This window comes from Magnolia sinica, chromosome 4 (genome assembly GCF_029962835.1).
Source record: "Magnolia sinica isolate HGM2019 chromosome 4, MsV1, whole genome shotgun sequence".
Lineage (NCBI taxonomy): Eukaryota > Viridiplantae > Streptophyta > Magnoliopsida > Magnoliales > Magnoliaceae > Magnolia > Magnolia sinica.
The window spans coordinates 37,513,079-37,585,167 of NC_080576.1; the positions used below are offsets into that span (position 1 = coordinate 37,513,079).

At 38.9% G+C, this 72,089-nt stretch overlaps 2 long non-coding RNA genes and 1 pseudogene across 2 annotated transcripts; 1 reads left to right on the forward strand and 2 right to left on the reverse strand.

The window, feature by feature from the left end:
* The first annotated feature begins 35,214 nt into the window (after positions 1-35,214).
* LOC131243034 (uncharacterized) lies at positions 35,215-39,232 on the forward strand. Its single transcript, XR_009169819.1, has 2 exons — positions 35,215-35,971; positions 38,907-39,232. It is a non-coding gene; the product is annotated as an uncharacterized LOC131243034 (long non-coding RNA).
* Positions 38,892-40,752, reverse strand: LOC131243035 (uncharacterized). The gene is made up of 2 exons (XR_009169820.1): positions 40,628-40,752; positions 38,892-39,263 (listed from the first exon to the last, which is right to left on the reverse strand). It is a non-coding gene; the product is annotated as an uncharacterized LOC131243035 (long non-coding RNA).
* Positions 40,753-46,401: 5,649 nt separating this feature from the next.
* Positions 46,402-49,790, reverse strand: LOC131244117 (F-box protein At5g07610-like; annotated as a pseudogene).
* Between the last annotated feature and the right edge of the window lie 22,299 nt (positions 49,791-72,089).

Consider the following 72,089-nt stretch of genomic DNA (forward strand, 5'->3'; position numbering starts at 1 on the left):
CGCCTCCTTAGTTAATAAGTGAGCCCCCTTCTCTCACATGTGTGCATGGGGAAAGGTAATGGGGTTATTGTCACATCAAGTAGCATGAGTTGTTTATATATATATATAAGATTAGTAAGAGGTTTGGACGTAAGGGGAGAGAGAGAGAGAGAGAGAGAGAGAGAGAGAGAGAGAGCGATTTTAAGAGTTTTTTTTTTCTAATTTTCTATAATCTATAACATTTAAATAAGAGATGAGGAGACTTATTTATTTTTATGTTTCCTTTTAAAATTTTATTTATTTATTCTCATTTTGAAGATATGTATGTCTTCAATTAAAATTCATCTCTACATAGTGTTCTTCCTTCAATCTTCTACTATTTGGTTTATTTTATTGATCATCCATGATTTTTCATTTTTTATTTTTAATGTTAGAATCAATGATTAGCTTTTTTTTTTTTTTTTTTGCTTTCAAGTTTTGGATTCATTTAATAAATATAACATGAAATTGGTGTATACACATGCATAAGATGGAATTTTGGTATATATAGTTTTAATATTTTTAATTTCAAAGATTATGATATATTTTTTTTAAAATTATTAATAATTTGGAGTATTTTATGTAATTAAATCAACAATCAAACTTAAATTTCAAGTTACGCGTTGTGATTCACGTAAAATCCTATATAACATTGTTGTATATTCAAAATTCTACACCATTGTGTAAATATCTAACTTTTGAATGACTATGATGTAAATTCTTAAACTTTTTATATTTGTTTACGTGTTTAAATTGTTAAAAGCTATAAGATCATGTATTTTATGTACAAGAGTATTTTATGGAAAGCATATATGAAAATAACTTTAGAAAGTGTGTTCTTTATAAAAAGGTTTTTTAAGGAAGTGTGTTATTTTTAGAAAGTTTGTTGATTATTAGAATGTACAATAATTATTGAAAAGCATGTTAGTTTATTGAAAGTCTATTTTATTTTTAAAAATTTTATGTTTATTATAAAAAGTTTATTTATGAAAAGATCATATGTGATTGGATGTATGAATCGAGAGGAATTCATGCATTAATAACTTTGGAACACTGAAAAATAGTTGGGAGACTAGAATGTCTCATGGGTTGAAAATTTTAGAAACTAAAATAAGTGAGGTTATGTGATTCTTAGGTTGAAAGACTTTAAACTCCAATTGGTACCTCTTGGATTTCTACCATAGACCCTTTGTGTGAGTGAGAATGTCCAGATTGTAAAAGGTTCCTAGTACTAAATTCAAGTTGTTTTTGCCTGACAATGCTGAATGGTCCCCCACCTTGGTTTGAGTGAGGTTATGTAGGATTTCAAACTTAATTAAAATAGAGAATGAGTGTTATATTAGCGAGAGTTTTAGTCTACTTGTGATAAAAAGGCTCGGGTGTTTTGATGGCTGGTGTAGTTTGAATGAAAGCATTTTATATATATACACATTCATGTTGCATCTATATTTTAAAGCATGTGTCATATTGTAATTAAAACTCGACCCTTATTTTATAATTATTCTTATTTTTAAATGTTCTACATCTTTATATTATGGTAATTTAGTTATTTCTGTAAAAACTACCATTTAAAAAAAATAAAAAATTGTTATTTTTAGATACATGGCTATATATATAAAGAATAATAACAATTTTTGAGAACTTGTAAGTTTTTCTTATTAAGTGCATAAAAACTCACTCTTTTGAGAATTTAGTTTCAAGGTTTGAAGTAGAGGAAAGTGCACGAGAGGAGGAATAATACTTAGGCGTTTAATTTAGTTTCTTTTCCAATAGTTGAAATAGTTTAGGTTATTTATGTACTTTAACAATTATTATAATGAGGTCTTATATAGTAGGCTTAGTGAGTAGTTTGATTTGAATTTGATTTATATATGATTAGATGATTATTTATTTCGGAGTGTAGACATGAATTTTTTTCTTATAGTTGATGGGGGTTGATTAGAGTTTGTTTCTTATTTGTCGTATGTAAGGTGGAATGTATGTGAATGAATATTATATTTGTATAGAATATATAGCATATATATCTTACACCATATAACTTAAAACTAGAGTTATCATACTCGGGTGCTACATTTTGGAACATGAAACTAATCATTTATTCCATTTATCTTCTTTTGATATTTTAGATAAATAAAAATTAATAAATTTTCTCTTAATATATCTTGCTTTTCATGTTGTTTATTTGTTGATATCTCTTGCTCTTCACTTTGTTTATTTAAGATTAAATGTATACATTTTTCTTTTAATACTTCTTAATCTATTATCTCTTTTGAGATTGTGTTTACTGATGTTAAGAAACCATCTTCGATTATATTCACATCTAGCATGTGGTATTATATATGATATTTCTTGTATTCCAAGTCACAGGTATTCACAATTTTTTGATAGTTTTATACTATGGTGGCCACACAATTTGTGAAAAGATTAAGATTCTTGGTTTAGATTTATGGAGTAAATCTTTATAAAGTTGAGGCTTATTTAATTTATTGTGAGATGATTTATTAAAAAAATTGTGCAAATAAACCATAGTAGAATTGTGTTATTGAATAGAAGAATTGACACATTGTTGAGATGACTAACACTTTCATGGTGGATACCTTTGTTCCACATATATTTTAAGATAAGGTGATATTGTGAAAACCTGTGCAAACAAACCATATTAGAACAATGTTATTGAAATGAAGAATTGACATATTGTCGAGATGGCCAACACCTTCATGGTAGAGACCTTTATTCCACATATATTCTAGGCCAAGCTCGAAGCGATGATGCACTCTATCTTTCTTATAAACTGCCTGTTGATTAAAGTTCTTAGCAATATATGTCCTTATTTTATTTTCTTTTATCATCTTTCTTCTTACTCATTGTTGACAGTTCACATTGACAAATCATGTAAACATCGAACTAAAATAGATGGCTAACCCCAAACCCACAATCGTAGGAAAACCAACAACTCAAAAACCCTTATTAATAATCCACTTACCAAAACCTATCAAAGCATCCCATAACTTTATCCAAAAGAACAGGGGATCCTACATGCCCACTTAGGCCCAACAAAAGAGGGCATAGTGGAAAATTGCATTGCAACTGTTGGCACCGTTTGAGACACTCAGGGCCCACTAAAAGACACCATGGTTCACCTTAAGGTAGCCTAGATGAAAAAAAAAAAAACAAAGAAAAGAAAAGACAAGTATATAAACCAACGACAATCTAATTACCATCGTTAGTCAAAAGTTAACTAAAATGTCCACATGGTTACTCTTAGGTCTTGAAAATCTCTAAGTCGGTTGTACTCAGATTCAAGCTCCAATCTAAAAATGATTATTTACTTTTAGATCTCAGTGAAATAATAAGTTTTACCACTTACCAAACCAACAAGGAGAAGCTTACGAACATGCCATGCGACAATTTTGCCCTTAAACTTCTCTCCTATTACTCAAATGCCATCAACTCATTTATAAATACCCTTTACCCCCTCTCATTTAAGACATGCTTGATTGTGGTGTAAGGGAGAAAAATACTATTATGTTCTCTACAAGAGAGAGAGAGAGAGAGAGAGAGAGAGAGAGAGAGAGTGGCCTACCCACTCATCCATTCAACCCAAGTCATCTATAATAGCCATACACACCTCTAACCCATCTCAATGGTTCAATTCAATTGGACTAGGGTTAAGATTTAAGATCCACACTCATCTTTTCTTATACCCCCTTTGGCACCTTGGATTTAATGGTAAATGGGTGCATTTCAAATCCAAATAGTTGCATTCTACATTTGGTAATCTTGTATTTAGAGTTAAATGGAATTGGAGGTATTTCAAATCTATCATTTTGATGTATTTTGAAATCTCATCAAAATACCGAGATTCTAGTGTAATCCAAAGGAAATGTCTTTTTTGCTTCCTTTTTAAGAGTAAGAGAGTTGTATATGTAACAAAGATGTCTTTAGGTCACTAATCCACTAGACACATAGCACGCTGATAATACTCAAAATAATTCAATTATCAACTGCAATATTAAAATTACATCAATAAAATTATATGAATCATCTAAATATTGGACATATAAATGGATAGTTAAAAAATGTTGACGAGTCACTTGTTTGTGATCCTTACATATTTGGCTCACCCAAGGCTTGAAATTTCCTCTTTTTTTGGCTAAAGTATAAATTTTAATGGGTTTATTACAATCATTTTATCAAATATCACATATATACTAATATGTTATATGAAAGTAGATTCAGTTATTCAAATCTAAGCCCTGTGAATATATTGAAGAATTCCAATGCCCTTCAAATATAAGCTTCCAAATTGAAGATTTAGATTCTAAATACAAATAAGGATTTAAAATCATCTTGATTCTAATACGATTTGAATTCCAAAGTATTCTAAATCCAAGCTCCCAAACAGGCCCTTAAGCGTGTCGTAGCTCTCACTTCTCCTCTTAAATCTCCAGATGCATGGGGGGTGATAAGATCGTCTTTTTCTTCTTTTTTTTGCTTTTATTATATTATGCATTTTTCTTCTCATACATCCCCTTGCTCATATCACAAGTTATTATTGGACGTGTGCTCTATGACTTACCAAGTTCTTGGACACTAGTGCATCAGAAACCAAGGGTCACCTAATCTTGTTCTATTCATTTTCTTTTCTTTTTTCTTTTAACTACCGTCTTCTTAAGTCCCCATCGAGGTTGAGACATTATGTATCTTAGGTGGTGCATGGAGTCGAGCAGTAGTTCCCTAATCAATTTTGGACATTGTTCATAATTGATTAGTTAATAATAAGTCCATCCAGAACCCTAAAAATCCTAAAATTCTTAAAATTCTACAAATTAGTCATCATAGTGAGTGCGGGCAAAGAATGATGCATAATCCATTCCTTTTCTGCCACTAAGGTCCTTACTTAAAATCACCAGGCACAAACCATGCAAAGAGTCATTCTCATTGGGGAGTCTTCAATTCCTCAATTGAAAGCAATTATATTGTGTGTAACTGACTATTGATTTTAAGTCTTATCAACTTATAATAACTCCAAGTTGAACATACTATCTACTTGAGTCAATATCATACCACCTAAATCAAGCATCCACACGGAAGCATCTGCAAGACATACTAGATTTTGCATGGAAGCGACCCACCCATGGGAGAGCTTTCATACTCATTATTTTGCATTTTTGGATGTATTTTTATGTTCATTTTTCCTAACATGAATATAATAAATTATATCAAAAGTTTGTTCATAGCATGTATCTTGGGTTCACGATACTCAAAGGGATCATCGTTGCTATGATTCCTCATATTCATTGAGTTCTTGTATTGATAAATATTATCTTCTTAGAAAATGTTTCATTTCATACGCAATTATCACCCACTCCAATTGTTTGTTTTGTTGTCTCTAAAATATTAACTTAGTTACTTGATATCCCTCTTGTACCAAGTTTGAATCTCATTCGTCATTTGTAAAATTATCAATGATGAGAGAGAAAGAGCCTCCCTTACATTCACTTCCTCCTACTCCTCAACTTACATTCGATCCATCCCTTCAAAAGGTATGTCAATCTACATGTACATCATATCCTCCTAATTGACTCATTTTCTATATATTTTTGGGTCTTAAGTCCATTTCTATTCTTACTTCCTATTCTTAAGCTTTTGCATATTAATATTGAAGAGACGTCATGGCAGAAGGCTTACATGCATTAGCATATTCTATACATAGGACCTTGTTCCTCACCCACATGGTCAACAAGTGATTAGTAGTAAGTAGGTATATTTTATAAAGCTAAAGTCCGAAAGATCCCATGATTAATATAAGGCTTATCCCTTGTCAAGGGCAACAAGCAGGAGTATGACATTGACAATAAGGAGAACTTTATACCAGTGGTCAAGATGAAGATCGTTTAAACACTTATTGTTATTGCTGGTACTCTTAATTGGCCTACTGGACTAATTGATGTAAAGAATGTATTTTTTCATGGAATTTACAAGAAACTCTGTACATTGCTCCATCTCATGGTTCAAACATGTCTAAGAAAGATTTGGGCTATATTAAGTATCCAGTGGCTAGTTTTAATAGTTCCGTTAGGTTATTATTGATAGGACTCAAATTTTATATATTTATCCCCTCTTACACATTGCTTTCCCATGAAATTTCATAGTAATATAACTTAATTAGATGTGTTTTCAACATCAGGATAATTTTAAATTTTAAGTTAAATCTGTGCTTAAAACGTCAATTTAAAGACCGAAAGAAGATCATTGGAAGAATTGAAGAATTGAGGATGACGTTAAAGATCTGAAGTGTCAAATATCCAAGGAAATAAATTACCAATGTGAAAAAAGCAACCAAAGAATAAGTACTCTTAAATTGGAAGAAAACAATAGAGTTCGATTGATCAACCACAGGATTCGATTGATCGATAAGATCCCTAAGAGGTCTCAATCGATCGGGGATTAGACTGAGAAAATTCAGAATTTCTATCAAAACTCACTGGACACTTTTTGTTATGTTCAATCGATCGAAGTTTAGAGTTTGGTAGCTCGATAGTTAACAAAATTTTAAATTTTAGTTGTTAGATGTTTTTGGAAAAGTTTAGTTGATTGATTGATCAATCGATCGACGGTGGCAGTAACTGCAAAAATTCACGATTTTTTAAAGGTGGTGCAAAAATGCAAATATCATAACTATATAAGGAGATGTTTCTTATGTTTGTAGATATACTCTAGGGTTTTAAGAGAGAAAGCTTTGAGGTGGGCCAACAATGCCTTCTTTTGCCTATTTCTTCTTCAATTCTATTAGTTTCTTTTGTTTTAGAGATAATTATGTCTAACTAATCTCTTAGTTAAGGCTAAGGGGTCAACTTTCTAGTTTAATTGCAACATTTTAGTTTATTTGATTTATACATCAGATTGATTAATGAATATTTAATTGAATTTGATTTGAATTTCATTTTATAAGCTTTTGGGTTGTTTATTTCTAAATTCGTTGTGAACTCCGATTACATCAAATGTTTTAATTTTGTAATTGATTATCTTTATTAGAGAAAAAACTAATTTGTAAAATTTCTTGATCTATTGTAGACTTTAGGCACAATAGATCCTTTGAATTTCTTGCGACCGATGTGAGTGCTTCATGAGAGAATCGTGTAATTGAATTCATACCTTGTTGGATATTTATGAATGGTTTAACAGATTTATTTTTTAATTAGAATGAATTATAATTCAGTTCTAATTGAATTATAAAAGACGAATAAATGAATTACGCATTTTAATTGTTACAAGTGGATTCCTAAATTCATAGTATTTTGTTATTATTGTTTTTATCTTACATAATTTGTTTGATTTTTTTAAATTATAGACCTTAACTTTAAACTAGTTTTAATTATATTTTCACATTCACTATGGATCAACCCCAAACTCGTTAGATTATTACTACATCGCAGCCCTACACTTAGGGTTGCTTATCAGTTATTAGGGCTAGGTTTATTTGGAGTGGTCATGATTGATCCTTATCTACGCGGTCTTCATACCGTTGTATTGTGGTTTCACTAGTTTTTGTTGATGACTCCTGATTGACATTCACACAACTAGAATTGTAGAGTTCGAACAAGTTTTTTTTTTTTTCATTCTTCCATGTAAAGGGTTTTGAACCCAACTTACACTCTTCCTTATATTGGAGGTTTCTTATATTGATCATGATATAATTGTTCACCAATGAAAATATATCCAAGACCTCATCAACCTTACACATCTTTTGGATCAAAGGATCGTCGACACAACGATAAAATGAAATGTTAATATGGTGAGAAAGACAGTAATCTCATAGAGTAGCCTACACTATTAGTTTATTCGTTTAATTGGTAATCTTATTTACCTGATGATGACTAGATCTGACATCACCTATGTTGTCTAAGTTGTTACTTAGTATGCTACTGAGCTTTGTTCTTTACATATAATTGTTATGTTAAGCATTATCCACTATTTGAAAGTCACTTTAGATCGGTTATTGTTCTTCTCATCTGCATCTTTCCTTTAGCTAGTTGCCTATGCTGATGCTGATTAGGCTAGATGTGCCTTCACCTATAGATCTATTATGGAGTGTTATATGTTTTTTAACACTTCACTTATATTTTGAAAGTGTAAGAAACAACCAACAGTCTCTAAGTTCAGCATGGAGGCTGAGTATCGAATTATGTTTTCCGCCTGTAGTGCAATTATTTAGCTAGGAGACTTTCTTTAAAATTTTAAAATTTATATTACTACCTCGACTTTGCTTCATGTAGATAATATCAGTGTCGTCCAAATTATTTTGAATAATATTTTTCATAAAATGACAAAACACATTGATATTTATAGTTATTTCATTCAAGAGAAGTTTCAATATGGGATTGTTTTTTTCTCATACGTGGCATCTCACGTTCAAATTGTGAATATTCTTATAAAGTCTACGACAACTACAAGCCCTTTTCTAGTTCACAAACTATTATTGATTGTCCACTCACATTTGTTTGAGAGAAGGGTAGGTAATAACTGTAGATAGTTGTAATCTTTCTATTTTTGTAGAGGGGAAAATGATTCTCTCTCTAATTCTTCCAATTGATTTACTTTCCATACCATTAGATTTACTTTCCTTTGTAAATTATTATACACATCTCTACTTAAACTTTAAGAGGGTAAAGCAATATAAACAGGAAACACTGAAGAACTCTCCAAAACTTCTCACGTTATCAGTTAACATATCTTTTTAGATGTTGAAAGGGCGGATTCACTCTCTTACCAAAGAGATTGCATAGTGAATGTGCTTTTTTTCTTTATTATTATTTTTATAATTCTAGCTTATTTGGCTTTGTATCTTTTCTCCAAGGTATTTCAGGTTTCAACTTCTTTAAAATAGCAAAATCTACTATAGAGCTTATTCAACATCCAATTGAAAATATAGTTTTTATAAAGATAATCATCCCCCATTCTATTTACTAAAAATATAGAAAACTTCAGCGTCTCATATAGATCAATCACTTACATAAGCCGCTTTCAGTTCGTTTATTTTATCTAAAATCTGACCCCTGCTATGTTACAGTAGGTCCCATGATTCGGGTTATTTAAGCTAATAAATGTTACATGCAAGATTTCTCCGTGACCGTCTGTCAACCATCACACTCTGCCAGAGCATCAAAAAAGTGCCCCCAGTAGGCGGGAATCACGCCATGCAATTCTCGTATACTTCCAAATTGCAATAAAGACAAATTGTCCAGTGATTGTCATGTAACGTAACGGGTAGGCTATGGCAATTTAAACGATATTAGAATACACCAACTTCCCACAACCGACCAAAAAACCAGGACATATTATCTGTCGCTAGAGTCTTCAAATCTGAGAATATCTTCTGAGTAGGCGCCATCAATGTGAGGCACATCACATGGTTTTGTTCTTCATATGAAGTGTAACTCAAATGGTAGTGTATGAACTCTCTGCCCATGGAAGTGATTTCTCTCATGGAAGCATATAGCCAAACTTTCAAGATTTTATCCAGGGGAGATATTTTAAGTTCTACTTGATGCTCAGGTACTTGGACACTGTACATGTGGGAAACGGATTGGCTACTCCCCTGCCACAAGCCAATGGCTGGTGGTCAGTGTTTTGTATGTGTTTCATCCATGCGGTCCATTTATTTTTCTAGATTATTTTAGACATGAGACCAAAACTGAGGTATATCCCAATCTCAAGTGGACCATATTACAGGAAACAGTGTTGAACGAATGTCGATCATTAAAAACTTTTTGGGGCCCATAAAAGTTTTGGATCAAGCTGATCTTTGTTTTTTCCCTTCATCTAGATCTTTATGACCTAATCAACAGATTGGATGTCAAATAAACAGTACAGTGGGCCTTAGGAGGATTTTAATGGTGGATATCCAATCACTATTGTTTTCTTGTGGTGTGGTCCACCTGAGATTTATATCCCCCTCACTTTCAGAATCAAGCCTAAAATGATCTGTAAAAATGGATGAACAGCATGGATGAAACACATATATTATGGTGACGCCCACAGAGCACTGACCACCAGCCACCAAGCTAGTCGCAGGGGGAGTAGCCAATCCGTTTCCGTACATGTGACCCACATTGCTGCTGGGCGTGGTTTGGGTGCTACCCTTACCGGGACCTAGCTAGAGACGGACGGTCCTGTCAGGAGCTCTATGGGGGCTCATCGTGATATATTCCTTTTATCCAATCCATCCATCCATTTTGAAGTATCGTTTTACAGCATGAGCCCAAAAATGAGACAGATTGAAGGTTGGAATGGACCACCACGAGCAGTAGTGTGACAATGACCCCCACTGCTGAATCTAAAACTTCTGTGGCCCCCCGAGAGATTTTCAGCAGTAAGCGTTCAATCATCACTGTTTCAAATGGTGTGATCCACGTAAGCATTCGATCTGCCTCATTTTTGGGCTCACCTAAAATGATTTTTCAAAATAGACGGACGGCATGGATAAAACACATACATCACGGTGGGCCCCACAGAGCCCCGATAGGACTACCCATCTCTAGCTAGGTCCTGGTGGGGTAGTATCCAATCCCCACCCAATATTTCTACTTTGGTACGGTCCGGAGACCAGATCGAGTGAATAATCCTAACCTCTGATTCGTAGATCATAAGATATTTTTCAATTCTAACCTTTCCATAAGTCTTCACGAATCCATAGTGTAAAATAATCTAATAAGCAACGGTTTAAATTGGACCAAAGCAATCCAGAATTCTTCTATACTTCTATGGCTAGGATCTTCTAACTAGTTGGAATTTTAGTGCATGGGCCATCTACTGAGAAGCCCATTATATCAACGATTTGAATCAGTGAACCGTTGGAACCTGAATCTGGTCATTCATTGGGTGGTCCCCTCTTGGATTTGCTCTGGACCAAAAATCAGGTTAGTCTACTCTGATATATTGAGTGCGGACCACTGGTTATCCTTTTGTCAGTGATGCATGCTTTTCGTACATGTGTGGCCCAGGCAATTACTAGATAGGATTTCACATCACATGTGAAAACCTGTGTTTTATGTCAAAAGATGCGCATGTGCATCTAACATTCCTCTGAAAATATTTTATTTGGTAAAGGGAAATCAGGCATTCCCACTTCAAAGTGGGCCACCTTAGCATGTCATACAAACCTGCAATCTGGACGATCCAAATAGGTGGACCCAACATGGTTTGATTGTAGCCTGAAATTCATAAATAAAATGGACACCATATTCTGGTTCTTTGGGCTCCATTGTACTATCTCCCATTAACTACGACTTGAGTTCGGTACCTTCCAGAAAATGCAGCAACTCATCCACCGTACATCTGGCACACGTGTCTGTCAACAATTCTAACTCAATAAGAAATTAGTGCCTTCTATTCGATTTGAAAAGAGCCATGGGCCATCTAAAATGGTGTACTTGATTTGGACGGTTTAAATTGAGCTAAGTGTGTGGCACGTGTACTGGTTGCATCTATTTACAACCAGAGTAGGGCGACCCATACGCATACAAAGACCTAAGTAGTCAGGTGGATCGAACCCAAATTGATGTAGAGCAGGTCGCAGATAAGTTTATGGTCAAGATGGACCAGAAAAGGCCCGTACGAAGACAGAGGTGATCTGGACCGTCAGAACTTAAAAGGGACGTTTCTCGCAAACTGAATTGAGTTAACCCATATATGATTTTGGAGTAGGACAAGCTACTTTAGCCACTGAATCCGCTGGGTCGGGTTTCCCATGTCGAATTTGCAAGATTCGATTGGATCGATAGTGGAATTTCTTGTTTATTTTCATTTTTATTATTTTTAGTAAGTTTTAATTTGATTGTAGTTCTTCAGACTTATTGGCTGTGTCCAACACAAAAATTTCCAAAAACCATGCACCAATAAAGTTGGTCCTAACTTGGTGCCGGGCATATTTCAAAACCGGATCAGCCCTAACTTGGTCCCACTCGCCTCGATGCCCAGCTCTACCAAATAAGTCCTTGATGAGAGTTGGTCTGTTGAATCCTACCGTTGATGAGTTTGAGGTGCATATTTGGATGGCACGGACCGCAGTTATATGCCACATCTACCATGGATAGCATGCATGTGTGTAAATCCTGTTGGTCCAAAGGTATAATAGAACTAAAATCAGATTGAGCAGGTCACAGCAACTTCCCATTGACGTACAGTTGTTGGCTAACTTGGGACCGTTCACTCTTCAAAATTTGTCAAAAAGAACAGTTAGGATCATCAGTGCAGTTAAGCATTTGGGTTATTATCCATCGACAGTGGGGCCCATTTTTTGGATGGTTTGGACCAAGGAAAGTATTTGCCACGTGTACATTGTTGTATCCATGCCTAGAATACGTAATCTGCTTACATATTAGGTAATTTCTATTGATTCAGAGAAGGCCTAGCCTCATGTGGAGTGGGTTGGTCCCTTCATTGCTAGCCATGAGCAGGTTTATGCCTGCAGCCATATATATATGGGCCCACCATAATGTAAAGAAAGTTTCAATGAATATCATAGGGGGGGCCCAACCCAAGCGCAGGCGAACCTGAGCCCATGAAAGGCCCAGTTTTCTGGATGAGAGCGACCCACTTAATATTTTATTAAGATGGAGTGTGGCCCGTTTTAATCTTTTGAGATTGCCCAGGACCATCTTGCACTTGTCGTGTGGACCATTGACCCTGACCTGAGCATGGCCCATACTAGCCCGGCCTGAACTTACAGACCTAACTCGATTCGACAGGCCTAGAAATAATTGGCTTAGCAATCACGCACAAACTTACATATTTCTTATTTATGACCTCTTAATGAGAGAAAAACAGAGGTGATTTCTCCATATGGACTTGGAAAGAAACATTGTTAGGCAGGAAGGTGAGTGAATGTTGAGATTGCTACTCATCTCTTTAGTGAGCCTTCTTGATGGTGCTCATGTAGCAGCCAGCTTTGACTAGATATTGGATCCAAAATGAATTCATCTCATTGTAGTTAACATTAATTATGTTTTCTTGATAACCCCTAATTTAAATAAACTATGGTCTCCAATACATAATTAATGTTAAATACCATGATATTAAATTATTTGAAACTGACAACCAGCATTAGACTCCATTCAGAATAGGGCTTAAGTTACAATTATGACATATTTACATGGTGCTGGATTCAAATCTAAATTTAGATTTAATCTGGATTGTTGGAAACCATATTCCACATTGAACAGTTCTGTCAAAGCCTGCCAAATGGGCTTTAAAAAAGAAATAATAATAATAAAATAAAATATAACGGTGCAAGATATCTCACTGACTTGGGATTTCTCTGAAAATATAACGGTGGTACTAAAAGTTCATATATTCAACAGATCAACGGGTTCCATTAAATCAATGGCTTTGGACACGGGACCATGAGTGCCACATGTACAAATCTTGTGCATCTAGTTCAAAGGGCCCTGTAATTCATGGATGAGTAATGTATGACATTCTCGGGGAAGCTCCACGTGGATTATTCCATCCATGTGAGTACAGTATGACCAAAATACCCGATCACACCATGATCTAGTGGACCCATCACGGATAGGGATGTCCCAATAACTTGATGATGCATCATTAATCTAGATTGCTCGATTAGGTTGTTGAAAACTTAGTAAAGGAAAAGAAGAAGATGAAGATTGATTCATTTAAAAGATGGCCAAAAGACTGGATGGCTAGGATCTATCATTTCAGTGAATCATAGGTTTCAGATGTACGGACCTGATGTGCAAGAACAAACACAATGTTCTCAGCTCGCGTGTAACATACATGGGAAAGGGCATGTAACAGAGAAGGGTCATGTGATTTGTTTGATCACGAGCATGAAAAAAGCAGACGCTACTCATGCCAAGGGCATGCAATGGAGAAGTTCATGTGAATGGTTTGATCACGAGCATGGTTTTAAGATTGGGCACTGATGCTGAAGCAAACCGTGAGAGTTTACTTGGACTTGTTGGGAAGTCAGAATGAGAAAATGAGGTGATCTAATGCATTGAAACTATCTAGAAGAATTTCAATGTTTAGATCTAGAGTTCATAATGTAAGATTTATCCCCATCTTATTAATTGTTATTGTAGAATTTTTCTATGTATTAATGAATCAATCGTGAATGTATCTAGGATAGCATTAAAGAACTTATCCAAAACTTACACTAGCTTGCTGAACAAGGGCTAAGAAGAGGGGAAAAAATACAATAGAATAAAATAAAATAATAATATAAAGAAGAAAGCATGACCGGCATAACATGTACCATTGGATTTTAAAAAGCATAAGCCTCTGGTAATTTGGTGAAGAAAATAAAAAGAAAAAAGAAAATTTCAAGAAAAGATGAAAATTTTGAATTTTTGCATATATCAAATGCCCAATTGATTATCTTATATCACACCTAAAATTTTATTTTTATTCTTCTTTTTTATTTTTTTTTTCTTTTCTTTTCTTATTCTTCTTTTGCTTCTTCTTTTAGTCCATTGGATAAGTTTCTTACTTAAGTTACTCTCACCATTTCTTTTTCTCTTTTTTTGTGCACTACTTATGGCTGAACAAAAATGTTTCTACAAAACTAGAAAATCAAATCAATAGTAATCTTTAATAAATCTGATTACAAATTACTATTATTTACACAAGAAAATGAGCATTAACTTGAGCCCAACCCAACCTCAAGTGAAACCAACCGACCCAATCCAAGTGCCAAAATTCTCTTGGAAAAGCCTAACCCTAGTTGCTCATGGAAAATATTGCACAGCTTGGACCACAACAGATTTTGGTGCATGGATCATCCAGCTCATGGCTCAGTGGTACACAACATGTGTTTCAACAGGTCGTCCTGGGTTGGGGTACCCATGTGGTGTGTGTGGGTGTGTGTAAAAAAAAAAAGCCTATCATATTAACCATTTGGATCATTAAATCATTTGCCTTGTTCATAAAAATCCACTGAACAAATCATTCATGCAATATGCTGCTCATATTACGGGATCATGATATGAAACGTGATTTATTTTAACTTTTTTGGCTGTTATAACTTCTTTGCTTGGAATTGGATTACATCCATTTATAGAAATAATATAAAAAAATAAATATACGTGTTTTTTTTAAAAAAAAAAAAATTTACTTGACTAAATGATTTTTTAATAGAAAGCCAGGATCAAAACACTTGTGATATTATTAGAGGCCTAGTTCCCTATTCATTTCTCTTAGAGAAGTTTTCTGCGAAACTCAGTTTGTGTTTATACAAACCATTTATCTGACTGCCCTACTGGGTATGGCCATTCTCAAAAAAGAAAAATAAAAATAAAATAAATAAATAAATTTCTCCCAAATTGGAGGATCCTAGCCATCCAATCATTGGTTTATCCTTCATAAAATGTGACTTGTATCATGCATCTCTTTTTAATCATGTATTTTTGTGCTATGTATGGGAAGGTTAGAGTTGGAATCATTATCTATCTAGCGATCTATCTTCTATACTATAATGTTAATGGCAGGGACCATTTTTCAAACAGCAGATAACTTGAAATGTTAAGGGAAATAAAAAGTCATTTTAAATAAAGGCATGGCATCGGGAGTCCAAAATGTGCATGATTTCATGCCAAATTAATGCAACTCTGAAAAAAAAAAAAAAAAACACGGAGAAGTTTGAAAACCTCGATGCTTAGCGCCCACTTTATCTCACCAAAGCCCAAATTTCCCAACGGCACAGCCAGCTACCTTTTGGTATCACTTTCACAAACAAAAGCCATGTGGGTGAAACTTTCATGAGATCCACCTTGTCTGTCAGGTACACTGCCCCATTCTAACCATTAGACCCAAAAGTCATAATCATCCAAAACTTAAAAAAGGCCACACCATACAAAATAGTTGGGAAAGTAACTCCCATCATTAGTTTTGTGTAGGGCCTACCGTGGTATTGACGTGCCATCCAATACATTCATCTGATTTTTCTCATCATCATGAAAGAACTATCCAAAATCATAGTATTTCTACACTTATGTGGGCCACACCATATAAATTTAGAATTTCTAGCTATAATTTTATAGAGTGGCCCACCTGAGATTTGAATCAGCCTAATTATTTTTAAACAAAGCAAAAAAAGTTGCAATTACCTGATGGACGGCATAGATTTTGTGCACATCAAGCCGTTTACCCCACATTAGTGAAAGAAACCCGGTTGGGTGACTACTGGAGATGGACCAGCATTTTCTGACTTTCCCTTTTCCAATATCTTTCTTACTTTCTCTCCACGTGCATACTACTGCCATTAATATATTTCACTGACATAACACGCTGAATGCAAATTGATTTAGGTTTTGGTAAAAGAAAGTCTGAGATATCAGGGAAAACCAAATTATAAGGTATGCATCATTGGTTATGAATTTTATAAATCAACGAATTCAGCCATACATTGAATCTAAGTTTTTTGACCAAGTATTGACATCAAAGTCTAGTCCTTTTTCTTCTTTTTTTTTTTTCCGCAACCATCACATGAAAATTGCCACCCAAGAAAGTCACAAAAGCAACCTGTATGTAGTTGATCTCACTCATTCCTATTACTCCTATCCAACGGTCCATTGCAAAACCATTTGCATGATCCGACTTCAGTTGGAGCATACACAACAGAAATCATATTGTCTATTAACGGATTTGCCAAAATTATTGACATCTCTTATTCTCATTTCCCAACATATTTCATATTTCATTCTACCACTCCTGTCCACATAAATATGTCACCCCCCTCTTAACAGTGTGTTCCACTACAGCATCATAAGATAAATCTATTAGGTTCTAAGATTGAAATTGTGCTGGCATTATTTGATGCAACCATTATTATTGCAGGCATTAACTAAATTTCGTGAAACACGGTTATTGAAGAAATCATGGCATCTATGTTTGGAAACAGGTTATATATATCTTCGTATCACTTTTCTTATAGAGAAAACAAGAGATAAAGAAGAGATAAATAGAAAAAGAGAGAGAGAGAAGAAGAAGAGCGAGAGAAAGGATGGGACATGTGCATATCGTAAACGATGTCATTACAGTCTAAACTTGAGCAATGACCAAATCGTAATTACATATTGTACTTAGATCATAATTACTTCAATATAGGTGTTAAGGACAAATTGGTCAATTTATTTGATAAAATATGGCTATTAGAATTGATAGAATCGCAAGAATTAAATACAGATGATTGAAATTATACGTTTGACATCATTAAGTTCCATGGCGACATCTCCACTTTGGTCATTTCCTCGAATATTGAACTGGATGTATTGGATTTATTTTGATTGAGCATCCAAATGCACTCTAAGGATGTACTTGGAGGCAAAAGTCAACAATTTATGAAAATTCAATTGAGTAAAGAGGCCATGTACAGTTTTAATGGCATTTCCTACTATTTCGAATGATATGGGTAGCACTCCAATTGCATTTACATTTCTTTCAAGTACAAGTTGTGAGTAATCTAATTGCAATTTGGAGCTTACTTCCTCAATTCGAATCCAGATGGCTTGATCAGCTGGGTGCCCTTTCTTCAATTGATTCTTAGAATCCCAAGATAGGATTATCAAGGTGATTATATGTTTGGCCTCATGAAATTGCAGGAAAATGGCGTCCAAGTTATCTGCTTGGAAGTCCAACACCTTCCGATATTCTTGGCTCTCTCTAATCCTTCCTTGCACACTGGCAGTTCCACCTCTGATTTAAAGCATCATGAATTCGTACTTGCTAATTTCCAAGATTTCAAAATCCTTGTCATCACAGCCAATCATAATAGGGTCATGCTTAAGCTTAAGACTCGTCCCTTTGCAAATACCTCCACTTTTGGTCCCTTTTTTTTGACTGACTTTCTAAAAGAACCCAAAGGTAAGTAACAAATCCTCATCCAAAGCATTGAATAGTACTGACTATCCTATTTTCTGGCTTTACTTTGTAAGGAATTGCATTGACTAGTACCGCGTATCCTATTTTCTGTGTTTAATTTGTAAGGAATCATGCATCTGTCATGGATTTCAGCATGGCAGGTGAGGACATGGTCAAATGATCCATTTGAATGTTTATTTTGTCATTCTGTTTTGCCCTCATGTGGATGGAATATCTCCAAAAATTTCATCTTAACCCTTTAACTTGTGGCCTCAATATAGTAAAGAAGAGATTCAACAACGGTCCAGATTAAGCTAAATTAAGAAAGAAAGATAAAAAAAAATGCCCAAAGATTGGCCACCGGGACCTTTTTTATGTGAATACATGCCCAAATGCTAGGATCATCCTTGCTTGAGGCCCCAATTCTTCAGTTAAAGTGCTGAATATTACTGAAAATGCTAGGATCATCCTTGCTTGAGGCCCCAATTCTTCAGTTAAAGTGCTGAATATTACTGACCAGATGATCCATTGTGTCATCCAATCCAATAGTTTTGATGGCCAGATTTACTTCACTAGGATTTATAGCGACAATCAAGCTTGCAAGAGGTCCATCATATGGAATGAAATTGAAGATCTCTTCTAAACCTAATGTAGAGCTATACTTGATGAACATGCTAGCCAGGCACATGACCAGTTGGGCCCATACCTAATGAATGGCCTGGATCTTACACATGTTTTATGTTTTCACTTTTGTGGATGTCTCTGTTTAACTACTAGAGGCCCCACCTGCAAGCCTTATGGGAGATCGATCTCAGATGAACTTCTCTAGGACAATACTAGGACTGATTAAAATCATCGAAAGAACATTGGTCTTGCTTAAAACTTCATTGAACCAAAAACCAAATTGAATATTGTCCACATTCTTCATATGTGTTTAACCATAATTGCACCATCCTAATTCTGATCAGGCCATGACAGATAATGGAAGAGACCCTCAGGATCTTGCACACCAATGAGGAGAATAGAATTCTCATGAGTATTGATACAGAGCCTCCTATGTTATCCCATCATCTATCTTAATGAAAGAATTAAATTTTGCTTAATATAATCCCGATATTGTTTACCAGATAGATAAAAATAGTCTAGTTCCCAAATTACAATCTTTATTTAAATTAGTGTCGAATACTATATAGGATAAGGAAAATCAATTGCAAACATATATGAAAAAGTTGTTTCATGGTAAATGATTGAAAAAAATGACTGGAGGATGTGACTGGAGGATGATTGAGTAAGCCTATTGTACTGATAGGATCACGTGGCCAATGGCTCCTCATCACACATGTGCAAGATATCTCACTGACTTGGGATTTCTCTGAAAATATAACGGTGGTACTAAAAGTTTATATATACAACAGATCAACGGGTTCCATTAAATCAATGGCTTTGGACACGGGACCATGAGTGCCACATGTACAAATCTTGTGCATCTAGTGCAAAGGGCCCTGTAATTCATGGATGAGGAATGTATGACTTAACGACATGCTCAGGGAAGCTCCGCGTGGATTATTCCATCCATGTGAGTACATACAGTATGACCAAAATACCTGATCACACCATGATCTAGTGGCCCCCATCATGGATAGGCATGCCCCAATAAATTGATGATGCATTCATCCAGATTGCTTGATTAGGTTGCTGAAAACTTAGATGGTAAAGGAGGAGGAGAAGAAGAAGATTGATTCATTTAGAAGATGGCCAAAAGACTGGATGGCTAGGATCTATCATTTCAGTGAACCATAGGTTTCAGATGTATGGACCTGATGCGCAAGAACAAACACAATGTTCTCAGCTTGCGTGTAACATACATGGGGAAGGGGATGTAATAGAGAAGGGTCATGTGATTTGTTTGATCATGAGCATGAAAAAAGCAGACGCTACTCATGCCAAGGGCATGCAGTGGAGAAGTTCATGTGAATGGTTTGATCACGAGCATGGTTTTAAGACTGGGCACTGATGCTGAAGCAAACCGTGAGAGTTTACTTGGACTTGTTGGGAAGTTAGAATGAGAAAATGAGGTGATCTAATGCATCAAAACTATCTAGAAGAATTTCAATGTTTAGATCTAGAGTTCATAATGTAAGATTTATCCCCATCTTATTAATTGTTATTGTAGAATTTTTCTGTGTATTAATGAATCAATTGTGAATGTATCTAGGATAGCATTAAAGAACTTATCCAAAACTTTCACTAGCTTGCTGAACAAGGGCTAAGAAGAGGGGAAAAAGTACAATAGAATAAAATAAAATAATAATATAAAGAAGAAAGCATGACCGGTATAACATGTACCATTGGATTTTAAAAAGCATAAGCCCCTGGTAATTTGGTGAAGAAAATAAAAAGAAAAAAGAAAATTTCAAGAAAAGATGAAAATTTTGAATTTTTGCATATATCAAATGCCCAATTGATTATCTTATATCACACCTAAAATTTTATTCTTATTCTTCTTTTTTATTTTTTATTTTTTATTTTTTTCTTTTCTTTTCTTCTTCTTCTTCTTCTTCTTCTTTTAGTCCATTGGATACGTTTCTTACTTAAGTTACCCTCACCATTTCTTTTTCTTTTTTTTGTGCACTACTTATGACTGAACAAAAATGTTTCTACAAAACTAGAAAATCAAATCAATAGTAATCTTTAATAAATCTGATTACAAATTACTATTATTTACACAAGAAAATGAGTGTTAACTTGAGCCCAACCTGACCTCAAGTGGAACCAACCGACCCAATCCAAGTGCCAAAATTCTCTTGGAAAAGCCTAACCCTAGTTGCTCATGGAAAATATTGCACAGTTTGGACCACAACAGATTTTGGTGCATGGATCATCCATCTCATGGCTCAATGGTACACAACATGTGTTTCAACACAGGTCATGGGTTGGGGTACTCATGTGGTGTGTGTAAAAAAAAAAAGGCCTATCATATTAGCCGTGTGGATCATTAAATCATTTGCCTTGTTATAAAAATCCACTGAACAAATCATTCATGCAATATGCTGCTCATATTACGGGATCATGAAATGAAACGTGATTATTTTAACTTTTTTGGCTGTTATAACTTCTTTGCTTGGAATTGGATTACATCCATTTATAGAAATAATATAAAAAATAAAAATACGTGTTTTAATTTATTTTATTTTTTAAAATTTTTACTTGACTAAATGATTTTTTAATAGAAAGCCAGGATCAAAACACTTGTGATATTATTAGAGGCCTAGTTCCCTATTCATTTCTCTTAGAGAAGTTTTCTGTGAAACTCAGTTTGTGTTTATACAAACCATTGATCTGACTGCGTTACTGGGTATGGCCATTCTCAAAATAAAAATAAAAATAAATAAATTTCTCCCAAATTGGAGGATCCTAGCCATCCAATCATTGGTTTATCCTTCATAAAATGTGACTTGTATCATGCATTTCTTTTTAATCATGTATTTTTTTGCTATGGATGAGAAGGTAAGAGTTGACTAATTAAAGGAACTTTTTTAGGGGAATAGTCCATCTGTAATGGGCCCGTTAAACCAATGGATTGAATAGGCCCAACATGGCCAAATCTACAGAATATAAAACCAATAGAAAACTCAGCCTCATATTATTAATAAGTAACTTGATAAAATGGAATCATTATCTATCTAGTGATCTATCTTCTGTACTATAATGTTAATAGCAGGGACCATTTTTCCAACAGCAGATAACTTTAAATGTTAAGGGAAATAAAAAGTCATTTTAAATAAAGACATGGCGTCAGGAGTCCGAAATGTGTAGGATTTCATGGCAAATTAATGCAACTCTGAAAAAAAAAAAAAAAGAGTTTGAAAACCTCGATGCTTAGCGCTCACTCTCTCTCAACAAAGCCCAAATTTCCCAACGGCACAGCCAACTACCTTTTGTGATCACTTTCACAAACAAAAGTTATGTGGGTGAAACTTTCATGAGATCCACCTTGTCCGTCAGGTACACTGCCCCATTCTAACTATTGGACCCAAAAATCATAATCATCCAAAACTTACAAAGGCACACCATACAAAATAGTTGGGAAAGCAACCTATCATTAGTTTTGTGTATACTACGGTGGTATTTATGTGTTCCAATACATTCATCTAATTTTCCTCATCGTCATTAAAGAATTATCCAAAATCATAGTATTATTATCCAAAATCATAGTATTTCTAGTCTTATGTGGGCCATGTTAGATTTACTTAATGTGGAATGGCCGAAGGATCTCGTTGTGCATTGGATATGGAGATCTGAAGAAGTGAATGGCTTACCTTGTTGTGATGTCATTGCTGTAGATAGGGATGATGAGGTCTTCCTTTCCTGACACCCTTTAGAGAAGTTGTGATAAGACTGTAACTTCTATCGGTGGTGTTGGATTGGGGACCCAGCCCTTGTTAATATAAGTGAGAGGGGTGAGGAGTTTGAAACCCATCAAAACTCCTCTCCCCAAGGCTCCACACGAATTAGTAATCCTAGTTCATCTAAATCATTGTGTGTATCACAGTTGTAGCACTCCACCTCTTACACAAATTTCTCAATGTATCACAACTTAGTGGGGCCTACTAGTATACCCGATCACATTATCCAACCCTTAGGACAATCCAGATAGTTGATCAATAAGGCCCACCTTATAGAATTCTTACATTCTCCCACTTGGGCCACATTTGATCAATGTTTACGATTAATCTTTTAAAATATTTTAAAAAACATGTTTTGATTTGAAGAAACATCCAAATGGCTAACCGATTACATTGTTGGATAATACGGGTAGTGTTATGACAATTTGGTCCATCATGACTGTCAGTATCGAATTGCGGTAGTCATCACAACATTTAATTTAAACGAAGTAAGGCTAAGCGCGGTCACAAATACTAATAGTCTTGACGACATAGATCTGGAATTAAGAAGTGTGGTATAAGGATTACACACGTAATGTGACAATGTGTGTCTATCCTTAAGAGGTCCTGAAGCTTTCAAATGTCTCCAATGAGACATGACTGTAGTTCTACTTAATCAAATTATATTGCGCATACTTAGAGATAAGCAGAAATTAACTTTATATCAGAATCATCAAATAACTTTATTAAATGAGATCTTTTTAATATCTGTGAAAATAAAACACGCTCAACTCCCACTAACTGAAAACATCTATGAAATTAATGACTCACATGGATGTTATATGTTCCTAAAATGGCGTAATAGGGAGTCCTTTAATAAACGGATTTGCAATTATCTGCTTAGTGCCGATGAACTCCATAGACACTTAACGATTCTGAATTCTTTCCTTTACAAAAAAGATACTTGATGTCGATATGCCTCGACTTTGATGAGTGCTTGTTATTACTAGATAAGGAAATCACAGCTGAATTATCGTAAAATATTTTAAATGGTTTGGGGATATGATACAATACCCGCAAATTTGAAAATAAACGTTGTAACCACAATGCCTAATTAGCTGTCTCATGACAAGTAATTAATTCAGCTTCCATGGTGGATGAAATTGTAATTGATTATTTCACGCTTTTCCAAGATACAATCCCACAACCATCATGAAGATGTAGCCTGAAGTGGACTTCTTAATATCAACACAGCCAACATAATTTGTGTCTGAGTATCTAACCAACTCCAAATGGTTAGATCACCTATAGGTAAGTCTGAAGTCCTTTGTTCTATATAGGTAGTGTAATACTATCTTTGCAGCTATGCAATATTGTGTTCTTAGATTAAATAGATACATGCCCAACATTCTAACAGCAAAGGCAATATCCGGTTGCGTGTAGACTTGAGCATACATGATGCTTCCTACTACTAGCGCGTACGAAAATTCTTTCATTTGATTCTTTTCCAAATCATTCTTGGTACACTGGAATTGGCTAAACTGAATTTATCACCCTTTACAATGGGTGATTGTATAGGAGCACAATTTTACATATCATACCTTTCGAGTATCCTAGTAATGTAAGCCCTCTGTGACAAGCTGAGCAGTTCACGAGATTTGTTACGACAAATTTCAATGCCAATGACATAAGAAACTTCACCAAGGTCCTTCGTTTCAAATCTTTGAGATAAGAATTTATTGGTGTCGCTCAACATCCTGATGTCACTACTAAATAACAGAATGTCATCAACATACAAAATCATCATAATGAACTTACTCCCACTGATTTAATATAGATACATTCATCTGCAGTGTTTTCTACAAAGCCATATGAGGAAATTACTTCAAGAAACTTTAAGTACTACTGTCGTGATACCTGTTTCAACCCATAGATGGATTTCTTTAGTTTACAAACTAAATGTTCTAAGTCATGGGCTACAAAACCTTCGAGTTGTAACATATATACATTCTCATTCAAATCCCCATTGAGAAATATTGTCTTTACATCCATCTGATGTAACTCTAAATCCATATGAGCTATAAGGGTCATTATGATCCTGAATGAGTCTTTCTTAATTACTGGTAAGAAAATTTGCTTAAAGTCAATGCCCTCACGCTGGTTAGAACCTTTGGCGACAAGTTTGACTTTATATTTTTCAATATTACCCTTAGAGTCCCGCTTGATTTTAAATATCCATTTACAACCAATCGGTTTTATTCAAGAGGGCAACTCAACAAGATCTTATACTTTATTGTCCCTCATGGATTTTAACTTATCTTTCATAGCATCAAACTAATGAGCAAGATCAACACTTTGTTTGACTTATGCAAAGGATTCACGATCCTTTTTCATCCCAATGTCAAACTCGTGTTCCTGTAAGTATACGATGTAACCGTCTCGATTTACAAGCCTTCTCTCTCTTTCGGATCTTCTTAATGGATCAGTTTGTTGGGTATGATTTTGATTTTCTTCATTAGTGGGTTGTATGTGAGGTTCAATGTGGTGTTCTACAGTAACTGCAGGGTCGACCGTAGCATTTATATCCATGTGATCTTGAGTGGCTATGACTGGAGTCACAGTCCTTTCTTCCTCAAATACAAAGTTTATAATGTTCGTGCTCTTACTGTTTTCAGTGTCTTCAATAAATCTATCATTTACAGTCTCAACAATCCTGATAGAGTGAGAAAGACAGTAGAATCGATAGCTTTTTAATCTTAAATAAACAACTTATGGTTCTATGATCGAGTTTCCATTCATGCGGGTTCTAAAATTTAGCCTTAGAAGGACATCCCAAAACATGTAGATATCGGAGACTTGGTTTTTTTTAATTGCACAACTTAATATGGGTTTTACTTACAGTCTTACTGGGAACCTTATTAAGGATATGAACTGCAGTTTTAATCACATCACCCCATAGAGATTATGACAATGTTGAATTGCTAAGCATGCTTCGCACCATATCCATAAGGGTACGTGTCACGCCCCAAACCCAGAAATCGGATTCGCAGGAATCCCGATCACCAAGGCAGTTGCCGACAGCCTCCGTAGTACCCCATTCTTGGGTCCTAGCGTCCATACGCCAGATTCCGATCCTGGGATCCTACAAGGAGGATTTTTTTTTTTAAATTTAACTCATAATAAGCATAACCGCAAGATTACCCAATTGACAAAGGCAACATCATCATCACATATCCACTAATATAATCATTTGAGTACAATGCTGAAAAGGGAAAATACATATATCGAAATCAAAGCTCCAGAATACAACTGCATGCTCCAAGCTCAACGCTGCTACAACCTAATAACACCTGCACGCATCTATCATGGATAAGCTTATAGAAAGCTTAGGGGGTGGTGTAAGTGTGTGCACAAGGTAAGTACCAAGTTTTCAATACAATGCCATTATCATATAAACTGGAAGTATTGGTAATCCATAAATCGTACAATATCGGAATAAGCAAAGATACTAGCAAGATCATGAATTATCTAAGTAAGCAGAAATACTTACAAGAGCAGGAATTATCAGAGTAAACAGAAATACTCACAAGATCATATATCATACGATAACAGAGTAAGCGGAAATACGAGCAAGTCCATGAGCCAATCAATATCAGAATACGCAATATATAACAGCTACGCAAACGAGGAGTCATAAAGAGCCAAATATCAAATGCCGAGAATGCAATGGGGTATATAATTCCTCATGTGTTCACAAATACGTCAGCCATATCTAGACCATATAAATGCAGAAGCACAGTAACCCAAGATGTCGTATGCCGCGGATGTAATGCAATATGAGGTGCGAATGGAATGACCATGCTGGAGTGTGAAGTCGGGATGGTAGTATGTAGTATCGCAGGCTATGGGGTTCATCACAAGGGACTTCTATCCAAACCAGTCCCATACCTAAATTTGGATAGTCAGACTCAATGTGGTAAACTCCTGATCTCAGGTTAGTCGCGCGCCTCAACCGAAATCCTGGCCATTGCGAAGGCATACGTAACAACTAGTTGCATACCACCAACCCGAGTAGATAGTGAATGAATGAATGCATGAATGGGTATGCAATTCCTGCTCACTAAATCCACATATCAGTACGGTTCTGTATAATCATCAGGGTTTAGTACACTCCAAATGGCATTGCCGCTCTCTCAGCCCAGCCCAAGTGAGCGTAAGAAACCTCACTATCCGTCCGGCCAATAGTCCGCCAATACCTATCCGGCATGTCGATAGTGGACCCATTCACGAGCTGGTCAAACTCAGCCTAACAATCCCCCCTACTCTCAGGTGGGTAAGGCCACAACCCCTCCCAACCGACCACGACACAGTGGGAGACGCGGTCACCTGGTATTCAGCACTCGGGCGCTTATTTATCCACTCGGTCTCGATGTTGAGGCGTCTCCGGCCACAGAGGTTTAGGGACTTTCACCCAGGGGACATCTATGGCGCCCCGCACTAAAACATTTTCGATGTCCCATTTAGCCATCCACGATATGCTGTGGAGGCTACGCCCTGATGTTACTAGGGCGTACGGTAATCATAATGCGAGATGCATGAGTCATACAATCCGATGCATCAATCCTGCGCATACCAAGCACTCCTGTGAGACAATCTCCGCCTATCAGGGAGTCTTATAACAACCTGCCCAATGACATATGCAATGGTCAACCATATCTCATAACAAACATGCAGATGATGCGTATGGGCATGTATTATGATGCTATGCTGTCACATACTCATAATCGGTATCGATAATAGGCATCGACAATCGACCTCGACAATGTGGACATTTAACCAACATTGCCCCCAAGGAATGGCCCACATAGAGCCAAACATATAATGGGCCCACAGCCTCACACAAAGGCCTAATATACAATATAATGGGCCTTACTCGAGGGCCACATATACACAACAGGCGGGCCCTGTTCATGGGCCTCAAATACATGACATGTGGGCCCTACACATGGGTCTCGAATACGTCGAATGGGCCATGTATCATGGGTCATGAATACATCACAATGGGCCTTTCTCATAGGCTTATCATACATCATAATGGGCTCCATAACCTGGTCCTCAAATGCATCCCAATGGGCCTCATCGCATAGGCCTCATATACATCATATTAGGCTTTAAACACGGCCTGAATGCATATCACAACAATTCTCAAATATGGGCCGCATATACATTGCATTCGGCCTCAACAATCGGCCTCGATATTCGACCTTGATGGCTAATCGGCCTCAATACTCGGAATCGACACTCAGGATCGGCCTCGATAATTGGTACCAATAATCAACATCTATAATCAGCATCGATAATCGGCACCGACAACCAGCATATATAAACAAGGCGGGGTCCATAGATGGACAACCAATCAACAATAATGTAAAGATCTGCTCTCGACCGCGGTTATATCAATCCGATAACACGGAGCCGTTTGTCTATGGCGAATGGGGCCCACTTATTTGGGTTAACCCATGAAGAGAATTGGCCTAACAAGGCCTAAGGGAAGGTTATAATGAGGACATCTAACCGTCATTGCCCATCAATGTGGATATTCAACCAACATTGCTCTCAAGCAGTGGCCCATGTAGAGTCAAACATAAGGTGGGCCCATAGCCTCACATAATGGCCTAATGTACATTGCATTGGGCCTCCTACAAGGGATATATACACAACAAATGGGCCCTGCATATGGGCCTCAGATACATCGCATGGCCACAACCCATGAGCCTAATGCACATCATATGGGCCTCGTTAAATGGGTTATAGAACATCACAATGGCCATGCCATATGAGTCGGAAATACATAACAGGTGGGCCTCAAATATCCAACAAGTAGGCCTTAAATAGTCAATAGGTGGACCTTAAATATTCATCAGAGGCGGGCCTTGCACATGTAGCAAGTGGGCCTACACATCATAGCTAGACCTACCAATGGTCCAGCCAAAGAATGGCATGGATAACATACACATCACGATGGGTTGTATCATCGGGCCGCACCAATGGGCCTCATATACAACAAGTGGGCCACATCAATGGGCCGCACTAATGGGCCATAAGTATATCAAAGTGGGCTTGATGGAAGGGCCACAAACACATTAAAGGTGGCCTCATGGATGGGCCGCACTAATGGGCCTTACACATCAAGTGGGTCGCACACATTCCCACAAAATGAATTGTATCGAAAGATCATCTGGACCATGGGGATAATAATTTCCACCGTTAAAACCCTACAGGGTCTACCACAGAAAACAGTGAGAGTGACCACACCCATCGTTAAAGCATTTATAGGACCCACCGTGTTGTATTTTGAGATTCAACCTATCTGTCAATTAATCACAAAGATAGCTGAAGTAAAAACAAAGTATCAGCTTGATCGGAAGTACTGTGGCCCTCTAAAAGTTTTGAATGGTGGATGTCGCTGTCCCCACTATTTTAAATGGAGGGTCCACGTAGATGGGCCACCCCACACAAAAGATCAAGTGGGTATTGAGACCCCTACCAAACAGGCCTGCTAGCGGGTGGTCTTCCTGGCCGTTGGGTCTGCCCAACAGGCGGCCCTACATGATCAGAAGATGGATGGTGAGGATGTACTACATACATCAAAGTGGACCTACGCCCATCAGCTGGGTGGAGTGGATGAGATCCAAGCAACACGGTGCATCCCACATAGCACCTGTCCAGATTTGGACGGTATGAATACAACACTACATCATGGTGGGCCCGGAACTTGCTGACATAATATAGCAGCAGCAAGATGCTGGCTGCTGGCCCACTAGTAAAAAAAATAGATGGACAGTGGGGATGCAAAACTGATGAACGGCGTGGAGATAAAATACATATACTATGCTAGACTATATGGGTGGCAGTATGCTTACAATCAACACAACAAGTGGGGTCCACGTCCAACTGGACGGTTGTGATCTAAAACATACATCTTGGTATGGCCCACATAATCTGCACGGCCTGGATTCCAGGCACGTGCACCACGTGTGGGACCATCTGAACGTCAGATCTATCCCATTCTCCTACACTGCCAGAATAGAGGGATGGCATGGAGAAAACATACATCGTGGCGTGATCCCACGAGACCGTCCCACCTGTCCAGCACTGTCCAGATTTGTCTGGATGGTCTGGAAGAAACAAATACATCATAGTGTAGCCCCACAGTAGGTGAACGGCGGGGATATGAGCTCCATGTGGGACCCACCATCCTAACTGCTGGATGGTGGAGTCACGCGAGGTGACCAAGGTGGGTCCACACAATCTGAACGGTCCAGATTATCAGATATGTTTGGGTGGCCCACCAGCAGATGACAGTGCGGATAAGATCAACAAGGAGGGTCCCACGTGCTGCACTCAGCACGGACGGAGTGGATATAATTCACATGCGTCATGGTGGTAGGGCCCATGTAACTTGCTGGTGTCCAGGGCAGCATGCTGCATGGGACCCGCTGTCCAGATGGACGCCTGGGATGTAAGATGGGTCCCGTGTGCATAGAACACATTCATCAGAGGTGGGTCCACACGTGTGGACCCACAGCGCTGTGTCAAGCTGATATTCGTGGTTCTCCACGTCCAGCAGGAATTGCTGCTGGACGGTGCACGTCCTGTACCAGAAGACAGTGGGGCCCACCACATTGGACAGTTGGGATTTGGGGGTACCCCATATACATCATAGGTGGGTACCACGTAAGGCCCAACACTAGGTATTATATTATAATATATAAGTATATATATGATGTATTATTATTATATATCTTTTTTTAAAAAAAAAAAAAAACTAATTGCAATGTCTAGCGTCCAGATGGACGGCTGGACGAACTGCATACTCTTCAGGTGGATGAAATCCACTTCAACGTGGGTCCCACAAAACTTGGTAACGCCAGCAGCTGGTGTGGGATGTACGCCAGCCATTACAACTCCCATGGCCGGTCCCACCTTCAGCGTGTCTAGCACACCATCCAGCAAGCTGGACGGTGCTGGATGGCACTCATACATCACGATGGTCCCCTTTTCACTGTCCAGACATGGACGGTGTGGATTGAAACGCATACATTTCAATGGTCCCTACTATCCAGAACACTGGACGGTGTGGATGCAAGGTACATACATCAAGGTGGCCACGTGGTGTGGCTCACCAGAAGTCTGGATCAGCTGATGTTTGTGTTATGCCAACGTCCTGCAGTGCCTTCTGCTGGATGATGTACATACAACACAAAGATGGTGGGGTCCTCGAATCAAGTTGATATTGTGATTCCCTCCATCTAGGGCCTGCCAAAAGGCAGCAATAAGGTGGGCCTTATGATCCAACGGTCTGGATTTACTGATCAAGTGAGCCACATCATCACCAAAGAGAGAGAGAGAGAGACGGAGAGAGAGATCGGTTGGTGGAGGGACCCCGCCACTATGGGTCCCTCTTTGATACAATAATTTCATCAAGATGGGTTCCACATATATGGGCCCTCAAATCACAAATCAAATAAATGAAATCACCCACCTTTGATCTGCTTGGACCTCTTCTTCCATCAATGCATCATAGAGCTCCAAAGGGTGCATTTGAACGGTGGAGATTGATTTTGGAGAGTGGGAATGGGTGGTAGAGAGTGGGCCAACCAAGCTCCTCCATGGAAGCCATGGACGTTGGAGCTCTTGGAATTGTTTTGAGAATGAGAGAGAGATGAGAGAGAGGTAGGTGTGATGGGTGTTAATGAGTGATATAAATTTATGTAAGTGAGAGTACTTTATGTAAGAAAGAGTTGACTTTAAGGGAAAGTTGGTTGTACTTGGGGATGGGTGAGTAATGGAGGGTGATGTGTACTTGATTGATTTGACATATTGTAGAGATTCTCTCGAGTTTTGCAACGCGCGGCGTTTTCCTCGCACTGAACGCTGGCCCACATCTCTTGACCAGGGTATCGCCTCGGCACGTGAGTTGCGGCATCGGAACCGCGGCGACGGCGCGGTCGCCGCGGTAAAGGTCTTGGGTTGAGTCGACTCGGGTTGACGGCATGAGAATCAGGGTCGCACGCAAATACTGGTTAAGGGTCGAAAGTTGCCGGAATTCGACCGGGAAGACCGCGGAAGCCTATGGAACGGTACGGTCTAGGATACGGGGCTTACAGTACGATTACACTTTTCAACCACACCATTCTTCTCTGGAGTACTAGGCATAGTGTACTGGGTGACAATGCCACAATCTTATAGGTATCTAGCGAATAGTCCTGAATTGCAACCTGATTCATCATATCTACCGTAGTATTCGCCACCACGGTCAGATCTGACGACTTTAATCCTTTTATCGAGCTGATTTTCAACTTCAGTCTTATAGATTTTAAAAGCATCCAGGGTATCTGATTTCTCATTGATAAGGTAGAGGTCCCGAAACGAGAGTAGTCATCTATAAAGGTAATAAAATATCCATGTCCACTCCAAGATGTTGTAGGGAATGGTCCACAAATGTCCGTATGTATTACCTTTAAGTGTCCTACACTCTTTACACCTTTCTTTTTTGTTCTATTCTATTTTCCTTTTATGCACTCAATGCACACTTTATATTCAGAGAAGTCTAGAAAATGAAGAATTTCTTCTCGCATAAACGTATATAATCTTTCACGAGATATATAATACAATCGCATGTGCCATAACATGAAGGAATTCTCATTGTCTAGTCTACGTTTAGATCCTACTTTATTTTCATACAAGCCATTAACATTATAGACTTGTAAGGCAATCAAGTCTAGCTGGTATAAGTTGTACACCATAGACCCAGTGCCATATTTAATCGAATGAAGGTAAATATTAAATCCTTTATTTTCAAATTGGAATGAATATCCCAATTTATCTAAATGAGAAATGGAGACTAGATTATGCCTTGTAGAAGACACACAAAATGTATTTACAAAATACAATAAATAATTAGACTCTAACATAAGCCTATAGACTCCAATTGCCTTTACATCGACATTAACACCATTGCCTATGTATACTGAGCGCTCTGCATCAGTTGGTGGCCTGGTCTGTAATAAGTCTTGTATAGAAGTATATATGTGAATAGTAGTTCTTGAATCTATCCACTAAGAATTTACCGACACATTAGATAGATTAAAATCAAAATAGACTAGAACAAAATTATTATCCTTCTTTATGAGTCATTGCTTATACTTTACGCACTATTTCTTTTGATGGCCCGGTTTGTTGTAAAAGAAACAATTATTACTTTTAGCCCGCTTGCGGCTCGATCCATTTCTAGGTCAATTTTCAACTGGTGAATGTGGAGGACCATGAGCTCTTGAGGATCTCTTGTTAGAACCATGTTTCCTTTTCTGTTTCCATTATGTTCAGGTATATGTCCTGAGGTTACAAGATCAATATTCTGACTGTTTTCAAAGGATTTTGACAGTTCGGAATTTTCTAAAGTGATATCCAAATGTAAGCATTTCAGGATTGTCTTTAAGGCCTCTATCCATTGAACATAGTCAGACTCGATTAGGATGAGAACTTGATGCGTTTGAGTTGAATTTTTAACTGGTTGTAAAATATACTCACATTAGCAAATTGTTTACATAAAACAATTCATGAATAAAACTAAATATCAGGAAAACTTAATAATTCAATTGATTTGAGGCTTACAATTGAACTACTCAGGATGAAGATGGGCCCAAACATCTGATCCTGCCGAGAGTCGGTTATATCATCATTACTCCTCCTGTGGGAGGTAGCGATAATATGTAACTGACACTCCTGAGCATGAAGCTAAGCAATACCAATTATGTAAATTTGGGACACTCAACACCTGTGCGTGAGATGAGTCTTTCAGCTTTACATCATAAGCACCATTTACTCCACTCCGTTTATGCTCTTGCTAAACAATGATCGTTTGCGTTTTCGTTATCGTTAAAGGTGAATGCAACTGAATGCAATCTTTTAATTGAATTCCCAATATCATAAGTCCTTATTCATGAAAGTTTTCACCAATTGAGGTCACTGTGGTGGTTAATACAACCGGATTTAATCTCACAAATTTTGACTTTAGGACTTAGGATTGCGATTTTAATCCTGCCCTCAATAGATTAACAATTAAATAAGTCTGATTTGGCCCACTAGGAATTAATATTGATAGTTGGGAAAATGAAGAGTCTTAAAGAGAAACAGACGGGTAGGTTCCACATCCCTCATTCAAAACGGTCTATATCAACTTCTAAAAGATGGGTAATGGGCTTACTAAAGCTAAATCAAGGCTCTGTATGATTTCATCATCATCAATAAGTATTATAAGTCTAGCCTTTAACACTCACACGATAGACGGTTGACATGGAACGATTCAGATGAATGGTTAGATCTGTACATTAGTTTCCATAAGATGGACAGATCAGATCCAATACTTAAGATCCATACGATGAAAGGTTCATATTCTTTAATGTCCATCTATTGAATGATCCAGATTATGCGCTCATTTTAATCTAAACAGACGATTTAGATCCAAGAAATAGGGCCCAAAATTGGCCCCAAAGAGAAAGACTCAAACAATAAATGGGCATCCAACATTTACCGCAATTGGGCCGATACAAAAATAGGTATGGGCCAAAATAGAAACTTCATCCGGTTAATTACCGGTCTTGAATTGATTCTTTAAAAGAGTGGGTCCATAATACACACCGGTCCTAATAGAGAGCCCGAGGGATGTGTCAACAAAACCCACAAGCATTCTCAATGGAACGTGGACTTAATTATGGATACAACCTTGGATTCTGTATTATGGCACTTCAATATGATCTACCACAGGAAAAATAAACTGTCCCAAATGGCCCAAGCCCCATTGCCAAGTGGCAAATCGGAGGCAGGCCCAACCGGTAAAATAAAGGGATAGAGAGGGTATGAGAACGGATCCCGTTCGCCGGTCCATAGGGTAGACCCGAATATGTTTCAATCGGGTCTTAGGCAGTCGCAAGATCCAGGGTATGAAAACCCTAGCCGCATGAGTCTGCCCGTTCGAAAAAATAATTTCGCTGCAGGCATCTCCCTCAATGTCGAACGAGAGATCACCTCCAACACGATCATGGCTGCCAGTGACCGGGGACGAAGAGGGTGGGCAGAAGAAGTATCGGCGCTCGTTCAGCCACTGACGAATGAGGGTTTCCGCAAGGGTGATGATTCTTCCACTGTTTTCCATGGCTGCCGGAGCAAACGCGGAGGATTTCTATATGCGGCAGCCATTAATGGTGGCGAAGAGTTATATATATATATATATATATATATATATATATATATATATATATATATATATATATATATATATATATATATATATATATATCTCTGTCTACCATCACTCATATATGCACCCACGGTATTGAAATTGAATGGGGCAGCGGCTCCGGATGATGCCGATGTAGGTCTGAGCATTCATGGCTACCGCCATCAACGACACAGGTAAGGATGTAAAAGAACCTTTACTGTATCTCTATATGGGTATGGAAACCCTAATGACCTGACTGGGAATTCGAAAACGCCAATAATTTGGGATTGAAATCCCTAACTGATTCTGGATTTGGGATTCAAATCCCTAAATGCTGTATTTTGGGATTGGAAATTCCCAATAATTCCTGATTCGAAAAACCCTATATGTCTGGATTTGGGATTTCAATCTGAAATCCCTAATTGTGGAATTTAGTTTTCGAAATCCCTAATTGATGACTGGACTTTGGGATTAGGACCTGAAATCCGCAATTTGGGATCTGGGATTTGAAACCCTAATTTGGGGTTCGAATATGAAATCCCCAATCTCTGGAATTACTGTATTGGATCATCCATTCCAGATGCACAGTGTCTCTGATACCAACTGTTAGATTTACTTAATGCGGAATGGCTGAAGGATCTCGCTGTGATGCCATGGCTGTAGATAGGGATGCTGAGGTCTTCCTTTCCTGACACCCTTTAGAGAGGCTGTGATGGGGCTGTAACTTCTATCGGTGGTGTTGGATTGGGGACCCAGCCCTTGTTAATATAGGTGAGAGGGGTGAGGAGTTTTAAACCCATCAAAACTCCTCTCGCCAGGGCTCCACACGAATTAGTAATCCTAGTTCATCTAAATCATTGTGTGTGTATCACACACATGTAGCACTCCACCCCTTACACGAATTTCTGAATGTATTGCAACTTAGTGGGGCCCACTGGTATACCCGATCACATTATCCAACCCTTAGGACAATCTAGACCATTGATCAATAAGGCCCACCTTATAGAATTCTTACAGGCCACACCATGTAAATTTAGAGTTTCTAGCTATAATTTCATAGAGTGACCCACCTGAGAATTGATTCAGCCTAATTATTTTTGTTTTTAAAAAGGCCAAAACAAGGTGCAATTTACCTGATGGATTGCATAGATTTTGGGCACATCAAGCCGTTTATCCCCATATTAGTGAACGAAACCCTGTTAGGTGCCTACTGGAGATGGCCCAGCATTTTCTGACTCTCCCTTTTCAGATCTCTCTCATTCTTTCTCTTCATGTGCATACCACTGCCATACGCCATAGTTTAATTTATTTCACTGACATATCTAACATGTTGAATGTAAATTGATTTAATTAGGTTTTGGTAAAAGAAAGTTTGAGATATCAGGGAAAACCAAATTATAAGGTACGCATCTTTGGTTATGAATTTTATAAATCAACAAATTCAGCAATATATTGAATCAAATTTTTTTTTTTTTTCCTAAACTAAATACTACCATCGAAATCAAGTCTTTTTTTTTTTTTTTTCTTTTTCTGCACAATCATCACATTAAAGAAACCGTCTAATGCGCGATTGCCATGGGAGAAAGTCACATTGGCTGCTTGTATGTAGTTAATCTCACCCATTCTGATACCTCCTATCCAACGGTATAGTGCAGAACCATTTGCATGATCCAACTGCAGTTGGATCCTACACAACAGAAATCATCTTGTCTAGAATGTATTAACAACTTTGCAAAATCACTGACATCTCGCATTCTCATCACCCAACCTTTTTGATAGATTATTCTATACCTTCCTTCTGTCCACATATATGTCATCCCCTCTGTATAGCGTGTTCCACTATAAATTCATGACAGCATTCTGGATAACTTGATTAGGCTCTGAGATTGAAAGTTAGAACCACAACAATCATTTATAGTTACACTAATTTAGCTGTAGGGCCCAAAAATCACCCCAGCCCACGATTGAGATGGGCCATATGAAAGGAAATAGTTAGGACAGGGATTTGTGCCCTTGATTTTTACATGGTCCACTCCATCCATTAAATGCATCATCCCAAACTAGGTCTAGGGCCAAAAAATAAGGCTGAAATGTGAGTCAATTGGTCCACACCAAAGTTGTGGGAGGAGAGACATCTGCCCTTGTTTTCTTCTAGGGTCCACCGTGACGATTATATCAAATCCATTCCAACCATTACATGCCAAACTAAAATGTATGCCTAGTGACCAATAATCAGCCCAACCCATGATTCATATGGGCCACACAAAAGGAAACAATTTAGAGGGTTGCGCCCCCTTTTAACACCATTTTCACTAGTGTGGCTCACCTAAATCATGGATGAGGCCTATTTTTGGGCTCTAGGACTAATGTGGGCTGACACATCTTATGTATGGAGTGGATTTCACATAAACATAATGATAGGGCCCACTCTATGTAGGAGACCTTATCTATGGTATTAAGGTGTGGCTGATTGAAGTGGACCCCACCATAATGTTTAAGTCAAATCCACCCCCAATTAGCAGGTGCATCAGCCCATTTAACCTTAAGGTCCAAAACTTAACTCAATTAGTGATTCAAGTGGGTCACACAAAAGGAAACAATTGTGAGAGTGTAGTCCAACCTTGATTTGTACATGGTACACTTGGATGTTTAAGAGAAATCCATTGTGACTATTGGATGTGTCATCCCTAATTATGTCTACAGCTAGAGTTGGGCATCGAGTTGAGTTGGACTGAGTTAGGGTTGACCCGACTCGATCTGGTTTTGTCACCTAAATTTCGGCTCTGCTTGATTTTTTATAATCACGTCTTTTAAAGCAGATGGACGGAGTGGATTTGTCGCAGACATATTTGTGACCCCACACAGCCCTATGCACAGACGTCACGATTGCAGGTCATCCGCACTACATTCGGATGGTATATTTTTTTAATTTGGGGTTAGCCGATTTTTTGGCAAAGGAAGTAGATTGCCTGGTATACCACACATCACTCGAACTCGCTCCATGTGTTGCTTTACATTCCGATGGTACATTTTGGTAATTTGCCATTACAGATTTCTTAGCAAAAGAAGCGGATTGGCGGGTGTATTTATGTCACCAAAGTTTGTGGGCCCCACCATTTATCCAACCGTCCGTCCATTTGACCTCAGGTAACTTTCTCCTTTCAACTGTTTATACATTCTGGCTCGAGTAGCCGATGTACACATGACCGATGTCGGTGGTGTGTGGTACACCAACAATCGACTTCTTTGACAAAAGCTTCTGCATAAAGTTATGTACTCATAAATTAGGTGGGACACTCTGTGATGTGAGAAATCCACCCGTCCATCCATTTTTCCAAGCTCATGACATTAAACAAAAAAATGAGTCATTCAAAACACAACGGGGCCACGCAAGAGGAAACAGTGGGAATAGAAAGATCACCGTTGAAACTTTATATGGCCATCGAAAGTTTTGGATCGTGCTAAGTTTCTTTGTGTTTTCGGTTCATCCAAGTGGGGATGACCTTATAAACGGTTTGTACGACATATAAACGTCAAGGAAGGTTTTAAGGGATGACATTTCTTTCCGCACTCTTCCCCATCGTTTCGTCTACTTAACTTCATTTTTAGTTTAACATACTAAAACGAGCTACCAAAATGGATGGAAGGGGTGGATTTATCAAAAACATCACGGTGGACCTTACCTATGCAGTAATTTCCAGAATGCGCATAGAATTTGTGTCAGTTGGATCATAACTAACGGCAGTGTGGTTTTTCGTGTGTCACCACTCGAAGTATGTAAATTGAAAAAAGATTCTGCGGATGTTTATGAATCATACTTTTGTACAGGAGTATCAAAACATTCGTTAAATAAAAAGAGCATTCAACGCTATTCTTCCCTTTTAAAATTTGAAAAATAAAGAAAACAACATTTATTCATTCAAGAACCAGATGAAGAACATTTCTCCATTCAAGAACAAGGGTAGACAACGGTATTCTTACCCTTTCAAAATTTGAAAAATAAAGAAAACAACATTTCTCCATTCAATAACAAGCGAAGAAGATATACATCAGAGGTGTCATGTTTCGGACAATGTTGCATTGGTTCTCTATCAGATTCACTAATTCTTTTTCTTGTCTTTCCTACTGTTCTTGTACAGAAGATATTCAATTGTTTTTCATAAGTACATTAATTCTCAATGTTTTTATGAAGAATTCAGTATGTTTTTCTTAAATCTTGATTTTTCATTGTACTTAGATAATAATTTTTCGAAAGTTCATCGATATTCAATGGATTTCTAAAGGATTCAATGCGTTTTCAATTAGCAAGTTGATGAGTCCTATGTTTGCTAATTCAGATTAATATCACAAGATCTATCAAAGAAGAAATTTCAGATGCTTCTGGTATCAACACAAACGACTTCCAATCAACTGGCCAGCTTGCAACATCATCAGCTATCATCGGGGATATCAATGACCTTTCCTGGTGCTCATCCAAACTGCATGATTCTTTGATATTAGCAGCTGAAGATGGGACTGCTTTCCTCTGGAATGTGAATAATTCTAACCCAACCAAATGCTTCAACGCACATATATCCCGCATCACCTCCGTTGATTTCAACCTCACAGATGACACTTTCATCACAGCGTCGTGAGACAAAACTGTTAGGTTGTGGAACATCGATGAAGAAAACTGCAGACTAGTCGATAAATTGCTGAATCTGTTTGGCCGATGTGAGAACATCTGGAAACTGGAGCAAATGTTCAGCAACATGAGGCTGGGGAGAGTACTTGCCATTTCTGATTTCCATACCCAAAAAATTAATGTTTGTTTGCGCCAACTGCATTTTTCTTTCTGAGAGCATGATACCATAGTAAACGCAAATTGCATGAAATCTTTGTAGTAGATCACTGTTGCTCTTCTCATCAGGAGAATAGAGAAGAAGATCGTCGATGTACACCAGGCAGTTGTCAAGAATAGGCTTGAAAATTCTGATCATCACTTTTTGGAAGAGTGAGGGAGCTGTCTTTAATCTAAAGGACATGACTGTCTATTGATAATGTGCATTTGGGACAGTAAAAGCTGTTTTGTGCCGATCATCTGGGTGGATACCCAGTTGCCAAAATCCTGCCTTTAAATCAAACTTTGAAAATAGATGAGCATCTGTCAAATGTTGAAATAAAGACGCACGATTTGGCAGAGGAAACTTGTCATCTTGCAAATATTTGTTTAATGGCTTATAGTTGATGACAAGGCGAAGTTTCCCGCGAACTTGCTCGGCGTGCTTGTTCACGTAGAAAGCTTCACAAGCCCACGGTGAGTCTGTGGGTTCAATTAAATCTTCTGCTAGTAAACTAGCAAGCTCTTCATTTGCAAGTTTCTGGTGATCTGGGTTCATTCCTGGGTGACTGGCTTTTGTTGGGGTGACTTCAACACGTGCGTCTTTAGTTCAACATTTGACAGATACTTATCTGTTTCAAAGTTTGATTTAAAGGCAGGATTTTGGCAACTGGGTATCCACCCAGATGATCGGCACAAAACAGCTTTTACTGTCCCAAATGCACATTATCAATGGACAGTCATGCCCTTTGGATTGAAGACAGCTCCCTTACTCTTCCAAAAAGCGATGATCAAAATTTTCAAGCCTATTCTTGACAACTGCCTGGTGTACATCGACGATCTTCTTCTCTATTCTCCTGATGAGAAGAGTCACAGTGATCTCCTGCAAAGATTTCATGCAATTTGCGTTGATTACGATATTATGCTCTCAGAAAGAAAGATGCAGTTGGCGCAAACAGACATTGATTTTTTGGGTATGGAAATCAGAAATGGCAAGTACTCTCCCCAGCCTCATGTTGCTGAACATTTGCTCCAGTTTCCAGATGTTCTCACATCGGCCAAACAGATTCAGTAATTTATCGGCATCGTCAACTATGTCTCTGATTTCATCCCTCATGTATGTTCGTATCGAGATGTTCTCACTGAGTTATTGAAGAAAGATGCTCCTCCATGGGATAATTCTCACACAGCTGCAGTTCGTGCTCTAAAGAAGATTATCCAGCGTCTTCTTCCACTCACCGCTCGTGTGAGCTCAGTTAAATGGAATCCCTGTGAGACAAGTCAGCATGGCAGTTCATTTTTCGATGGAATCTTATGTGTTTGGGATGTCAATGGGAATAAGGCTACACAAACCATCCATGCCAATGATTTGCCGATCATGTCCCTTGACTGGAACTGTTAAGGTCCACAGATTGTCACCACTACAATGGGAGAAAACTGTGCTAAGGTGTGGGACATCAGGTGGCCCAAAGACACCTTTAAAGTACTCAGTGGCAAATACATAGACGAAGTATGCCCGGTGAAGTTTTCACCACATAAGACGCATCAAATCGCTTCTTCCTTGTACGATGGGAAACTTGTTCTTTGGGATTATGGTCTAGGGGATCATGATTCAAAGATGACGGTGTATGAGGATCATAAAGGGGCTGTGCGGGGGTTGGATATGAGCAGGACAGAGATTGGCCTGTTGGCAAGCACCGGATCTGATGGGCTTGTTCGCACGTGGATTAACATTCCGCCGGAGTTGTTGTGTTTCAGCCAATGCCGCATTGGTTATATGTGAGATTCACTACTTCTTCTCGTCTTTCTTAATCTTCTTGTATAGAGGACTACTTCTCATCTTTCTTAATATTCTTGTACATAGCATATTCAACAATGTATTTCTGAATAATTCACTTTTCATAAATTCATCAATATCCAATGGATTTCTGAAGGATTCAATATTGAATGTGTTTTTCATTAGTGCAGCATATTTCTTTTTCATATAAATGTAGTTAACAGTAATTATGTATTGGTGATCTAGTTTATATAAATTATGCTTTTCAAGACTAGTTTAAAATCTTAGCAAATTCTCCAATACATATTACTGTTAGCTACAATGAGATTAAACTCATTTTCAATTAGCAACTAGATGAGGCCTATGTTTGCTAATTCAAATGAATAGAACAAGATCTGTCCATGTACTAGGGGCCAGTCATGCCAACTTGGCACACAGACCTGAGATCTGACATGAACACCAGAAGTGAGGATATCTGATCCAAATGATCGGGCGATCCATTCATCTGGTGGGGCATGCATGCATGTTGAATGTGGGTGGTTGGCCATCTTTTTAACTGTAATTTGTTTTATACACATCCAGCCCATCCAATGAACACATTGGCCTGAATTTCATCATTGGGACCGCATGATGAGTATTTTGTTTCTAATATCCAGGCATCATGGGACCTGCATGATGAGCATTTTGGATCTAATATCCAGGCAAGGATGTCCGCTACATGAGCACCGCTACATGGGCACCGTCAAGAAGGTTCACCCTCTGAACATTTACTCGCTTTCCTGCCTTACAATGTTTCTTTCAAAGTTGATCTGGAGAAGCACCTCTGTTTTGCTTGCATTGAGAGGTCATAAATAAGAAACTTGTAAGTTTGCAGGTGATCGCAATTGTAGCAGGATGAAACTGCAATTGTAGCGGGATGAATCAATCTGAGGCAGCTAAGAAGTTATCTCAAATGAAACAACAAAATGGTGGGTTGAAAGGGAGTCTTAATCTTTAATCCGAGGACACACAAGGCCCTACGAACAAGGTAGTGATGTGTTTTGCAACAATTTTGTTAAGGTCAAGCAAGCTGAATGAATGTTATATAACGGTCCTGATTCAACTGAAGAAAGGCATAGCATTGGTGGTTATGATCTTCCTATATGGGAAATTTGGGGGCCAAAATAAACAGATGGTGTGGATCACTAAACAAAAATATTGCCCAGAATATCACAGTAGCCCTCGAGTTGTAGTTACATTCAACTTTGAAGTAATGTAACCGCAATTTGGAGCCTAGTCTCTCAACATGAACACTAAGGCAATCACAATCTGGATATACAACATGTGATAACCATGTTAAACACATGTCGCCGCGTTTGAGGGGATGGAATCATCATGGAAATAGATGAGTTGCAGATTTAGTCCAGTGGTTTCACAATTTTGTAATTGGTCTGTCTTTTGAATTCTCAAATTGTGTTTCTCTGTGTTTAATTCTTGCTATCCATTTCAAATTAAACATCCATCCATTTCAAATTAAACATCCATCCATGCATTGACTGCAACAATTAGGCTGATAAATTGTAAATGAAAAATTTCTCTCCTAGCACCCATATCGAGGAATATATGTTCCTTCCAGTTGAGAATTAATGCATGTTACTGCAATATGAGGGCAAATCGGAAACATAGTTACAATTTGGCCATTTCTCTAGATTCAGTTTAGGCTGTTGAGTTGTGCATCCAAACACACCCTAAACCGCTCAATAGATAGTTGAGAATTTCCTATATATAAGGACTTGATTGCTCTGGATTTCCACTTTAATCCATCTAATGTGGGACTCTTTATGCAACTTTGGATGGAATTTTGCCTTAGACAAACAGGAGACTCATTTCCATAATATACCCAAGAAATTGTAGGAAATAAACAGGTGCCTTGCTGATTCTGGGAAATGTTTGGGCATGTGGACAGTTGGAATATATTTATCCAACACTATGTGTGGGGATAAAGTCCACTGATTGGATGGATGGGGATGATTCAGGAAGGAGACTATGCCATTTCCATCCACTAAGGGGCTTATCAGATTAACGATTTGCATCATTGAAGATGGGTGCTAACATAATGGAATTTTGTCTATAATGAAAATACCAGTGTTTCAACCTGATAGCTTCTTTCCCTTCTATGTATAGTTAGATATTGCATTTAATTTCCGTCCATGCATAGAGAGATTCTTTTCCACTTATATGATGTACATTTGTATAAAAGCCCCATTTAGGCTATAGCAATATACAGAAAAACTCAAAACTCAAGGAGAATTCTCCAAATTCCTAATGTTTCCTGAGTTATCACAACCAACTATAATTTAAAGCTCCTTGGCAATTTTGAAACCTATGGTGGATGCTTCAAAGGCCCAATGTGTCTGTACGCATATTGATTCCCTTAGCAGAGGTTTCAAGGGACCAGTGGCATATACTTCATGTATTGAAGATTACCTGGTCTCTTTTGGGCAGACATGATAACATCATCTTGTGAATGTGGGGCAGTGGACGATTTCTTCGTTGTAGGTAGAGCTTTACACGAGGTGAACCGAGTGGAGCTTGGCCCAGCTTGGCTCGGCTTGACCAGCAGGCTATCCTAGCTCGCACTCAGCTCGGTCTTCAAGCCTGAGTGGCTAGCTCGGCTCAACTCGGTCAGCAGCTCAGGCCAACTTGAGCCAAGCTTGAGCTCGATCTTTCGAGCCGAGTTTGAATTCGAGCCTATGAGCTGAGTTCGAGTTTAGGTTTTAAGGGTTTTAAGGTTTTTAATATATATATATATATATATATATATATATATATATATATATATATAAAATAATAATAATAATAATATAATATAATATAATATATAATTTATTAAAATATAAAATATTTACAAAATATTTATATTAAGTGAACCGATCTGAGTCGAATCGATTCGGACCGAGTCAAGTTTGACTCAAGTTTTGAGCCGATTCGAGTTGAGGTCAGTCTAGCTCAGGCTCAGGTCGAAATGTTTTCTAGCTTAAAAAATCATCTTGACTTTCTGAATGAGTCGAGCGAGTTAACCAGGCTAACTCGCTTCGCATACAGCTCTAGTTGTAGGAAACAGGAGGCTGGTGGATGCAAGGTTCTCAGACAACAAAATTTACCCAGTGCAAAAATCGACAGGGCAATGGATAGTGTTTTTCCTGAATATTCAGTGGCTCAATTCAGTTATGTCATGACAAAACTTTGTCCGGGTCTACTGATCAAACAAATCATGATTAAAAAAATGATGACTTCCCCAAGTTGTTTAGGTTCAAGCACATGTAGGTTGCTCACATAAACTTCTATTCTTTTGGTTGAACTGGAATCAGATAGTGTGTTGGTCCAGCTTTGGACGTATTGGTTAAGTGGAACCATGATGTGCTCAGCAATATATTTGTTAAGATGGAAGATGAATGGAAGTTACAACAACAGTCCTCTTTCAACAACCAAAAAAGGACCTAGCATTGGTGGTCAAGACCATCCAATTTGGGAATTTTGTGGGGCATGGTCTACGGAAAGTGGGGCAAAAATACACAGATGGCCAGGGTCACTGAACACATCACAGTAGCCCTCAAATTCTAGTTACATTTCTTTCAGTCCAACTTGAAAGCAGTGTCACTACAATTGGAGCTTAGTCTCTCAACATGAACACTAAGGAAAGGCAATCACAATCTGGTCAGTTCCATTCCATTGAGGTAGTTATTGCAATTGAATTCAACAATGCATCGAAGCAGGGCCTTATACACAGCAAGGCCCATGATTCATACCATTTGATTTGATGTGTGTGCATGGGTATGGAAACCATTTGAATCCAGCATATACCTAGCTTCAATAGTCAGGAAGAGGGAGTGGGAGTGCAGTTCTGAAGCACAAGTCAAAGTGGGAGCATCAACTAGGTAGAAGGTTCATGCAACTTTACAGCAAAGTCCCAGAAATCACAATGATCAGATTGTAATGTTGTCCAATTGGTAGCCATCATATTAATGGTTAAGATGTTTTTCTTTTCAACAGTTCAAATTTACCAAACAAATATGAAATAATAAGGGGTCATGTTCAATATATCTGAAATTTCGTTCGTCCGGTTTCTACTGGGGCCTGTGATTTGGACAGATTAGATTTTGATGCATATATGCCACATGTACAATGCCTGTCTAGGCGTACTAGTAGTCATGATCTACAAGCCATGGAATGCCTATGCATGGTTGGGAGTGAATTTGACTGCATTTTCCCAGTATCCGAATAACGAATACACACAGAAGTTGGCGTTGCCATATCTTTACAATCATTGCTCAGGTGTTTGACATTTCTCTAATAACAACTCTATTTGTGTAAGCAGCTCAGATGATGAATTATGGCAAACTTTTCAGGGATAAACGTGAAAAAAATAAAATTACAAGCATGTGAAAAAAACAAAAAAGCAAAGACATTAGCAGAAATGGGAAATTTTGAGGTATTTCTATACCAAACTAGGCCGTCTTTCCCATGTTGGTTCTGTAAGGCTCTTTTTATTTATGGAACTTCAAAAGTTCCTCACACGGTAGGCATTTGCAGTTCTTTATCTATTGCAGTTCAATTCCTTCTTGATTGTTCCCCTAATGCTTTGGTCTAAGAATCCTCAACAAAGACCAAATGACTTCCAGGCTCTGTTTGGATAGTGGACAAAGAAAAGAGAAGAAAAGAAAATGGATTACTTTCCCATGATGGGACATTTCACCATGTGTGGATAGTTAAAATGCAATCATTATCCAAACACCATGGTCAAAATTCGCACGCACGAAATACAAGGTGGCTTTTGTGATAGCTTTATTTGGATTTCCACTTGTTATCCAGACAAGACCTAATTGCAATTCTGTGTTTAATTCTTGCAATCATATTTAAACTCTCTCTCTCTCTCTCTCTCTCTCTCTCTCTCTTCTTTCTTTTCTTCTGAGTTCTTTCTTCTTCTATCTTTTATTCTCTCTCTCTCTCTCTCTCTCTCTCTCTCTCTCTCTCTCTTCACTCTGGGAACTGTGAATATGGTGACCGAATGGATGAGAGGGTATTTGAGTATGTGTGAAAGTCAAGCCACTCAAGACCTTGGGAAATATGAAGATGGTGATAGAATGGATGAGAGGGTATTCGAGTATGAAGATAGTGATGAAACGGATGAGAGGGTATTGAAGTATGTGTGAAAGTCGAGCCACTCAAGGCCCTGAGGATCCAAACACAGTACTTATCAAAGGTCCATCTGTGATCTGATACGAGATGATCTTTCCAGGTATGTATATCCATAACACTTCTTCTGCTCCTTGTAGAAGATGCAATAGAGTAAATTTTTGAGATGTGTTTTTCCTTGGGTAGAACAAACCAGCGAAGGGCAGCAACTTCTCAGGATATCTTTACCACTGTTGAGATTAACATGGTGCCTAATGGACCACTGAGAGTAGTCATACTCCATCTTTAAGATATCAAATTCAATCCTGTGAGAATCATAGGTTCTATCAAGTATAAATGCCCATTTGATTCCCCAAAATATTTACGTACCTGGTTCGATCCTATTGGTTTTGGAGGTAGTTTGATTGCCCAAAGGGATTCTCTTTCAACATGGACAGAGAGGGATGATTCATGATGATCTGTCCAGTGTAGTGCTCCATTCCATAACACTCCCTTATCATAGAGGATGCAATATGATTCATGTAAAGCGACTACTGGCAGTTTCTAGGAACCTGTCTGGGAAGAATAGATACCTACGTGGATATGATTGTCTTTTATACGACAAACATACTACTCTATAGTGGGGGGACTTGGACAGGTCAAATGCAATACTAATGCATTGGATGGAGATGGATGTAGATTTTGGAAGAAGAACATATTCCATGGTGGTCGGGTTGCAACCAGTATTTAATATCCCCACCATATTCACGTGTAATGTTTGCACAAGAGAAGACCATTGCAGGAATGCGTTACTGAGAAACCTATTTGTAAGAAAGAGAGAGATGGTTCAGGGACTCTGGAGTTAGGTTTATCTATGGGAACAAATTTGAATGGAAAGTGGTTGAATGACCAACAAGTCTGAAAGAAGAAGAGCTGGGGTGAGTAGATCCAACTTAAGGTGAATAGAGAAAAGAAAAGCACATTTTGCCTCTGTTGTGACTCTGGATCCAAGGTATGTCCCAACCCACTGGGACCCACATGCAGACATGGTCCAATGATTTTAACCATCCGTATTCTCATTACTACCATTAATAATCTTTTATACCATAATCACACTTCAGTGATTACCCAAACCTTTGATCTTTAGATTTGAATGACAGATTTGGATGAGTAGACAGGGGAACACTGACGATGCCATGCATTCTGCAATGATATATTTGGTGAGTACATGCTTGACGTAAAATCAATGTTCATTCCTTAAAGAGTCAGGAGATGATATGAAGTCTCTTTCGCTTTTTAGAAGTGTCATTTCAACAAAGGAAACCTCTTTCAATGTTTGGCCGGTGAAGGTAAATTCATCTTTAAAAAACCATTATTTCTATCTCCTTATATGTGGTAAATTGCTATCAACTTTCAGGCCCACATCTGGACATCATCCTTCAAGCAAGGTAGATCAATATTTCCTATTTATAGTCTCCAACTTACTTGTTCTTATGGTTCCAAAACTAGTGCTAACTGCTAAGTGTATACTTTCAAAATGAAAATGCCTCACTGGTCTTGAAAGCGTCATTGTCAGAGCTAATATAGATCCTAGTCGAGTCAAATCGGTGCATTTGGGTGATGATATGTACCAAACTGCTAATTTCAAGTGGAGTTGATTCCAATTTCAAGTGGAGTTAATTCCATTTTAATTCATGATGTCACAAAAACTGCTAATTGCAATTCTGTGCATTTCAAATTGAACCTGGAATGAGTGCAAGTGGAATTCCCCCACTTTGGTCATTTCCACCATGTAATTGCAATTCAATTCAACTTGACCGTCCAAAGGCCACCTTTGATATCTTTCAATCAAGTTTGATGGCTTTTGTTGATCTAGTTTGCTCAATCCTTTCTTCTCACATGCATGTATGCAAGATCCTGACCATTTGCTGGGTGAGCCCCTCCGATCATGTCTCATGGCCTGAAAAGTAAAATGGTCCAGTCATTTGGTGGGCTGAACAGGTGTGATCAATCCTCCTTCGCTAATCATCAATTAGTCCTAGTACCCTTTTTTTTTATTATGAAGGTTTCAAGTGAGGCTAGAAAAGTTCAATTGAGGGCAATCTCCCATTAGGATCAGAAGCGCACATTGATAGTTGTTAAACCCATACATCTACAGAAGTGGCAACATGGAACACGTGTGATCCAGGCCATTCATCAATATCCAAAGCATCATTTGGTAGGCCCAATTGTTAATCTGTCCAGCCTAAGAATCAGGCCAGTTATCTCATTAGGTGAGCCGCTGTGTATAAACAAAATGGACAGTTGGAAAAGAATGGCCAATAGTCCAACATTCAACACAAATGTTTGGCCTTCCTGATGAGTCTACCACCCTGATTCATACGGACTTTCAGAGTCACAAATAGTCAAATCCTAGTCAAAATGGGTCATCCTTTTCCAGTTATTCGCATTAGCCAATTCCTTCATCTACATGTTGGTTTGTACAAAAATAACACTAAAATTTGGGCTGTGTTTGAACGAGCAACTGAATTGAATTGAATTGAGTTGCAAACATTCATCTTAAATAAGATGAAAAAAAAAAAAAAAAGAAGTCTTGGCGACATTTCCAAGCATTCCCTAACTGGCCCTCAAATTTCACCTCTACTCAGTTCAAGTCCAGCTTGAAAGTAAGGCGATTGCGCTTTGGGGCCACAATGCCAAACCCATACTAGCGATACAATGGATGATAATTACAAATTGGTAATTGTCACTTACAGACTAATTATTGCAATTCGGATCAATAGTGAAACCCAATACACGCTAACAATTAATAAGAGCTCACTTGCATTTTTTAGCACATTTAGCAGGCTTTAACCGATCTGTTCAATGTGGAATATGCTTTCCACAATCCACATTAAAGCTAATTTCAGATCTGAAATAGTACCCATTTTAATACGTCATAATTGCAACTTATGCTTTAGTTTGAACGGAGTCTAACGCCTTGTTTGGTTGCCACTTACAAAAAATTTAGTCTCATTGTAGTTAACAGTAATTATGTATTGGCGACCTTAGTTTTATAAACTATGAGTTAGCAGGACTATTTTGATCCTTACCAACATCTCCCATACATATTACTGTTAATTACAATGAGATAAACTCATTTTCAATTGGCAACCAAACATGGCTTATTATGCTTGTTAATTCTGTTAGACAGCCCACATTCCTTGTATAGAAGATTTTGTATTTATCATCTTACCTTGTATAGTTGTTGTAAAACTCTATATATTCAACCCTTTAGGATTGTCTAAAATACAGAAAAACATTCTCCAAATCCGTGTGTTTACATGGTGTCAGAGCCAAGTTTTTAAACCGGCGCTCCTCCTTTGATTCCGGTGGTCCCTCTTCGATTTCCGGCAGTCCACGACTCCGACAACCTCCTCCATTGATTCCGGTGGCTCTGTCATCTTCTCTGCAACCTGCCATTATCTCCATCGTACTCCAATAGCGTGCTCGTTGTCAAAAACCATCTCTAGATCCCACTATAGTTGCGGCCAGTCTCTACTATCTTCAGATCCGGTGGCCTATACCTGCTGCACGACCACAAAAACCTCTAGATCCACATCAGATTTGGTCCTGCTCTCCATTAACAATCTCGTTCTGTTCATCAGATTTGGTCCTGCTCTCTATTAACAATCTCGTTCTGCTCATCAGATTTGGTCCTGCTTGTCAGATTCGATCCCTGCTACACCTGCTGTGCTCGCACCTGTTGCATCCGACCCCTCCTATTGCGCACGCCCCTGCTGCACTCACCCTCGCTGTTGCTATTGTTGTTGTTGTTGTTGTTGCGCACGCGTGCTCCCTCATAGTACTTCTGTAATGCTTACCTGAACTCATGTGCACCTTTGCACACGTGCATCCCCTTATCACTGTTGTTGTTCTGATCTGATTTGGCTCGTCCCTTGCTGCGCTCCCTCCTTTTACTGTTCTGATCTGTTGCCGTTTGCTTGTTACGGTTTTGATCTGTTGGTGGTGATATAAACCCTCTTGCTGATTGTTGTTCTAATCTGTTGTGGTTCTATTGCCTGCAACCAACTCTCCTGCTGCAAGGTACCTTCTTCCTTGGCGTAGTTTATATCTTTTCCTATCTATAGACAAAGACTCCCGTACAGAGGCCTCACGATGTAGTTTTGATGACACCAATTATAATCTATGGGCCATCCACTTTCAAAGTTTTCTTAAGGGTCGTGGTTTGTGGGCACTGATTGATGATCTGTTCCTATTCCCGCTTCCACCGATGTCGAAAAAATGGCTGATTGGGAAATGAAAAATGGATGGATTATTACTTGGATTCTTGATTCTGTCGATCGATCAATAGCTATTGGCCTCACACCACATCGCACTGCTAAGGCTATGTAGGAGCATTTCTAGGCAATATATCAATCGAGTAATGTGGCTAGGTTATACCGCCTGGAACAAGATCTGGTTTACCTTACTTAGGGTGACAAAAGTATTCAATCTTTCTATTCTACAATGGTTACAATTTGGACAGAGGTGGCTATGATGGATCCTAACTTCCCAAATGACTTTAAAATATTCCACACAATGTGCGAGAGTGCGCAAGTTAGACAGTTTCTTATGAAATTGCTGCTGGAATTTGAGCAATGCAGGGCTGCTCTCTTGAACCTTAGTTGACCTTAGCCCAACTCCTTCAATGAATTCGGTTATTAATGATTTATTAGCCGAAGAACAACGACTGCAGGTCCTCTCTTAGGGGACACCTCAGGGACCATCTGACCTGGCACTTACTGTATTCACCTCTGCACCAAACCGTGGTTCCACTCTTTTAACTTGTTGCTGCTGTAACAAAGTGGGACATGTCGTCGCTTAGTGCAAAGATTGGTGCACGTATTGTCGAAGGACTAGTCATGGTCTTCAGGACTGTTGTTCACGTGCTTACACATCCTCATTCGGCCGTGGACGTGGTGGTCGAGGTCGTGGTCGTGGCCGTGCTCTTTCTGCTACTTCTGTGCCTACTTCTTTCGAGCCTTTTGTTAGTGATACTGCATCTACTGGTTCTGTTGAAGGTCTTTCCTCACCTTTAACTCCTGTGATGCTCCAACAGATCGTGCAGGCCTTTTTTGCGTTCGGTATGTCAGGTATAACCGCATCTTCACCATGGTTCTTCGATTCTGGTGCTTCAAATCATAAGACTGGATGTATCCCATCTTCGCAATATTCGTCCCTACATTGGCAATCAGGCTATTTCTACTACAGATGGAACTAATTACCAATTCAGTCCGTTAGTTCCTTAACTTTCTCTCCTTCTCACCATATCCAGTTTACCCTTCGTGATGTTTTTCATGTCCCTAAACTCTCCTCAAATTTAATTTCAGTTGGTCAACTTACATCCAATAACTGCCTAGTCATATTTCTTCCAAATTGTTGTTTTGTGCAGGATCTGGTAATGGGGAAGGTACTTGGGAAGGGTAGGCGGCATGGATATTTGTACGTGCTGGACTTTCACTCATCAGTTACTCCAGTTCGTTGTTTCTTCTCTCCCCCTTCCTTGGATATTTGTTCAGCAAATAAAATGTGGAAACTCTGGCACTTTCGCCTGGGTCGTCCACATTCTGATTGTTTGATTTAGCTCTTTTCTTTTGGTATATTAGGGAATATTTCTCTTAATAAAAGTGGTTTGAATTATTCTTGTTCTTCTTGTTGCCTTTCAAAAAGTAAGTGTATTCCCTTTCCTCTAAGTACTACAAAATCATCATCTATGTTTGAATTGGTGCATACGGATGTCTGGGGCCCTTCCCCAATTATGTCTCTCTCTGGACTATGATATTATGTTATATTCATTGATGATTTTATCCGTTACACCTGGATTTACTTTTTGCACTCTAAGTCACAGGTGTTTGAAAAATTCAAAATATTTCATTCTATGGTGGACACACAATTTTAAGTAAAAATCCAAACTCTCCGCTCTGACTCAGGGGGAGAGTATCTTTCCACCAATTTTCGTACATATCTTCAGGGTCATGGGATTACTCATCAAACCACCTATTCTGATACTCCACAACAGAATGGGGTGGCTGAATGCAAAAATTGCAATATTGTTGAAACTGCCAATACCTTAATCATAACTATGAGTGTTCCTCGTTCCTTCTGGGTAGATGCTATGATGCATTCAGTCTACTTGATTAATCGGTTGCTAACTACAGTTTTGAATAGTAAATCTCCCTACTTGGTTCTCACCGGTTCTCTTCCTACATATTCTACATTTCGTGTTTTTGGTTGTGTATGTTATGTTCATCTGGCATCATGTGAACGTAATAAACTTTCCCCAAAATCAGTAAAATGTATGTATTTGGGATTTAGATAAACTCAAAAGGGCTTTCGTTGCTATGACTCGGTCTCTCGTCATGTACGGGTATCACGACATGTTGTTTTTCTTGAGCATATTGCCTTCCAGTCATCTGGTCCTCCTTCGCCCACACCAGACTCTCCTGGTCTTACTATTTTTTTTAAAATTTCGATTGTATCGATTCTACCTTCTTGTCCATTGTAGGTTTATTCACGACGACCACGTACAGATCCATCACCTACTACTCTCGCACCTGCTGTACCTGTAACCGATTCAGATCCTATCTTGGTATGTCATTCCACTCGTGAACATCGACAGCCTGATCGCTTGATATACTCTATGTCTGCCATGAATACTACCCTAGATACTGTATCTATTCCTACTTCATATCATCAGGTAGCCAGTTATGATTGTTGAAAGAAGACTCTGGTAGAAGAACTTGCAGCATTAGATGATAACTATACGTGGGACATTGTTACTCAACCTCCTGACCACCAATTAATTGGCAGTAAATAGATTTATTCTGTGAAGCTCAAGTCTGACGGCTCATTGGATTGATACAAAGCTCGGCTTGTCACTCAGGGATACAAATAGGAACACGGAATTGATTATGATGAGACATTCGCTCCTGTGGCCAAGATGAAAACTGTTCGCACTCTTATAGTAGTATCATCAGTTCGCTCTTGGCCCCTCACTCAGATGGACGTGAAAAATACTTTTTTTTCATAAAAACCTTCAAGAAACAGTCTATTTGAAACCTCATCTTGGATCTTTAATCCCTGCCAATAAAGTCTGTCGCCTAAAGAAAGCCCTATACGGTCTCAAACAAGCTCCTCGGGCATGGTTCCAACGTTTTCATGATGTTGTTACAGGAGCTGGCTTTACTCAAAGTGGTCATGATCCATCATTATTCATGCGCACCTCTGAACATGGAATCGTCATTGTTCTCGTATATGTTGATGACCTACTTCTGACTGGTAGCGATGATACTGACATCTCGGCTTTAAAGGAAGTTCTGAAGTCATCCTTCAAGATGAAGGACCTGGGTAATCTGACATACTTTATTGGACTTGAATTTTCATGTTTTATATGTGGAATCCTGGTCAGCTAGAATAAATATACCAAGGATCTTCTCACCTTGGCCTCCTTAACGGATCAGAAGACAGTTCAGACTCCCTTGGAACTTAACATTCAATATGGCCGTGACGATGGTACACTCCTTGCGGATCCCACCTTATACCGTTGTTTGGTTGGAAGTTTGGTTTACTTAACAATGACTCATTCTGATATTGCCTATGCGGTCCAAGTTGTCAGCCAATTTGTTTCTGCTCCTCGAACCCTTCATATGATTGCAGTATTGCGCATCTTATGGTATTTACGTGGAACTCTGGATCGATCTCTGTTCTTCCCCTCCACGGCTCCTCTGGACCTTCGTACTTATTCAGATGCTGACTAGGCTGGTTGTATTCTCACACGTAGGTCTACCACTGGCTACTGTGTTTTTCTTAACACTTCTCTCATCTCTTGGAAATGTAAGAAGCATACCGCTGTTTCCAAATCAAGCACAAAAGCTGAGTATAGAACAATGTCAGTAGCTTGTAGTGAGATTATTTGGTTATATAGACTTCTTTCTGACTTGGGTGTTCATCTGCAAGATCCTACTCCACTCTATGTAGATAATCTGAGTGCCATTCAGATTGCCTCAAATATGGTTTTTCATAAACGGACAAAGCATATTGAAGTTGACTGTCACTTTATCCGTGAGAAGTTTCAGTCTCGGATCATATCGCTACCACATGTAGCATCTCATGATCAGCTTGCTGACATTCTCAAGAAGTCCCTCATGTCTGCACGCCACTCATTTTTAGTTAGCAAACTATTACTTGTTGATGACAAGCATTAGTTTGAGGGGGGATGTTAGACAGCCCACATTCCTTGTATAGAAGATTTTGTATTTATCATCTTACCTTGTATAGTCGTCGTAAAACTCTATATATTCAACCCTTTATAGTCTGAAATACAGAAATACATTCTCCAAATCCTTGTGTTTACAGATTCAGATGAATGACACAAGATTTTCCTGTGGACAAGGGGTTACTTGTGCCAACTTTGTACATAGGCCTGAGATCTGACATGCTCACCAGAACTGTGGATGTTTGATCCAAATGATCAGGTTAGTCCATTCATCTATTGGGCAATGCATGCGTGTTGAATGTGGGTGGCCAACCAACTTTTTCATTGTCTATTTATTTTATACACATCTGGCACATCCAATGAGTGTAGTGGTCTAAATTTTGGGCCTTGGAATCTACATCGTGGGGCCTACATGATGAGCAATTTGGATCTAATTTACAAGCAAAGTGGGCTGGTACATGAGCACCGTTAGGGCGACTCACCAAAGGGATGAATACTAGTCTCTGAACACTCACTCACTTTCCTGCACAACAATGTTTCTTTTGAAGTCGATCTAGAGAAGTCACCTCTGTTTTTCTCCCATTAAGAGATCATAAATAAGAAACAAGTAAGTTTGTGGTTGATCACTATCGAAGTAGTATGAAACCTAACAATCCATCTGATGTGTTGGTAAGCGCAGAAGATGAGCCCTCAAGATCTGATGGTCTACACGAGTTTTGGAACCCTTACAAAGCAAAAGATTGATGCTCCAACGGTCCACCTATCTACTACTGGAGTAGATGAATCTATTCACACCTCTGATCCTACGGTATAAGTGGCCCCGGATTGCGATCTATGGATTAGATTGTCCCAAGGACAAGCCAAAATGGACAGACTACTGTGCACACTATATCTCTCTCCGTATACTCTCGATATTTCTTCTGATTGATTACGAGAGAGATATAGTGTGTACAGTAGTCTGTCCATTTTGGCTTGTCCTTGGGATGATCTATTCCATAGATCGCAATCCGGGGCCACTTCTAGCGTAGGATCAGAGGTGAGAATAGATCCATCTGCTCCAGTAGTAGATAGGCGGACCATTAGAGCATCAATCTTTTGCTTTGTAAGGGTTCCAAAACTCGTGTAGACCGTCAGATCTTAAGGGATCATCTTCCGCACTTCCCAACAGTGGTATTAGAGCTATCAATGGCGGATCTCCGATTATTTTCATCTAAAAAGGTAAGTGGCCCGTCCTTTCTTTTTGGATTGGAATCCAAGGCTTTCAAATGGTATTGGATCATGTATACCATTTTGTTGATTTATGGATTGGTCCACGTGATGTACCCCATGCGTGTACATCACAATAGAAATATACCACATGCGTGTACATCACAAATATGCATCATACCATAGCTTTCGTACACGTTGGGGGTCATAATGTTTGGTCTACATTATGCCATATCTTAAGCACACGTGCAGATCGGTTTGGCTGATGTTGTTGTATTGAAATACAACATAGCTATTAGTAGCTGATGTTGTTGTATTGAAATACACCACTAGCTAATGTATTTGAGAAACAGAATGGCTAAGTACACGCATTGTTATTCTGATAAGTGGGCCCATATATGTTTAAATCCACACCGTTAATCCATTGCATCTCATTGATGATTACCGTACAATAAGACCCACTTATCAGAATCCACGTGATGTACCCCATGCATGTACATCACAGTAGCTATATACCCCATACGTGTGCATCATACCAACTAAATAGTTGTATTAAAGTCAACCACTAAAACATAGCTGCTGGTGACGTATCTCACTAGACTTCCAATACATAATTGTATTGACATGTCACGCAATCAGCTATTATAGCTCCTGTACAAGTGGTAAGCTGATTGGCTGGTGTACATCAAACCAGTTATATAGCTGTTGTACATGTGTGTCTGATCACGAGATATGTGTTGAATCCAAACCGTCCATCCATTTGGCGAGTTGTATTAAGTGATATGATATATGGATGAACGACATGGATGTAAAACACATACATCCCATTGATGAAGGATGTACAGCATGGTGGCCCCCACACACCCTTTTTCAGGATAGAGGGAACTCGAGGGTTGGGCTGGGTTGGCTTGTGGTGAATGGTTTGGCCCATTGGCCTGATCCAATCATCATGTCTTGTATAGAAAGAAAAGTACAACATAAACACATTGAGCCAGCATTTGGTAGATACTGGGGCCACCTTTAGAGATCCACACCGTTCATCAGGTTAGACGACATTAGTGAGCAATAGTGAAAAAGTCCTCCCTGGGGATTCTTAGCTTTTCCATGATATTCGTTAATAGTCGTTTCAAATCAAAATGTTGCCAATCGTTCAATGGGAAAATGCCCACTCAAATAACCGGTTTATTAACTGAGGCTTTCAGTTTGAACCCCATCCACAGTGTGGCCTAGCAGATGAACTGCATGAATCATAGTAAGGTGGGGCCCACTTATACAGAATACAAGCCTGAATTGGACAACTGGTAATTCAGCCCACGCATTATGTAAAGCCTACTTGGATTAGGTGGAGATTGTTGGTGCAATCGCTAAAATAGTTAGTGGGCCGTGTTCTAGTAATCGTACTCTCTTGACAATCTTAGCCAAAGTAATTGTATCTTTCTTGTCTTGAACAGTAGACTTCAAATGGACGGTTAAATATGGATATGATAAATATGATAAATGGTCCCCATTCACTGAAGAAATGTCCTTTTGTTGGATGGCTAAGATCGTCTGTTTGAAGCGATTTTCGTACTGAATGTCATCCACAGTAGCAAAAAATCGAAGAGATAGTCTAGATCATCTTGCCCCGTTGGACGGAAAACAGTCCACGGAGGGCAATCCAACCGTATGTTTGTGCATGAGATGCGGATTATCTATTTTTATTTTTTTTTGCATTCTCCTGCAATTTAGCTTATGCAATTTTTGTATGATATATATTTATTTTTTAGTAACCTGTTAACCATATTTAGCGAAAATATGAATGGTGGAGATTTAATCTACTTTGAGAATTAGTGATTTACAAATCATTAGCGATCGAAATGATCATTAACCATGATGATCAATGTTGATGATAGGATCCATTATCAATAATGAACATTAACGGTAATGATCGGATCCATCTCTAATAGTCATGATCACTAGTAATGATAGAACTCTCATTATGGCTATGCAACTCATTTTTTTATGATGATGATGATGATGTTTATATGTGTGATATAATTAGGCTTAATGTAATTAGATCTAAGCCCTCCTCATTTTTTTATTGGAATAAAGAAAAACTTAGTGCTAGAATCCTCCCTAAAAATAAAGGTTGTGCATAACCTGAGTGAGAGTTTATTATCCTCCACCATATGATGCATGCAACCAAGTAATGGAAGGTTGCATGTTATACAATTGTAATTTTATAAAAGGATCAATTCCATCTTAAAAAGAGAACTTGAATGTTCTACACTGCCCATTCGGGTATGTGGACTTTTAGATCTCGTTAAGATGTGTTTATTGCTTTTATACTTTGAAAATTTGAATAACACGTAGAAAGACTGATGATTAGTGTCAATACCTTAGATCATAGCTAAGTAGTGATACTTATATAATGTAGAGATTACTACCAAAGGGTTAATCGCTGAACAGCTGAAAGGACAACATTTCGACAATAATAATTACGAAGACTTGTCCCACGCGGTGTGATGCCTTCTGGACGAGGACGACATATCGCACACACTCGATGAAGTTCAAGAGGAACCCATATTGGCTGAAAACAGGAATTTATAAAAACATAGGTTGCGATGACTCGCTACAATAAGTGGTGAAAAAATAATCGTTCAGATTGTAATGTCCTTCTTAGCACTATGCTCAAAGAACTCATACCTACGTATGAAGTGCATAAAATTGCTAAGGAAATCTGGGAAGCACTGACAAACGCCTATGCACAAAAGTTAGATGCGAGAGTTCGGGCAATAGAATTAGAATTCCAGGAGTATAGGATGCCCATCGGCCGCTCCATCAAAGATCATATCTATAGGATGGAGCAAATAATAGGTGCCCTTAGGAATGTTGGGTGTAAATTGACTGAAAATCAAAAGATTATAGCCATGCACCATTCTTTGCCTGAATCTTGGGCCCAAATCATAAGAATTCTGAATCATACTGATTCCATCACTACGTTTAGAGACTTTTATGGCCACTTGGTACGTGAGGTTGAAATGAATGCAATTCAGACAGGTTCGGCCAAGGCCTTTGTAGCAGAGACCCATAAGCGGAAAGCTAAAAAGAAACAGTTCAAAGCTCGCAAGAAGGTGAAAAAGTATAACCAAGAACAGAAGTCCATAGCACCTTTTTCAAATCTCAAGAAGAGGAATGGAAAGAAGAAGCAGAAAAAGACAAATATAGTCTGCTTTGTTTGCAAAAATTCCGGCCATTATGCTTGGTAGCGTGCTCATAAAAAGACGGTAGTTCCTAAGTCACTAGATATTTTGTATGTAGGCGTTTGTTCTGAAATCCTTTTCGTTGATACTATATCTAACGAGTGGATTTTGGATTGAGGCACAACATAGCACGTGACACAGAGTCGTCGAGGACTTGAGGAATTTCGGCCTGTAACCAAGGGAAGTTACAAGCTGTACATGGGCAATAACACTATTGAAGACGTACTAGGGATTGGCATTTTTCATCTCCGTACGCGCATAGGGCAAAAAATAATCCTCCGTAATACTCTTTATGCACTGGGGATGCATCGGAATTTAATTTCTGTTTCTAAGTTATTATTTGATGGCTTTGATATTTGATTTTTCAGGACAAGAGTTTCTTTGAGACTGAATAACCTCATTTTGCATGGAGAAATTTAATTACAGATTTATTTATTCTTGACGTAGATTGTGATAATGCTCCCCTTGCTTTATCTACTATGTCGAATGAAACTATAGTATCTGAATCTCAAAAATGGCACGCGAGGTTAGGTCACATAGAAAATGAATGTATGACAAGACTAGTACGTTCTGGTCTGTTAGACTCCTTATCTAAAGTTGATTTGCCATTTTGTGAAAATTGTGTGTCCGGGAAGAGTTTGAAGAAACCATTTCCCAAAGTGGTTAGGTCCAAGGGCACACTAGAGATAATCCATTCAGATATCTGTGGACCCTTTAATGTACATGCCAGAAATGGATGTCAATATTTTGTCACTTTCATTGATGATTACTCACGCTATGGATATGTGTATCTCATCCCACATAAATCTGAGGTTTTTTATTGTTTCCTTAAATATAAAGCTGATGTGAAAAATCAACTTGAGAAAAAGATTAAAATCCTTCGATCTAATAGAGGTGGCGAGTATATATCTGAAACATTTAAATCATATTGTGAAAATAGTGGAATTGTTCGATAGTACACAATAGCTTACACTCCACAACAAAATGGTGTTAAAGAGAGAAGGAATAGGACACTATTGGACATGGTTAGATCAATGATGGCACAAGCCAATCTCTCTACCACATTCTGGGGAGACGCACTATTAACAGTCGTCTGCGTCCTTAATAAAGTCCCATCCAAATCCATTCCTAAGACTCCATATGAGATGTGGTCTGGGAGGATTCGTTCTCTAGCCAACCTATACCCTTGAGGATCTTTAGGATATGTTTTGCTACGTACTCCACATAAAAGTAAACTTGATAGTAAAACCATTGAATGCATGTTCATAAGGTACCATATGCATTCAAAGGGATACATTCTAGTTTATGACGACCATGGACGATGGATTGAGATAGAATCCCGGGACGTGACCTTCGTTGAAGATAGATACCCAAACCGAATGAAGCAAAAGGTTCTAATAGAACTTTTTTAAATACCCGATGTATCTTAGGAGAGTGAGAGTTCTGCTTCTCAAGATGATGATGCTCCTATAGTTCATCAGGATAGTGGGAGGACATCTCAGCAGGCTCTTGAGTTACGTCGAAGCGAAAGATGATTGATTTCCTAAAGATACTTCGATATTGAGGGGCAAACATTCTCTTGCATTGTAGTTGATGATGATGAACCTGATTCGTGTCAGGATGCATTATTATCTTCTAACTCAGTCGATTGGGTGAATGCTATGGATGAAGAGATCGCTTCCATTGAAAAGAATAAAGTCTGAGAACTTATTGAACTGCCTTCCAATCGCAAAGCGATAGGTAACAAATGGGTACTTAAGATCAAAAGAAAGACAGATGGTATAGTGGACATGTAAGACCCGTATCCTAGTCCGTACCGTTCTGTTAGATTCCGCGGTCCTTCCGGTCGAATTCCGTAACCTTCGCACCATATCCGACGTTTGCGTGCGATCCTAAGCCAGGTCCCGTACACTGACGTCGGCTCGATCCGAAACTTGTATCATAGCGACCGCATTGTCGCCGCGGTTCCAACGCCGCGACTCGCGCACCGAACCGATACCCAGGCTAGAAGATGTCGGTCTGCGTTTATTTCGAAGAAACACCAGGCGTTGCGAATCTCGAGGGAATCTCTACAACAAGTCTCATCAATCAACCATAAATGCATCCCTTACCCCAAGTACAACACCCATCCCTCCTTTTCCATAAGTTAACTCTCTCTCTCCCCTCATCATTCCTCCTTTACCAACATTTCAACTCAACCCATACCTCTCCTTACAACCACCACATCACCGATCCCCTTTAATATATATTTTTTCTCTTTTTCCCTCATTCTATCTCTACTCTTCCAAGCTCCATACGTCCAACCTTCCCAAGCAATTCCAAGAGCAACAAGTGTGGCCCATTTTCCCACCCTCTCATCTCTCATATCCACCATCAATCCATCGTTAAAAATCGAGCATAGGAGCAAAAGAGTTCAAGGGATCAAGAAGGAGGCCAACGAGGTGGGTGATCCACCGTTATTTTTTTAATCTTAGGGCCCACTTGTTGGTGGGACCCATTTGTACATGATTTCATCAAGAGGGGCCCATAGTGGCGGGGTCCCTCCTCTCTATCACCGTATCTCTCTCTCTCTCTCTCTCTCTCTCTCTCTCTCTTTCCTTCCCCTCCCTTGAATGAAGTGGGCCCCACCAAATCATGTTAAATCTACTCCATTCATCAATGGTGAGGCCCACCACATTTAAGGAAGATCCCATCTCTTATACAATATATATATATATATATATATATATATATATATAATATATATCTAAATATACATGCATGGTGGGCCATGTATATGCTGGACCCACCAAGTTGCCTATGTTAATCCACGCCGTCCAGCGTCCAGGGACGTTGGACGTGAAGGTGGTCAGCGTGGAGTGCGTGTACTGTCATGGGTGTCATGGGTGTGTACTGTTAAAAAAAAAGGAAGCTTTTGGGGTAGGCCATTCAAGTAGGCCCCACCTTGATGTATGCGGCTGATCCACGTCGTCCATTTTGTTTCTCTGCTCGTTTTAGGCATTGAACCGAAAGATGAAGCCAATCTGATCATCTGGTGGGCCATAATATTGAAAACAATCGTTTTCACTGTTCAGAATACATTTTTACCTTTCTACACACCAGAAAATACCAAATATTAGACTTGTTTGCTTGTCTCGAGCCATAGGAGACAGTGGACGGGGTGGATTCCCCTGATGAGGGCCCCACCTAGGAAATTTTGTGGAAAAACAGATTTTAAAAAAAAAAACAGCAATACAGCAGCAGCGTTGCCACTGTCAGTACGCGCAGGCAGCATTGCCGCTGCAGCGGCTGGCGGGCGGACGGCCTGGCAAGGGCCTCATGGCCTAGCTGTGGGCCCCACCGTGATGCATTTCGAACATCAACACCGTAAATTTCAATGGTCCCCTCTGACCAGTTGTCCACCCCAAAAATCAACCTTATACGGAACTCATGTGGGCCACACCATCTAAAATCATGTGAAGACATGCCTAAACGTATAAAAACACTTGGTGGGGCCTACCTGAAATTTGGATGCGGCTGAAACTTGGTCTGAACCCTCAGCCAGGTGGGACTCACATAATGGGTGGGCTGGATTTATGAACCACATTTCAGTGGGCCCCACGTCCACCCCCAGGTCCAAGTGACCTTATAAATAAGTTGGACAGCAAATAAATACCACGGTGGGCTCTCTGCCCACGTGACCTTATCAACAGTTGGATGGCAATAAGCATTTCAATGGGCCCCATGGCCATGTGACCCTATCAACAGGTTGGCTGGAAAATGAACATCACCGTGGGCCCCCTTGTCCACGTGATTTTATGAATAGTTTGGATGGCAATGAACATCACAGTGAGCCCAAGGTCCAAGTGACCTTATGAACAGTTTAGGTGATGCATAAACATTATGGTGGGCCCTAGGTTGGATAGAAAATAAACATTTCAATGGACCCTAGGTCCTTGTGACCTCATCACCAGGTTGGGTGGAAAATAAACGTTTATGGTGGGCCCACACGGGACCCACTAATGTATGTTTTGTATCCACACTGTTCATTTATTTTGTGGGGTCCACCCTATTTATGTGCCCCAAATATGGGCCACCCTAGGCAAGCCCACCGTGATGAGTGTGTCGGACCCTCTGTCCTTCTAATTTTACCAATCATGGGCTACCATATGAGGCCCATGTGATTAGGCCCATTTTGATGTATTTGTGGCCCGATGTTGAGGCCCGCTCTGATATATATGAGGCCCATGTGACTAGGCCTATTTTGATTTATTTATGGTCCATTCATTGAGGCCCACTTTGATTTGTATAAGGCCATTAGTTGAGGCCCATCTTAATGTATTCATGGTCGCCCACTAAGGCCCACTTGAGAAATATGAGCCCATGGTGTGAGGTCCATTTGATGTATTTGGGCCCTTGGGTCGAGGCCCAACAAGATCTTTATAAGGCCCATTACAACGTGATTCTACCATGGTTCCTGTGTTGACTATTGTAGTGGGCTATGCCTTGGGAGCAATGATGGTTTGACATCCACATTGAATGGATAATGTTGGTTAAATGTCTGCATTATAATTCTCCCTAAGGCCCACTAATAGGCCCATACTTGTAGTAAGTAGGCCGTCTAGGCCCATCTCTTTATACATGTTTAGTATAGATCCACGATTCATGATCATTCGCATCATATGTATGCCTGATGTGAGGAGTGACCGATCATAGTATATGCCTTCGGACGGACTGTTTATGGGCTCCCTGATAGGCGGAGTTGCCCCATATAAGTGCATGGTACACGCCGGACTGTTGCATGACTGATAGTGTGACTCATGCACTTGCATTTGTGTGATTGTAGTTACTGTATGCCCTACCGACATCAGGGCCATAGCCTCCACAGACACATCGTGGATGGCAGGATTGGATATCGAAAATATTTGGTTCTATCATACGGGCACCATAGATGTCTCTGGGTGAAAATCCTTCAATCCGATGGTACTAAAGGATGACTCCAACGTCGAGACCAAGTGGATAAACGAGCGCGCGAGGGCCGTACATCAGTAGGCTGCGTCTCCCACTGTTTCGTGGTTGGTTGGAAAGAGGTGTGACCTTACCCGCCTGAGTGAGGGGGCAATTTCTAGGTTGAGTTTGACCAGCTTGAGGAATCGGTCCGCTATCGACGAGTTGGGCCCGATATTGGTAGGCGGATAGTGAGGTCTCTTCCACTCTCTCAGTTGTGCGTCCGGATAGGGGCGGCAAGCTGGCGTAGAGTGTACTTGACCCCGGTGATTATCCATACTGAGAACCGCACTGATTGGATGCTCTAGTGAGGAGTTGCATTTATATGTGGATGAGGATTGACATGCTTGACTTGCATTCTACATCGCATGGCCTTGATGTGGCCGATCGTATTCATGATTTGTGCCACATGGCCTTGGTATGACTGATTGCATACATGTGTTCATCCGCATGATCTCGCATTACTCTGACCTTACATTCTGAGCACGCTTATATTGCGCACACACTTATACCACCCTCTAAGCTTTCTATAAGCTCATGCACGTTGATGCGTGCAGGTGACGCTAGGTCACAGCCATAGCATAGCAGCAGCAGGAGTGTGCGGTTGAGCCTTTGGAGTTTTGTTATTCGCACTATCTTTTATTTCCCTTCAGACACATTGTACTTAAAGTTTTTTATCATAGTGGATTTTGTAATGGTGTTCTTGTGTTTATTGTTCATGGGTTCTGCTTTTAGTTATGCTCGTTACAATTGAACTGATGATTTAAAATCCTCCTTGTAGCATTCCAGGATCGGAACCTGGTGTATAGGTGCCGGGAGCTGAGAATGGGGTACTACGGAGGCTGTCAGCGCTAGATTCGGCGATAGAAAATTTTGTGAGCCCGATTTCCAAGTTTGGGGTGTGATAGGACAAGTATAAAGCACGATTAGTTGCTAAAGGTTTTACACAAAAAGAAGGCATTGATTACGAGGAGACCTTTTCACCTGTTGCAAAGTTCTCCTCAATCCGCATGATCTTGTCCATTGTTGTAAGTTTAAACTTAGAGTTATATCAGATGGATGTAATGATCGTATTCTTAATGGTGACTTGGATGAATAAATATACATGTAACAGCCCATGGGTTATGTGGACAAAATGTATCCAAAGAAAGTCTGCAAATTGTTGAAATCTATCTATGGGCTGAAGCAATCTTCAAGACAGTGATACATGAGGTTCCACTTGGTCATCACTACTTTTGGATTCACGATGAGTGAAGAAGATCATTGTGTATACGTGAAATGGTCTGGAAGATCTTTTCTGATACTATCTCTATATGTAGACAATATCCTGTTAGCTGGTAATGACATGCAATTGTTGATATTGACGAAAGATTGACTATTCTGGAACTTTGAGATGAAAGACCTCGGTGAAACCAACTTTATTCTTAGGGTAAAGATCATTAGGGATCACTTTAAGAAATTTTTAGGCTTGTCTCAAGCAACCATATACAAAAGATCTTAGAGCAGTTTAGGATGGAAAATTTAAAAGCTATTGAAATCCCTATGGATAAAGCTACCAAGCTAGATAGAAAATCGTGTCCCCAGACTGAAGTTGAGAAATTGGCTATGTCCTCAGTAGCTTATGCAAACGCAGTAGGGAGCTTAATGTATGTTATGCTTTGCACTAGACCGGATATTAGCTATGTAGTTGGCATAGTCAGCCGTTATCAGAGTAACCCGGGACGGTCTCATTCGCAAGCCGTCAAACGTATATTCCGCTACTCAGAGGAACAAAAGACCTAATGTTGTGTTATGAAGGCATAAGCCTCGAGCTTAAAGGATATTCCGATGCTGCTTGGGGTAATGACGCCGACGAGGGAAAGTCTACTTCAGGGTATGTATTCTTACTTGGAGGAGGAGCTATCTCATGGTCGAGTAAGAAACAGACATCCACAACACTTTCATCTATGGAGGCCGAGTACATTGTACGTTGTACTGCAGTTCAGGAGTGTGTATGGGTTCGCATATTTCATTGGGTCTGGGTGTTGTACCAAGTGTTTGTCAGCCTATATCACTGAAGATAGATAATACTTCTACCATTGACTTGGCAAAGGACCCTAAATACCACCAGAAATCTAAGCACATTGAGATTAAGTATCATTACGTCCGTGATCAAATGAGAGATAAGAAGGTTGCCTTCAGCTATATTCCTACTAAGAAGATGATGACTGATCCCATGACGAAACCTATAGCTAGAGATCTATTTCAGGTTCACGTCCGGCAGATGAGATTGAGAAAAGTTTGACTGATGTACTTGTTTTGTAATACATTTGATCTTTCATTAATGAATAATATATTCCATTTATTCAGTATTGAACACTAATATAAACTAGGTAAGTAGATCATCAGTATTTACCTTGAGATCATGTAGGATTTCTATCTTAGTTGGCAGGCCGATCACCCACTCGCACGGGTTAACTAACCTTGAATGTATAAGAGAGGTACATTTGGGGCCATGTTTATACATTGAGGTATGAACTTCTCTTTATTTTGAATAATAAAGGATGACTATATGAGTGAGTTGTATCCGCCTCCATTCTTATAAAGATTGAAGATGAGACTAATAAAGTCGAATAGCATAATCGCACCATTCCGTTACATGCGACCAATGTTATGGCTTGAATTTAGAGCCAGGTTATAAGGTTATGAGATGAGTCGTACCTCATGTAGAATGACTTGTGTATTGTAGACCCGACATTCTCCTAGTAATGTTTACTTTACGACGTGGATTGTAGCCACGTGTTGGGACCTTTTACCTACAAATTGCATTGATTCGATCCAATCATTGTAACGTGCGAGTAGTCAGTCCTGTAAGTAACTCTTTGTGTCCTTAGCTACCCTCGTCTTGTGTATATGAGGATAAAATTGAGTGTCGCTACTTTAGTGTACTATAACGAAAGGTCCTTGATTGGCCAGACTCAGTTACGCTAGGAAAGCGGCTTGATTAATTTCAAATTATACATCTGCGTGAGGAAGATCCCATGACAGCTACACCAAGTTTCTAGAACTATAAATACGCACTTGAAGACTTATCCGCCAACAATATTGAGTTGTTTTTATTAGACTTTTGCAAACAATATTTTTCTTAAAAAACATATATATAAGAATTGCTTTAAATTGATTTCAGTTGAATTTTGTGAAAAATCAAGTTTTCAGAATAACTCGATAAGTTGGATAAGTGCGTATGTTGACTGAGTACTCCAGATCGGGAGTTAACTCCATCCGGTGTGGTCATGCGGACTAGGATAAGCATTGCAAAGCTTGGGTTATTGAGTACTAGTTAGGTGGTCACTTAATACTTAAGCACCTGTGAGAAGATTATGGTGATCTAGCTGGTCCCACGCCTCTGATTCTTTTGATCGTGATGTTTGGTCTTTGATTGTTATTAGGCGAGTTAAATGGACAAATTTTTGTGCCTATCCCACAATGTAATTGAGTAGGAGATGTTGGACCTAGGCCAGTGGGGCCCACTGGTGAGAAATCACTAGTGGGTACATCCCATGCTTTTTCCAGCCTCTTCTTTTCAGTTAAATTTCAAATTTAAATATGAATTTGATTTTTGCTGGGAGATAGGGATGTGATCGGATGATATGGTATCATCCAATCTCATCCAAACTCTCATTCCTTCCTATTTGTGGTATCATCCAAAAATCAAATTCATATTTGAATTTGAAATTTAACTGAAAAGAAGAGGCAGGAAAAAGCATGAGACGTACCCACTAGTGATTGCTAACCAGTGGGCCCCACTGGCCTAGGTCCAACATGATGCGGCTAAGCAGGTATCTCAGATGAACCAACAAATAGTGGGTTGAAAGGGAGTCTAATCTTCAATCTGAGGATATACAAGCCCCTATTAACAAGGTAGTGATGTGTTCAGCTAAAGAATTTGTTAAGGTCGAGCAAGCTGAATGAAAATTATGATAACGGTCCTGATTCAACTGAAGAAAGGCCTAGCATTGGTGGTTAGGATCTTCCTATTTGGAAAATTTGGGGGCCAAAATAGACAGATGGTGTGGTTCACTAAGCAAAAATATTGCCAAGAACATCACAGTAGCCCTCGAGTTGTAGTTAGATTCCTTTCAGCTCCAACTTTAAAGCAATGTAACTGCAGTTTAGAGCCTAGTCTCTCAACATGTACGCAAAGATAATCACAATTCTTTGCGTTTAATTCTTGCTATACAATTCAAATCAAACATCCATCCATACGTAGACGGCAACAATTAGGCTGATAAATTGTAAATGACCAATTTGTCCTTAGCACCCATATCGAGGAACATATGTTCCTTTCAATTGAGAATTATTGCATCTAACTGCAATATGAGGGCAACTCAGAAATGTAGTTACAATTTGGCCATTTCTCTAGAATCAGTTTAGGCCGTTGAGTTGTGCATTCAAACACACCCTAAACCACTCAATAGATAATACAAAATTTCCTATATATAAGGACTTGATTGCTCTGGATTTCCACTTTAATCCATCTAATGCGGGACTCATTATGCAACATCGGATGAAATTTTGCCTTAGACAAACAGGAGACTCATTTCTATAGTATACCCAAGAAAGTGTAGGAAATAAACTGGTGCCTTGCTGATTCTGACAAATGTTTGGGCATGTGGACAGTTGGAATATATTTATCCAAAACTCCGTATGTATGGGATAAATTCCACTGATGATGGATGGGAATGTTCTGCCAAGGAGACTATACCATTTCCATCCACTGAGGGGCTTATCAGATTAACGATTTGCGTCACTGAAGACAGGCGCTAACTATATGGAATTTTGTCTGCAATGAAAATTCCAGTAGTAGTTCAACCAACTAGACTGTTTGTTTAGTACCATTAGTCTGGCAATGTTTTCCTCTCCTTTTAATTGATTTTTTTTTTTTTTTTTTTTGGTATACACCTAACTCATCCATAATTCCGTCAGTAATTACTATAAAATATGGGCCGATATGACATATCTATTGCATGTAGTGCTGATCAGCGACTTAAGTGGATCAAAATTCACACCGGCACAGAAAATGCATAGTGCACATGGGCCAATATATGCATATACCTTATATGCATTGGTTTTGGATGCATGCATTGTTTGAAACATCCCCAATATATTGATAATGTCCCTGATATTATCCTATTATCCATACCTCCTGATCAGCGATATTGATAAAGCTGGTGGCATAAAAAAAATTCAAAGTGTCTGTGATTGATCACTAAGTATCATTGATGTGTCAATATTGCCAATTTATCGCTAATATTTTCAATTGTGTAAATTTTAGGTGCCACTTGTATTGTCAATGTATCGATATCACCAATGTATTGCCAATATTTTCGACTCTATAAATATGTGTTTTAGCATCTCCTGAAGTTTCATTGAGAAATTCCACCATTTCCTTGTGTTTCCCCAATGTTTCCTTTAGTCAACAATATATTTCCGGCTATCGGCGATATCAATACATGTTTCCATACCCCCAGCTGGCGATACATGTAACGATACTGATACTACGAACATTGGATGCATGAATACCAACATTTTGAACCTTGTGACAGCTACATACTACAATAGTTGGTTACAACATTATAATCTTACCTTATTTGAAAATGGGGAAGGATGATTGAAACACAAACCGGTTCAACCCCGTCTATCCATTCTTTTCTCTTCAAAGTCCAAACTGTGGAATCTAATCTATATGTGGAATAGGCCCACGGTTCTGTCTGTGCATGGGACATGGCGATCAGGGGTCGGATAGCTTACCTAGCTGAAACGCCGCCATGGAAGCCAGATAAGAATACCAGAAAACCTGTAGAGCTTAGGATCTTCCTCTCCTTTACACCCTTTCTGCAATTCACAAGATGAGACTCGAAATTCTGCCGTGGTGCAGGATTGGGGACCCAACTCTCTTTTATAGAATCTGTGGAGAGAGAGTTTGAAATCCATCACAACTTTCTCTCCCATGCTCCACATTGTAGCATCCTAGTACAACTCAAATTGCTGTCTGCGTAAGACAGTTATAGCATTCCAGCCCTAATACGCAAAGCTACGCAGATAGACTGCGCAGCGCATCACCTGAAGTAGGGCCCACTGTTCTACTCAATCATCCAGTCCACCTGAATGACAATTTAAACCGTTGATCAGTAAGGCCCACTAAACAGAGTTCTTACATTCTCCCACTTGGGCCTCATTGAACAACGTCAATGATGGTCATATAGAATAATTTTGAAAACAAGTTTTGATCATTCAAGAAAATATCTAAATGGTTAATCAATGAAATAGTTGGACAGTATGAGTAATGCTATTCAATCTGGTCCATTAAGACAGTCAGTATCGAAACGCGGTAGCCACCACAACATTTAATTTAGGCGAAGTGAGTCTAAGCGCGATCACAAATACTTTCAATCTTAACGACATAGATCACGAACTAGGAAATGTGGTATAAGGATTACACACTTTAGTGTGATAATATGTGCCTATCCTTAAGAGGTCCTGAAGCTTTTTCATGTCTCCAACGAGACACAACTGTAGTTCCACTTATTCAAAATTTGTGCATATACATAAATAAGCAGAAATAAATCTTTATATCAAAATCATCCAAACAAACTGTATAAAACGAGATCTCTAAGTGTCTATGAAAATCAAAGTACGCTCAACTCCCACTAACTGAAAACATCTGTGGGATCAATGACTCCCATGGAAGTTACATGCTCCTGAAATGGTGTGACAGGGAGCCCTTTAGTGAGCGGATCTGCAATCATCTGCTTAGTGCCGATGAATTCCACGGACACTTGATGATTTTGAACCCTTTCCTTTACAACAAGATACTTGATGTCGATATGCCTCGACCTTGACGAATGCTTGTTGTTACTAGAGAAGGAAATAGCAGCCGAATTATCGCAAAATATTCTCAATGGTTTCGGGATATGCTCCAGTACCCGCAAACCTGAAAAGAAACTCTGTAATCATAGTGCCTGATTAGATGCCTCATGGCATGCAATAAATTCAGCTTCCATAGTAGATGAGGCTGTGGTAGATTGTTTTACGCTTTTCCACGACATAACTCCTCCCACCATTATGAAGATGTATCATGAAGTAGACTTCTTAGTATCGACGCAGCCTGCGAAGTCTGCATCTGAATATCCGATCAACTCTAACTGATCAGACCTTCTGTATGTGAGTCCGAAGTCTTTTGTTCTCTGAAGATACCATAATACTTTCTTTGCAGCCATCCAATGTTGCATTCCTGAATTAGATAGATATCTTCCCAACATTCTAGTGACAAAGGCAATGTCCGGTCGCGTACAGACTTGAGCATACATGATGCTCCCTACTACTGATGCGTACGGAAATTCTTTCATTCGATTCTTTTTTAAATCATTCTTTGGACACTGAAATAAACCAAATTTGTCGCCCTTCACAATGGGCGACTTTCCTGGAGCACAATTTTGCATGCCATACCTTTCGAGTACCCTAGCAATATAGGTCCTCTGTGACAAGCTGAGCAGTCCAAGTGTTCTGTCACGGCGAATCTCAATGCCGATGACGTAAGAAGCTTCACCAAGGTCTTTCATTTCAAACTTTTGAGATAAAAATTTCTTGGTGTCGCTCAACATCCTGATATCACTGCTAGCTAACAAAATATCATCAACATACAAAATCATCATAACGAACTTACTCCCACTGGTTTTAATGTAGATGCATTCATCTGCAGTGTTCTCTACAAAGCCATATGAAGAAATTACTTCATGAAACTTAAGGTACCACTGCCGCGATGCCTGTTTCAACCCATAGATGGACTTCTTAAGTTTGCAAACCAAATGTTCTGCGCCAGTAGCTACAAAACCTTCGGGCTGCAATATGTACACATTCTCATTTAGATTCCCATTGAGAAATGCAGTCTTTACATCCATCTGATGTAACTCTAAATCCATATGAGCTACAAGAGCCATTATGATCCTGAATGAGTCTTTCTTTGATACTGGTGAGAAAGTCTCCTTAAAGTTAATGCCCTCACGTTGGTTAAAACCCTTGGCAACAAGTCTGGCTTTA